Genomic DNA, 70,550 nt, shown 5'->3' on the forward strand with positions numbered 1-70,550 from the left:
GTCCAACATTTCCTTTTAAACTCGTTTATCTTTTTCCCTCCCTCTTCACTCTCACACCCCTGCACCCTGACATTTGTCGTGACAGCATTGCTTTAGTACCTTCAAAGAAATAGCCTCAGTCAGTGAAGCAAATACTAGTGCCTTAAGAGGTGTGACTAACTTGTGAGCGCAGCCCTTTTCCTTTGCTGCTGTTTATAGATGACATAAGAGCCCTTGTTGGCCCTGCAGCTCGCCTAATTGCCTTAGAGCTGGCAGTGAGCAAGTGAAACAGAAACATGGCATTGGTTAGCTTTTTGATCCCCTGCTTTGTGATCGGCGCTGATATCGCTTACTCTTGCCAGAATACTGATGACTTTGTGGGTGCCAGTTCTCCGGGGGACATTGTTATCGGAGGCTTATTTGCAGTTCATAGTGAAATGCTGCATCCAGAAGAATATCCCATCAAGCCAGTAATTCAGAATTGTTCTAGGTGAGTAATACTGGAAATTACGTGTCTAGCAAAGAAGAGATCACTGATATCCGGTATGTACTCCTTATATTAAAATCAACAAAATCTGTTTCTCTTGCAGTTCTTAGCCTTCAAAAAAGCCTTGGACATTACATAAACTGCATGTAAATTAATACAGGATGACAAAGTATGGCAAAGTTACAGTAAAAAATACTGTGGCTGTGTGAGGAAGGGAATGAGCATTTGATTCTGTTTCACTCTTTATGTATAATTAAAGAGCTCTACAGCTTTATGCTGAACAATTATTTAATTTTCCTGTAAATGCTAATTTGTTGCTGTATGTCTGAAGTACTCTGCTGTGCAGTTGTTCACTAGTTGTTATGAAGTTGCATCTACGTGCTTTGAACACAGTCAAACTGTTCCATTTTACTTCAGAACATATTAAAGTATATCCCTGCCTCACAGGGCAGTTCAGTTGTAATTTATGGTAGTACTTTGCTGACTACATTGTAATTATTGTTGTAATTACTGTAATTATTACACTTTGTGTTATAATAGTGGCATTATGCTATAGGATAGACTATATATATATACACTGTGTCATGTATGCGTTCAGGTTCAGACTGCACATCAAAATATTTATTTTCTTGGCTCCAAATCCTGCTGTACTTAAAACATCCCTTTTTTTTCTGGTAAGAATGCAAAGGAAACCTGGCAAAGAACTTCATTTAAAGTATGTAATAAAGATTTCCTAAGAATTATATTCCAAATATGCAGTTTATTTAATTTTAATATAGGTGCAAATCCTCAAATTTTATTTGAATTTCACATGCAACTTAATCCCACACCTGAATCTAATAGTTGGCTGGACATTCAGGTACCATCTGGATTTATTACAAAACGATGACAAAGTTGATATTTTTGTCAGTCTTCTATTATTTTTCTACAGAGTCATAAACTGTGTTCGGTCCATTTGAAATTTAATTTCATTTGCAAGATTTGTAAACTTTACAGAAGCTTGCCTGAGAGGAGAATTGGTTGTACTGCAGACATTTTATGCTAGCACAGTTCTGATTAGGTGTCTACTGTAATAGCCACTGCAGATAAAGGGAATAGCTGTACTAACTTCATCAGGTTTAGAGAGGATTTTAGGAATATCAGTGCAACCGCTAGAAGACTTCAACCTCTGAAATGTTTTCTTCTCTTCTGAAATATTTAGTCCTGTCTTTTCTCTGTTTCATGAATTTGGTGAAAGTAAACACATTTTAAAAAATCTTATTGGGCAGCTGGAGTAAATTGAAACAGCCCTACTGACTTGGACAGATTCTTCCTGAAGACATAACTTGCAATTTTTCATGTGCCATGAAAATTTGGGGTTTACTACCTGTTGTTTCAGAAAATAATTTTTATTCAAGTATATTTTAAATTTTATGTTTATTTTGTTTAATCTCTCACTTAGGTGAGACAAAGATGTATGATTTCTAACCTTTTGTATACTAAAACTCAAGCAAATCACACAAAACATACTATCCATCATTTCTTTTCAGCAGTTGTCAAGTTCTAAGGAATATGCTCGAAACAGGCTTTGCTTTGGCCTAGTTCCTAGCAATGTGTTTTTTTCAAATAAAACTCTGTCTTCCTTGACAGCTTTGAAATTCAAATTTTTCTTCAGACACTTGCAATGATACATGCTATTGAAACAATCAACAATTCAACGCTGTTACCTGGAGTTACTCTGGGCTACGAAATCTATGATACGTGTGCAGAAGTTACAAAAGCCATGGCATCTGCTCTGAGGTTTCTGTCTAAATTCAATTCTTCTGAGGACATCATAGAGTTCAAGTGTAACTACTCAGACTACGTCCCAAGAATTAAGGCAGTCACTGGAGCCAGCTACTCGGAGGTGTCAATGGCAGTTTCAAGGCTGTTGGCTTTGCAACTAATCCCACAGGTAGGTTTGAGGGATTTATTTCATTTTGGACAGAGGGTCAAAATGAAATACCATGTTCAGAATAAAGGTCACATGTTTGCTACAGGCCGGGATTTGGCTCAACTTAAGGACATCAGGAGGGGTGCGATTCAACTTGAAATGGAGGGCTTGATTCACTTGCCTAAACAGAGGCAGTAAAGGTTATTTTATATACCCGAGGCACACGCCTCCAAGTGCTGTTTCAGGGTGATGCTCGGCTCTTGTCAGCCTGGCAGTGCCATTAGTCAGTCCCGCCTGGCTGTGCCGGTTACTCCAGCATACCTTGGATGACCATCAAGGACTTTGATCAGGCAACAAAGTTACATCCGCCATGTCTAATCTGGCAGGTGGCGAATATGGCACAACTCAACCTCATGCTGAAAAACCAAAACAAAAAACAAGCAAAAAAAACCCAAAACCAAAACAAAACCAAAACAAAAAAAAAAAACAAAAAACAACAACAAAACACCAACAAAACAACAAAAAAAAACCAAACCAAAACAAACATGTTTGGCCAGAAATATGGAAATTCTCTCCTGTCTGGGAGAGATTAGATTTTGGAGACTGTTACAACTATGAACAGGGGAGTGAGAAATATTGCTTTAAAGACAGTTTTCCTCCTGTTACTCTTCACGTAGTTGTAGAAAAGAGGGAATACAGCTCTCTACATCCATACTAGACCCTTCCCAAAACATCATTCCCTATTTCTGACCTCTCTAGGACTAGTACAGTCCCACAGTTGCACTTAGGCCAGTGCTTACACTTCTATTGTCACCATTGTAAAAAAGTTGGGGTCTAGGTCAGCACTAACAAGGAAAAAGGAGATCCACTTCCACACCATCCTGTGTTGCACATTAAGTTTGGCAATTTGATATAAATTATCTCACTGCAAAGTAACAAGCCAGTAACCAAACATGTGGAAAAGACATAAAACCTGAACTAAACATAACTTCTAACTGAATCTTCTCCTCTGCAATGGTAGGAAGTAATTATGACCTCCAGCTCCACCACAGGAGATATAGTAAGTATGAAAATTAAAACGCCACACTTGAACATTATCAAAAAGCAAGGGATGAAACTAATCTGCATTGAGACGTAGAGATGGAAAAGGTGACCCAGCAGATTTTTCTCTTCAATAGCATCTGTAACCTTCTGACATTAGTAAGATTTGGCATCCCGTCCAGACAGGTGACTCTTACTTTGGAAAGCTTAGATTTATTTTTTAACAACTGTCAAGCAATGTAGAAAATATATGTTCTAAATATAGGGGTGGGGAAAAAAAGCTCCTACAAACAAATAGAAAAGGATTAAAACTGGAGAGATTTAAATAACAATGTTCCCTATATGTTCTTCTAGTTACTTTCACAAGTGAAAGTTAATAAATCTTATATATGAAGGAGCTATAGCATTCTGTGGTTATGGTTACTGTTTGTTTTTCTGGGAGGTTCTTCTAACAGACTTAATGATCCTTTTAAAATATAGTAATTAAATCTTGGAAATAAAGTGTATACGTGAGTGAACCGTACTAACATACTCAGTCATATAAAAATACTGCAAAACGTAAGGGTACTAGCAATTTGAATAATAACTCAAAAAATTTTTAACGCTTCCAATGTTTAAAATATTGTTTTGAATAGCACGTTGATGGTATCTGGCCAGAGTAAAGCAAAATCCTTATACCAGCATAATTGTCATATCCATTTTGAAAAGTTTTATTCTCTACCTTCACTGATGTAATTATGTGGATGAGGATGAAAATAGTGGAACTAGTACTGAGCATGAGTCTGCGTCTGAATAGCAGGGTGAGGGAACCTGCCCCATTTGGCTGCACCTTTTTGATGCACACTCACAGGAGGAGGGAGCTCTGGGTTAGGCTGGATGAAAGATCTCTTGGCATCTTTTGCAGGAGACCTCTTCCATAACTTAATTGTTCACTCTTCCTAGGTCAGTCCTGCATCATCAGCTGAAATCCTCAGTGACAAAATCCGGTTTCCTTCTTTCTTCAGGACTATCCCCAGTGATTTCCATCAGACAAGAGCAATGGCCCACTTGATCTGTGAGTCTGGGTGGAATTGGATTGGAGTAATAGCCACTGATGATGACAATGGGCGGTTTGCTCTGGAGAGCTTTGGAGTCCAGGCCATGGCAAACAATGTTTGCATAGCTTTTAAAGAAATGCTGCCTGCCTATCTCTCCGACAACACCTTTCACACCAAAGTTGATCAAGCAATTGAGAAGATTGTCAATGAAACCAAAGTAAATGTTATTGTTGTCTTCATGAGACAGTTCCATGTGCTCAAACTATTTCAGAAGGCAATTGAGAGGAATGTAAATAAAATCTGGATTGCAAGTGATAATTGGTCGGCTGCAGTCAAAATCAGTACAATGCCCAATATCGAACAGCTGGGGACCATTGTGGGATTTGGATTTAAAAGTGGAGACATCTCCACATTCCAAGACTTTCTGAGAAACCTCCATGAAAAGCCCATTGGCGACAACAAGTTTTTACATGAATATATTAAGCTTTTGTCAGTCTGTGCGCACCTGGAGTACCATGATTTTCAAATGTGCATTTCAAATCAGTCCCAGGATGATCTCATGCAAAACGTTGAAAATAAACATCAGATCTGGAGAGACGATTTTTTGACTGCTAACATCGAACCAGGATTTATCCATAGTACTATACTTGCAGTCTATGCCATTGCTCACGCCATTAAAGAGCAATGCAAAGGCAGAAACTGCAAGGATCCCTCTGCCTTCGCTCCCTGGGAGGTATGATCATAATTCTTTCAGGTCTCATTCTCTCTGCAAAACTTTCATCTCATTTTTGCTCCCATGTTCCTGGATTTGCTAGTTGGGTCCTTTTACTAAATTACTCAATTCCTGTTCCTGCCTTTCTTCACCAACTGAAATCATAGACTATGTGCTAAAGCAGCACTATCTAACTCCTGCAGTGCTGAGAACTAGAATCCAGTTTTGTCTCCCTTTTTTTGGCCCCTGTAGACACAGAAGCTCCTAGTGCTAAGCCATGGCTGTGTTCTGCTGTAGATAGGAAATGATTATTGTATTTTGTATACAGATAGCTAACTGGTGGAGAGTAACTGCATACCCACCATCTTCTCCTTCATGGGTACAATAGCAATGGCTGTAAACATGTGGCTCCACAGGTGCAGAAGGGATCTTTAGCTGCTGGGCTTGATTAGCTACCCTAACACTTCATCAGTTTCAAAATTGCTCACAGAGTAGGCACAAGCTCAGATGGAAGCTCCAGTCTGTAGGCTTCTTGCTGGAACATCTTGGTAGCTACTGGTGTGGGATAGAATAAAATGTATAGTCAATCTGCAGTTGACTTATCAGCTCTTCAGCTAGTAGTGGTTGTTCCTGTTGCTGCAAACCACTGTAATGCACAGCAATGAGTGCTCTTGCGAGATGGAGATATTGCAGGATAGGAGCATTCACCAAAGAGTTTCAATTGCCCCCCACTCACTCTCTCTCACCATTGTCTCTGTTTTATCTGAATTCAGGTATTTTCCTCTATAATGAATCTTCAGTTGAAAGTGAAAATGCGACAGACTAGTCCTCTGTCTGATCTTCATTTATACAGAAGTGACTGGTAGGAAAATTAGCCACAACCTTTAAGATGGGTGAGGTACTTGTTACCAAACTCTACTGGGTGGGAAAATTAGAGGAAAAAATAGACAGGTAGACCTGACCTGACCTTTTACCCAAGAACCTGCTCAGGAGTATTCACTTTTACACACTTTTACTCAGAGGATTAAACAAAGTTCATTTAAAAGTCAAACAACCACTGAAGCACTCTGACTTGCTCTGACCTCTTAACCTAGGTCAGGGCAGGTCAAACTGAGATAGGGGATTTGAAAAAAAGACTCTAACAATCAGATTCTTACATGAATTTGCTAATGCCAATGGGAAAAACTCAGGACTGCTCTACATGAGATGCAACTTTATGAACTTGCATTTCATCATTGCTGAATCAAACCACAAATCACCCAAATTAAAAGTCCTGTTAAGAGGCTAAGAACTCATGAAGAAAACTGAAAGAGATAGTTATTGCCCCTGTGCTCTTTTCATAATACATTTCCTCTACACTAAACTTAAACCTTCCAGAAATTGATATATATACATAAAGCTTAGGATGCAACTAATCCATATCACACATCTCTACACACAGAAAAACAACAGAGGCATTGGTGTTACAGCTTTTGCAAAAATAGCCATCAATTAAATCAAAATGTTGTTCACTATTGGCCCCTTCTGTCTGAAGCTCAAGATGTCAAGCTTCAATCATAGAATCATTCTATGATTCATTCGATGTATTCCAAAAGATCTGTTGCCATATCATTAGAGAAACTGGAAAAGCCTAGAAGGGAAAGATTAAATTACTAGCCTAAGTATATACAATAAAAAATTTCCTATTCAGTCTCACAAGACCTTGCGACATCCAATTCAGATGAAATATTAGTTAGAAGCATATTTTGGCTCTTCATAAATTGGTAGAGGTGCAATGAGAGCATATGAAGTCTGAAAAAAATGACATGTTATTCATTAAAAAATGACATTTTATATATGCCAGATGTTATATACATACATATTCCAGAACCTTTTAAAGTAATATAATTGTCAGTATGTTATTTAAATGTCACAAATATCACAAAAGGATCCATGTAAGAGTGTGCTTTCCAAGAGCAGCTAAATTCACCAAAACCTTGAGGTTTTTTCTTATGAATTAATTCTTGTTGCCAAAAATTGTTAAACCTGCAAAGGGATAAAGCCTTTACTTCAATTAAGAACCACAGTAGCTATTGAAAGTCCTCCCATGGTCTCCCCATGAATTGGGATTGGGTTATATGTGCTTTAATCTGTCCTTTCTAGATTCACACAGAACTTTTTGGTCTGGCTGTTTGTCATGAGAGAGAGAAAAATTTCACTCTGTTGAACAGAATGGGTTGAAATATCAAGCTGGACAGTTGCCTTATCAAAGCATGTTCTTTTTGATATTTCCTACGGCATATCAAATATGGCCTAGCTGTTTATTTCCATTGTACATTGATCACTTCATCTCAGCAAACTGGCAGGTATTGTTCATTTAACACTTTCGAGTCAGCACTGGTGAGGCCACACCTGGAGTACTGTGTCCAGTTTTGGGCCCCTCACTTCAAGGAGGACGTTGAGGTGCTGGAGCGGGTTCAGAGAAGAGCAACGAAACTAGTAAAGAGTTTAGAGAACTTCTCCTATGAGGAGTGGCTGAGGGAGCTGGGACTGTTTAGTCTGGAGAAGGGGAGGCTCAGGGGGGACCTTATCGCTCTCTACAATTCCCTGAAAGGAAGTTGTAGGGAGATGGGGGCTGGTCTCTTCTCCCACGTTATGAATGGCAGGATGAAAGGGAATGGCCTCAAGTTCCACCAGGGGAAATTTAGGTTAGATATCAGGAAGAATTTCTTTACAGAGAGGATTGTGAAGTATTGGAACAGGCTGCCCAGGGAGGTGATGGAGTCCCCATCCCTGGAGGTGTTTAAAAAATGTGTAGATTTGGTGTTGAGCAACATGGTTTAGGGACCCTGACAGTGCAGGGTGAATGGCTGGACTTGATGATCTTGAAGGTCTCTTCCAACCAGACGATTCTATGATTCTATGAGTCTCACCTTGCAATACTCAGTACAAGTCAGAGCCAAAGCTGAAAGCAACGTTAGAGTAGATATCTCCAGACATGCTCTGGAAGGTTACTCTGGAAGTGAATGTTGCCCAGATCAACTCTGATGACAATAAGGTAACAAAAGGAGCATCATTCATGGTTGTTCTTTACAAGAAGCTCCAAAAGTTACAAAAGAGTTCCAAAATGCCATTATTTTTTGCAAGTAAAAAGTCTTTTCTTTCCCATGATTGTACCAAGATTTCCAAGGCTGGAAGAAAATAGTGACATGAGTATTTGTATACATCACACGGAGTTAAGAAATTATGATTTTTTTATTAATAGATTTTTAAGGTCAATAGGATTGTCTGAATAATATAATTCTATGTAGGACATCAAATTAAACAGTTATAAAGATGACACTTCATTTTAAGATTTCTTTTACTCCTAAAAAGCAACATTTTTTTAAAACTTGCTATTATCACATAGGTGTTAAACTATTGAGTTTGTCCCACTGACATGATACTGATGAATATTTCCTTCCTTATGTTCAGCTCCTTGAAGAACTTAAAAATGTTACAGTCATTTATGATGATAAAGAAATCAAGTTTGACTCCAGTGGAGATATGAGCACCAGTTACGATGTACTTCTTTGGAAAGAAATTGATGGCCACATGGAAATCATCACTATGGCAGAATATGATCCAGAGAAAGGTGACTTTATCTTTGAGGATGAGGAAAAAAAAAGAGAATTTCTGGATTTAAAGGTAACTTTTAATTTGTTGACATAACATGTGAAATTTGCTTCATGTGTTTTCTTCTCCCTCCAGTATTTGCAACTGAAGTATGTGTCAGCTAGAAATCTCTCTTGTGGTTTTGTGTTCTCCTTTTAGAGCAAAGAATCCCCTCTGGGTTTATTCAGCCACCTTCATGTACCCTGAGTAGTATGTGAGTCTGTCAGCAGGCTCAGTGATTTGAAATTGAGTTATTTCTCCAGAATGCTCCTAGAAAATTTCTTAAGATGAGCAAATCAGAAGTTACGTTTGTCCTAAGGATGCTATTCCAGAATCTTGAAAGGAATTTTAAAGTAAAAAATGACCATATAAAGAAGCCCCCTCTCTCACTCAACACCACCATTTGTTTTGTACATGAAGATTCATGTCTGTTGACTTTACTGTTAAAAAAAAAAAATAAAATTGTTGATTATTTGCTCCTGTTAGAGCTGAGGTCAGCACGATTACAGGAGTCTGAGGTAGGTGGCACCACCTGAAGCCCTAGTACGGGTGTAGACAGTACTAGTGGGTGGCCCGGGCCAGTTCCAGCTGTCTAATCTGTTGTCTGTGCATGGGTAGAGGTCTTGGTTCATTGTACAGCTCTGTGCTGCAAAGTGTTCACCACCGATGGGACAGGGAGAGACTGCTTATTAGGTGGGCTAAATTTGAGTCCCAGCGTGTGAGCTCAGCTGATAGAAAAGGCAGAGGACAGAAGAAAACCTCAAATCTTTCCCCTTTTTGTGACGCTGCCCAGGATGGCAAGGAAACGTCTCCACCTGCTTGTAAGCACCATCCTGGAGGGAGAAGAAATAGCAATGTCTCTCAGGACTGCTTCTCTGTTTTACAAAACATTGTCTTTGGAGGGAGGACCTGAACTCAGACCTCGAGAGAAAGCCCTGATCACATCCCCTGGAGTGGTGCATCATGACTCAGGAATGAGTTGCCAAGGGTCAGGAATGTCGGAGCTGCAGGGCAGAGCACTCGCTGAGGTGTCTCCCCCAAGCCGAGGTGTCTCCACTGGGCTCGGAGCAGCCGAGCAGGGTTTCAGGGTCCCATTTGTGAAACAGTCCACTCGAATCCCCTGTCAGATGCTTCTGGGCTTTCTCTGGAGCTGATCCTCTGCAGTCTAAATCTCAGGTTCAAAGCTGAATGAGACACTTTGATCTAGATATTAAAAGTACAGACAGTTCCACTGATTGGCGCATGAGGCCAAAAAATAAAATTATCACATAGATAATGCCCCATCCTGCTACTCGTTCACTGTGTGGAGAAAATACAAGAAACATGGAGCCCACAATGCCTTTTTTCAGCATTATTTTCAGATTCCCTTAAAATACGACAGATACAAAAAAAAAAAAGAGTGCAAATTGCAGAATTACTGGAGGTTTATTTTAATGGTTCTTAGTTGGGCCTGAGCTGTTTTTTTTTGTTCTCTGCACACTGCAGAAGGTTCAGTCAACATGCTCCCAGCACTGCAGGCCAGGAGAGATGAAAAAGGTTACCGAAAGTCCACACACATGCTGCTATGAGTGTGTTTACTGCCCAGAAAACCATTACAGCAATCGAACAGGTAAGGAATTGTGATCCAAAAAAGACTTATTTAGACATCAATACAATCGTTTTTTTTGGGTATAATGTGCCTTGGCAACCTTGAGTATAACTTTGGAATGGGATTAAAGTATTTAAGTGAAGTCCCCTGGTATTTATGTATGTTAAGTATTTATGTTATGTATTTATTTATGTTAAGTTATTTATGTTATTTATTTATTATGTTATTTATTTATTATGTTATTTATTTATTTATTATGTTATTTATTTATTTATGTTAAGTATTTATGAAGTCCCCTGGTCCTCATGGGGGACTTCAACCACCCTGACATCTGTTGGAGAGACAATACAGCAGGGCACAGGCAGTCCAGGAGGTTCCTGGAATGCGTGGATGACAACTTCCTCCTGCAGATGATAGAGGAGCCGACAAGGAGGGGTGCCATGCTCGACCTTGTGCTCACCAACAGGGAGGGACTGGTGGGTGAGGTGAAACTTAAGGACAGCCTTGGCTGCAGTGACCACGACACAGTGGAGTTCAAGATCCATGGGGCAGCAAGGAAACCATTCAGCAAGCTCTGTACCCTAGACTTCAAGAAGGCGGACTTCGGCCTCTTGAAGCACCTGATGGGCAAAGTGCCGTGGGAGGTGGCCCTGGAGGGACAAGGGGCCCAGGAAAGTTGGTCCACATTCAAGGAGCACCTTCTCCAAGCTCAGCAGAGGTGCATCCCGACGAAGAACAAGTCGGGCAAAAAGACCAGGAGGCCGGCGTGGATGAGCAAGGAGCTCCTGGACCAACTGAAAATGAAGAGGTTAGCCTACAGAGGGTGGAAGCGGAGACAGATAGCCTGGGAGGAATACAGAGAAGCTGTAAGAGTGACCAGGGATCAAGTGAGGAAGGCTAAAGCCCTGAAGGAATTGAATTTGGCAAGGGATATAAAAAGCAACAAGAAATGCTTCTATAGGTATGTAGGGGACAAAAGGAAGTCCAAAGAGAATGTAGGCCCCCTCCGGAAGGATACTGGTGCTCTAGTTACCCGGGACATAGAGAAGGCTGAGGTACTTAATGAATTTTTTGCCTCAGTCTTCAATGGTAAAGCCTCTTGTCTTACCACCCAAGCTGTGGAAAGAACTAGCAGGGACTGTGAGGATGAACCACCGCCCACTGTACTTGAAGACCAGGTTCGAGAACATCTGAGGAACTTGAAGGTGCACAAGTCCATGGGACCTGATGAGATCCATCCGCGGGTCCTGAAGGAACTGGCGGATGAAGTTGCCAAGCCACTGGCTATTGTATTCGAGAAGTCGTGGCGGTCTGGCGAGGTCCCCGATGACTGGAAGAGAGGGAACATAACCCCCATTTTTAAAAAGGGGAACAAGGAGGACCCGGACAACTACAGACCGGTCAGCCTCACCTCTGTGCCTGGCAAGGTCATGGAGCAGATTCTCCTGGGAACCATGCTAAGGCACATGGAGAGCAAGGAGGTGGTGGGTGACAGCCAACATGGCTTCACCAAAGGCAGATCGTGCCTGACCAACTTGGTGGCCTTTTACGATGGGGTGACAGCATCGGTGGACAAGGGTCGACCAATGGATGTCATCTACCTGGACTTGTGCAAAGCTTTTGACACTGTCCCGCACGACATTCTTCTCTCTAAATTAGAGAGTCATGGGTTTGATGGATGGACCACTCGGTGGATAAGGAATTGGCTCAATGGCCGCACTCAGAGAGTAGTGGTCAACGGCTCAATGTCCAAGTGGAGACCGGTCACGAGTGGCGTCCCTCAGGGGTCCGTGTTGGGCCCGGCCCTCTTCAACATCTTTGTCGGTGACGTGGACAGTGGCATGGAGTGCACCCTCAGCAAGTTCGCCGATGACACCAAGCTGTGTGGTGCCGTTGACACACTGGAAGGGAGGGATGCCATCCAGAGGGACCTTGACAGGCTGGAGAGGTGGGCCCGTACCAACCTCATGAAGTTTAACCAGGCCAAATGCAAGGTCCTACATCTGGGTCGTGGCAATCCCAGGCATAAATACAGACTGGGTGGTGATTGGATCGAGAGCAGCCCTGAGGAGAAGGACTTGGGAGTACTGGTGGACGAGAAGCTCAATATGAGCCGGCAATGTGCTCTTGCGGCCCAGAAGGCCAACCGCGTCCTGGGCTGCATCAAGAGGAGTGTGGCCAGCAGGTCGAGGGAGGTGATTCTCCCCCTCTACTCTGTCCTTGTGAGACCTCACTTGGAGTACTGCGTCCAGTTCTGGAGCCCCCAACATAAGAAGGACATGGACCAGTTGGAGAGGGTCCAGAGGAGGGCCACGAAGATGATAAGAGGGCTGGAGCACCTTTCCTATGAGGACAGGCTGAAAGAGTTGGGGCTGTTCAGCCTGGAGAAGAGGAGGCTCCGGGGTGACCTTATAGCGGTCTTCCAGTACCTCAAGGGGGCCTACAGGAAAGATGGGGAGAGGCTGTTCAGGAGGGCCAGTTATGATAGGACAAGGGGTAATGGTTTTAAAATAGAGGGAGGTAGGTTCAGGTTGGATATTAGGAAAAAATTTTTTACTATGAGAGTGGTAGAACACTGGAACAGGTTGCCCAGAGAGGTGGTGGATGCTCCATCCCTGGAGACGTTCAAGGCCAGGTTGGACAAGGCCCTGAGCAACCTGATCTAGTTGGAGATATCCCTGTTCCTTGCAGGGGGGTTGGACTAGATGACCTTCGAAGGTCCCTTCCAGCCCTAACCATTCTATGATTCTATGATTCTATGATTTGTTTATGCTCAGTTTCCCTAATACGAGTGTTCAGCCTATAAAACTTGGTTTAAATGCTTTTTAATGGATGGAACATAAAGCAATTAGATTCTTCAGTTGAGTAGCACTATCATTTGTTAGGATGGAAAGTCTGGCTGACTTATCAGTGAGACTGACTCACAGTAAAATAGAGCCTTGCTTCCCTGTCTTTCTGCAGTACACCCAGTCCAATAAGGAAGAAATTCTTCCCTCTGAGGGTGGTGAGGCACCAGAACAGGTTGCCCAGAGATGTTGTGGATGCCCCATCCCTGGAAGTGTTCAAGGCCAGGTTGGATGAGGCTTTGAGCAACCTGGTATAGTGGAGGGTTTCCCTGCCTATGGTAGGGGGCTTGGAACTAGATGATCTTGAAGGTCTCTTCCAACCCAAACTGTTCTATGAGTCTTCAAAATTCAATGGTTATTTTTTTTTTGCTTACCACAATATTTTTGTCTGTGAAGTTTGATATAACTGTACATTTATATATATTATATGTACAAATACATATACTGTATATTTTCTAGTATCGAATCTGACATGTACTCTACCACTGGTTCATTTATAGGCTTGAGCAAAGTTTCCTACGGGGAAAATTAAACATGAAGGAGAGAGATGGAATGAAGAAATTTGGAGTACAATGCACTTCTAATATCCTGACAGCAGAAGGAAATTAGATTTTATTTTTTAAATTCAAATAATTGTGAAATCAGAGAATAGGAATTTTACAGCAAAAGTAACATTTCAAAGCATAATCTAAAGCGATGTTTGTTTTGCTGTTATATTTCAAAAGCTGTCTGTAAATAGAAAGTTGGGTGTTTTGGTTTTTTTTTCTTGTCAAAACAGGTGAACGAAAGAAACGTAGTTCAAATTTCTGCAAGAGAACTGATTTAATCTCAAGTCATCGTTCTGGTTTCAGTTAAAGTTTGTCTCTCCAGAGCTCCAGCCAGGTCACCTATCACTAGTCAGCCATGACCAAGGCAATCTTAGGATCCTGCTCATTCTCCCTGCCCCTGGCTGCAGGCAGACCCTCTCCCAGCTGGCAGGCACTTGTCCTTTCCTCCATCTGCCTCTGCCACCACTGCCACCACTGCGACCGCAGCCCTGCAGCTCCTCCACCTGGACGACGACAGCAGCAGTCGGAAGCAACCAGCAGCCCTCTCTGTTCCCCTTAGCATCCCTTCCCACATTCCTCTTGTATCTCAAGCCTCAGTAATCCACTTTGCAGTTTATTTACTTCGGGTTTCTAAGTTATCTTCCTTCTTTTCTGCTTCCAGATATGGATTACTGCTACCGATGTAACAACAAAACCTACTGGGCTCCTGTCAACAGTACCACTTGCTACAGAAAGACAATCCACTTCCTTGCCTGGACTGACTGGTTTGCTATTTTCCTCCTCCTCCTCTCCACTTTTGGGGTTGTGTTGGTTTTGTCCATCAGTGTGATATTTACTAAGAATCTGAACACGCCAGTTGTAAAGGCATCTGGAGGTCTAACCATCTGCTGTATTATTCTCTTCAGCCACTTCTTAATTTTTTTAAGTACCGTCTTCTTCATAGATGAACCCACAGAATTCAAGTGTAAAACTAGGCAAGCCCTCTTTGGCATAAGTTTTACTCTCTGCATTTCATGTATTTTAATAAAGTCACTAAAAATTTTACTAGCCTTCAGCTTTGATCCCAAGCTGCAGAATTTCCTGAAATGCATGTATAAACCTGTTCCCACTGTGGTCATCTGCACTGGAATTCAAGTTATCATTTGCACCTTCTGGTTAACATTCAGGACACCTTTTGTAAAGCAAAATTTCTCAATCCCAAGAACAATAATTCTGGAATGCAATGAGGGCTCTATTGTGGCTTTTGGGATTATGTTGGGCTACATCGCTGCCCTAGCCTTCGTGTGCTTCATATTTGCCTTTAAAGGTAGGAAACTACCAGAGAACTACAATGAAGCTAAATTCATCACCTTTGGCATGCTAATTTATTTTATAGCGTGGATTGTATTTATCCCTGTCTATGCAACTACATTTGGCAAATACCTGCCAGCAGTGGAAATCATCGTTGTTTTAATATCCAATTATGGAATCCTCTGCTGCACTTTTCTTCCAAAGTGCTATATCATCATTTACAAGCAAGAAACCAACACAAAATCTTCCTTTCTCAAAATGATTTACACATATTCCTCCAAGAGCGCAAGCAGCGCTGCTGTTAGTCAGATTTCTTTGGATTCAAAGTCTTCCAGCTCCCGAGCTACTGTCTCAGACTCGTGCAAATCTGAGCAAAACTCTGTGAATGGAAACGGCCACTTCCAAGAGCCTGGGCACAGACTAGCAAAAAGGAATATTCTTCCTAAAAATACTGCAAGGACTATGGCCAGGAAAAGACTCTCCAGCATATGACTAAACAGCATTAAAGTACTGGAAGATTAAAAGCCATCTTAGGAAGCAACTTCTCTTTCAGGTTTCTTCTTGGCATCCCCAAGGAGAGCAGGCCACATGAAATGCCATCTCCTTTGGTACTTAAGTAGTTACCAGATTAGCAAGCCTCTCTTAGATCCCAGCCCCTGCTTTTGCGGGCACCATGAGGTGTAGTCACCTTCAGCAGCTCCCTTCCCTCCCCAGCCTGCTCACATAGACCTGCAGGAACCTCTTTGACCATCTCACTTTCCCTAGTGAGGCAGAAGCATCAAGAAATTACTATTTCTGACAGACACGCAGGTGGGAATGTATGGGTTTACCCCAGGTTTTTTGCATCTTTAATGCCCAATTGTTTACGAAACTCTTCTTCTCACCTGGCTCTGTTTTACAGATCAAACTGAACTCTCTCCCAGTCTTTGTTTGCTAGGATAAACAATCCCAGTCCTTTAGTCTCCGCTTGTAAGATAGGCTTTCCATTCCCCTGAATGTCCAAAAGTATCCCTTTTCACTTGGTATGTCCTTTTTTCTTTCCTCCCCAAAATTGCACACCTTGTTCCAGACGAGTGCTGCATTAACTTTTAAAGTTCCTTGTATTTACTAGGATGACAGTGAACTAGAGACAGGTCTATAGGAAAATTGAAGAAGTCCCCTGGAGCTCTGTAGTAATACGTAAGTTCATCTACTTTTTTCCTCATACTCAGAGGAAATATTCTGATTCATTTCATGCACCTCCTCTGACGCATGAGGAAAGAGGACCCATTGTGTCTGTCCCCAGGCGTCCTCTTGGTTGAGGATGTAACGTCAATATGTATTGTCAAAACATATAAACACTAATTGATTCATCTCATTAGCATAAATAATGTAATGACCAGAATCGACATGAGCACATCCTGGGAATTTTAGATTTTTTGATACATATTTAAAAAATCTGATTTTCAACAAGAGAATGGCAATGCACCATTCTGATACGTAGAAATAGCACAAGAATGAACTGATACGAGCTGCACTGGATGAGTCTCTGCTCTGTAGCTCCGTGAACATGGCTATGCCTTGCCTTCTGTCTGAGAGGCAGAAAAGTCATGTTCGGAGAAGGAAGAATTTTTCTGTCGGGACAATAGTACTGCAGAGCTTTTTCACACCCTAAACAGCAGAGCTATGTTGCCAAACCAGAACCGTGAAAAATACTGTTTCATGTTCACTAGGCTCAGACCGTAGAAACTTCGCTATTTTAAATTCTGTGCCATGTTACTGTGAAATAATACTAAATTCCTCAAGTTTTGTCCATACTTCTGTTTAGATCTGGAGTAACTGGATGCTGTGGCAGGCCAAAATAAAGTTCAGTAGATTTCGTGTTACAGAAGCAGGTTGTATTATTGTTTGTACAATATATCTATTTTTCTATCATTTCTATTTATACCTTGTAATCCTTATCAATATGATTTTTCTACTCATATTTTGTTAAAAATAGTTACAAATCACATTTCAACGATGGACACAGTCAACAAAATTACTGTGATGTGTAGACTACATACGCACTACATATCTAAAGACATTTGTTAAGCCATTTGAATGGCAAGGGTGCAATTTACATACATATTTGAGTAGTTATGTAAGTTCTGTAGCTGATTGGAAGAATGAAAGTTTATGCACATATATTTATATGGTGAATGCTGTTCATACATCAGTTGTTACAAATACTGTTCTGAATATGAAATTATGTACAATAATGTTAAAATTCCTGCAACTGGGCTGCCAATGCAGCAAAATTTCTCTCCCCAAAAGACAGAAGCAAAGCTTACACTGCACGATGACTGTCAGCACCAAGGTGGTTAGAAAAGTTAATTTGGCTCAAACGTTTTCAAAAGTATTGAGCATGTCACGTCTTGAAGATATAAGGAAATAGGATGATTAAAGCCATATTATTATTTAAAATTTAGTTTGCTTACTTGATTTCCTTTCCTTTCCCATGAACTTTGGTTTGGCCTTGAATAGCAGCAATATGTGCACCAGTGCAATATTTCCATCCAGTCTGCTTCTTACAAATGTCCTTTAGGTTGGAAGATAAGGGTCGCAGTGCACTCCTCCACAGGTCAATGAGGAAAATGTCCTAAGGAACAGGGTATGATGATAGCAATATGAAGGTCTCTACGGAGGGTTCTTTAAAGACAAACATCACATATGGCAGAATTTCAAAGGAGTTCTGCATGCTACATCTGCTTCTCCAGCTACTCAGGTCTTCTACATAAAGCACAGTCAATGGTGGAGCTGAAAGGATGTAACAGGTTCGCTAGCTAGACTTGGCAGAAAAAAGAGATGGTATACCAAGCTGTGTTACATATGTTTTTAAATGCCTTGTCTGCAAGAAGCCAGTGATCATATGTAGGTAGAGCATAAAGGGATTGTGCTATCCTATACAGAGGACAAAAGAATCTGAAAATAGGGGTTCATGATGCTAAAGGGAGCATTTGTGTGCATTCCCCTGCCCAGAACAGTAAGTCTTCCAGCAATCTGACTATTCCTGTTACCAGGCATGGCGACATTAACTGACCCTAAACCAGATTTTCATCCCCAGAGAACAGCTCTGCTCGCTTACTTTGGAAAGATCTCGACACCACTTCTCAAAATGCTAACATCCATATGGGCCCACCTGTATGTTTTTCATCTCCGAGAGCAATAGAGGACAAATGTCCCCAAACACAGTGCTGTCCACAGACAAGTCAACCATGAAAATGTCATTTATTGAGGTCAGCGGGAGACTGCTCTGGATGTAACCACTATTTAACCTTTTTGGGTTTTATGTTATTCATTGTTAATAATGCTAAATGATGTATTTGATGTATTCTAAAGCTACTATCATACAGTGTACAGTACCTTTAGAGAGAATGAAGACTATGAAGGCCACCAAATTTTTTAAGACCTCTCCTTCAGACCATAACTCCTTCAAGATTTCAGTAGCTCTAGCTGTGCAGATGCCTTTCAGCTGCCCATAACCTTTACAGCAATTCTTTGGCAAGTTCTGGGAACTATTAATGTGAGCTCCAGGCGTCCTCCCAGCAGCTCTGCTGATGGCTGTTGGAACCTTGATGACTCTAATGTGTGGGTTACCAGCATGACTAGCAACTAAGAGCAGTGTTTGGGATGCTGCTCGTAACGTATGACGCTGAGCAGCCCAGCCCAGATGTGCTGACTCTTCCTACCCTTCTCAGCTGTGTCTCCAGAGACAAAAAGCACTGCTTGATACTACGCTGCTCTCTTTGAGCAGGAAGAAGGCAAAGGCAAAAGGTCTACGGGCAGACTACAACCCCAGCATCACTCTCTAGGTCATTTCTATTGATGTGTCTTTATTTCCCCAAAAATGTTCTGAAATAGGGCAGAGCTGCTTGAGAAGAAGGGGGTGGAGTGCAAAGAGGTGCATGCTCTTCCTTTGTGTTATTTTTAGAAAGACATGAGAAAGCCAGTGTGGACCTTTGAGGCAGGGAGCTGGATTATTCTGCTTAGGGAATCATAGAATAATTAAGGTTGGAAAGGACCTCTAAAATCTTTAAGTCCAACTGCCAACCCAATACCACCATGCCCACTAAACCATGTCCTGAAGTGCTACATGTTTTTTGAACACTTCCAGGCATGGTGACTCCACCACTTCCCTGGGCAACCTGTTCCAATGTTTGACAGCCCTTTCAGTCAAGAAATTTTTCCTAATATCCAATCTAAACCTCCCCTGGCGCAACCTGAGGCCGTTTCCTCTCATCCTATCGCTAGCTGCCTGGGAGAAGAGACCAACATCCACCTTGTTACAACCTCCTTCCTTTCAGGTAGTTGTAGAGAGCGATAAGGTCTCCCCGCAGCCTCCTTTTCTCCAGGCTCAGCAATTGCAGTTGCCTCAGCCTCTCCTCATAAGACTTGTGCTCTAGACCCTTCACCAGATTTGTTGCCCTTCTCTGGACACGCTCCAGCACTTCAATGTCTTTCTTGTAGTGAGGGGCCCAAAACTGAACACGATATTCGAGATGCGGCCTCACCGGTGCCGAGTGCAGGAGAATGATCACTTTCCTAATCCTGCTGGTCATGAGAACAGCTCATTTGCAAATGGAGGTCTTGTTTTGAAATAGAATGTGGGAAGACTGACTTTTTAATTTTATTTTTTTTTAAGTTGGGATGAGTTAAATGGATTGGAATGACTTTGATGTTTTACCAATAATAAGGATGTTTTGGTACTTTAATGATTTGGAATGGAAACTGCATGTGTGACTAAGAAAACATCAACATGGGACTGCTTACTGAGAAGAAAGTGCTTTTTTAAATAACTTTCCAGAGTGAAATGTTGTGCAAATACATTTTTTTAAGAAAACAACTTTTAAATCGAGGACGCTGGAACTCACTTTAGTGACAAATTTCTGTTTTTCTGTACTTAACAATTAACTTTCAGAAAAAGCTACTTACCTTTGGCTCTGCTCCTGAAAACAGATAACTGGAAGTTTCAACTACAACTGGTTCAAGGCTCCTCATTTGTGCTGTGACGCAGAGCACAGGGCTTTCTTCAGCTGCTGCCGGGCAGTGATCCATCCCTGGGGACCGAGGCTTCCTCCGTTCATCTGCAGGCCTTCTGGCGTTGCTTGACAGATGTAAAATCTTCCACTGTTTGGTGTATTAGACACACTTCTGTTGAGATGCCGTGTTACAGTGGCACTCGCATTTAGCAAGCAATGGGATATTGCGTACTAAATATATATTCCGTGCTGACTTTTCTGATATATTTTGTTTTTTTGCAAGGATATGTTTGTACCGAATTTTTCATTATTATTTGTTTTAATAAAGGTTTACTCTGTCCAGGACGTGAAAGGAAAAAAAAAAAGAAATTTTTCCACTGAAGTAAACAGAAAAGCGTGTGACGAGAATCGTTACGCTTGAAGTTTCCCAAAGTGGTGAAATGACAGGAGCGCGGTCGGCGCCGCGGCACTTGAGTCCACCGCGCTCTGAAACACGAAGCTGGACCACGGCGGCTGTTCCTGTAACCGAGTTTTGACACGGCCGTGGACTTTTCTGTGATGGGGATGCTGCTCGTGAGCCCGTTAGGTGCCCGAGCCCCATCCCCGCTCCACCCTCGCCCGCGGCCGCTCCTCCCCGCCTCGCCGCCGGGCGCGGCTGCAGGGGGTCCGCGGGGCGGGACGGGGACGGGCGGGGCCGGGACCGGGATCGGGGCCGCTCCCGCTCCCGCTCCCGCCCAGGCAGAGGGTCCCGCCGCTCCGCGCTGCCCTCGCCGCCCTCGCCATGCTGCCGGCGCGCCTCCGCCCGCGGCGGCTCCTGTCCGGAGCGCCGCTCCGCCTGCCCGCCCCGCGGGGAGCCGCCGCCGGCGGGGACCCCGCCCGGAGCCCGGGCACCACCCGCGGTAAGGGGCACCACTCGCGGTAAGGGGCACCACTCGCGGTAAGGGGCACCACCCGCCGCGCCAGGGAGCGGAGCTGCGGGCTGGGGGTGGCTCGGGGCGGACGGGGCGGTTCGGCGGCGGGCGGGCGGGCGGCTCGGGGCCGCGGTGGAGCGGGGCTGCCCGCCGGGGCTGCCCGCCGGGGCTGCCCGCCGGGGCTGCCCGCCGGGGCTGCCCGCCGGGGCTGCCCGCCGGGGCTGCCCGCCGGCTGGGTCCGCTCCGCGGCCCGCGGGGGCACGACTGCTCGCAGGGAGGTGGCCGCAGGCGTGCTTCTGCTGGCTTGGGGACCCACGGCCGCAGGCTGCGCGGAGGTCGAACTGGACCCGCCGCGGCTCTCATCGCCCGCGGGGGTATTCAAGAGTCTGCGCGGAGATAACCCTGCGTCTCGCAGATGTGGAAGTTTAGTCCCTGGGTTACTCTTCCAACGACCAGGACGGGCAGAGGTTTTCCTGTTCCACCGTTCCTACCACCCGTCCCTTACTCGTAGCGCGTGGTTTGACAAAGGACTTTTTTTCTTTAATCTTTAAGCTGAGCAGGCTCACAAGGTGGTTGCAAGTTACAAACCTTCGAAGTTTGACAAAAAAATCCTCCTCTGGACTGGACGTTTCAAGACAGAAGAAGAGATTCCTCTGAGGATCCCGTAAGTGCGCTGCTCTTGTCCAAGGGGAACAACAGAGCTGAAGGGAAAGCGGTGGTGTGATCCTGATCTAGAGCTTTTCCACAAAGTTTGAAGCAGTCAGTTTTTCAATACTGAAAACTTGGAAACAAATTAGAGGGAAAAAGCATTTCCTGTCCTGGTTAGAGGTTAAGATGAAAAAATGTTCTTTACTGGGGTCCCCAGAGCCTGGGATTAAGAACTGGATCCATCTGAGAGATAGCCTTGGTTGCATTTGTGTACTGGCTTGTTTATTTTGCTTATTCCTAATGTGCAATCAGAGAAGGATGTTATTGGTAAACAATAATTTCTGTTTATAGCTCCCATAAACAGTTCTAAGGGAGCTGACCGTCACTGAATGATTACATCCAACGAATTATGATTTATGATAGAATTTGAGAAAAAATAGAGAAGGTTATGAAACATCCCTCACCAAGGAAAACTGAGTACTTGACGTAGCCTTAGCCTCTCATTCTTGTTGACCCATTGAACTAAATGAGCTTTGAAGGTCCCTTCCCACCCAAAACATACTGATTCTGAGGTTCTCTGACTCACTGAAAGTTAGTATGCCCCAAGGGAGTTGGTCACTGAACACATGAAACCCCTCTAATGCCAGTTAGTGCCTTTTGCTTAGGATGTTAGTGTGTTAGACGTCTGTCTCCAGGATGCTACTTTTTCTCATCATAATGTCATAGAATCATAGAATGGTTTGGGTTGGAAGGGACCTTAAGGATTATGTAGTTCCAAGCCCCCTGCCATGGGCAGGAACACCTTTCCCTCGATCAGGTTGCTCAAAGCCCCATCCAACCTGGCCTTGAATACTTCCAGGGATGGGGCATCCACAACTTCTCTGGGCAACTGTTCCAGTGCCTCACCATCCTCAGTGAAGAATTTCTTCCTTATATCTAATCTAAATCTATCCTTTTTCAGTTTAAAGCCATTACCCCTTGTCCTAACAATACACATCCTTGTAAAGTCCTTCTCCAGCTTTCTTGTAGGCCCCCTTTAGGTACTGGAAGGCTGCTAGGTCTCTCTGGAGCCTTCTCTTCTCCTGGCTGAACAACCCCAACTCATTATGTCCCTGTCTTGGGTGGTATGTTGAGCATAAACAGCATGCAGAACTATGTCAAGCAACAGGTACATCCTCTGCTTGTTCCTGTTGGTTCCTGACAGCTTCACTGGTGTGTCCTGAGCTGGACAGTGGCTCTCTGCTGTCCCACCTCTCTTGCGCTGTGTTAGTCCCACCATCTTCTCCTAGAGGAAGGTTCAGACAGGTCTCAGAAGCTCTAAAAGCTATTCAAGTTATTGGGAGGTGTTTATAAAGACATAGGCGTTTGTCAGTCCATACACATGCACGCACACAGATCACTCATTTCTGTGCGGTAGCTGGCCTGCCAAGCACGTGTCACCACTTTGTGTTTTCTGGGTGAGGAAAGTCTTTTTAAAACTGTAATATCATAAATAGTAATATATTAGAAGTTAACTGTGAGACATCGAAGCAGAACTGTGTCACTGTTTTAACTATTAAAAAAAAAAAAAACAGAATTGCAAGATATTGTTGCCTGTGAGTATAATGTAGCTGCTGAAGGTGCTTTGTACTAAGGGTCAAATTTGAAGTCCTTATTCAAGGTTTTTTGTTTTTGTTTTTGTTTTTTTTTTTAAAGCTGTTACTGACTTCAGCAGAGGTTTAACCAGAGTCTTGATTAAGAATTGAGTAGCAAAGGCTCTAATGTGCAATTAGGGAAGAACATAATCAGGTCTGTTTTTCTTAAAGCAGAGGCAGAAAGCAGGGAGAAAGTGAAAATCTGCTTCAGAAGAGTTTCAATTAGTGCGTTGTGAAATAAGCCAGACTAATAACATTTATGGTTTTTCTCTTGTTGCTACAAATGGATTAGTGGGCTAATGATTTTACGTGCTAGTCTGATGTGCGGTTGGTTTTAAAGATGATGTGTGTTTACCGTTGTACAAAACAAAAGCAGTTACTTAGAACTGCTCTCATCTGCATCTTCCTGCACCTGCAAGAAACACGGTATGCACATGTGCTTGTGTGTGCGTTGGCAGGGAAGGGGGTAGTATGGCATAGCCATGCATAAGACTTGCCTCTTCCTTTGCCTTCCGTTGCACTAAGCCTTAGAGAGAAGCACTGCTGCCCTCAGCCTTGGTACACGCTTCCAGAGGCAGAACTTTCACTCTAAACCAGCTCTGCCCCATCCCGCCACTCCTCCTCTTTAAAGAAAAGCTACAGGTGTTGTGGGGGAGAGAGATCATTACAAGATCTTTACTCGCACCATAGAATCAATTCTTTATGCAACTATCCTTTTTACATGCATATGTGTATAAACCCATAACTATATATTATGTATATTGATAGTCTATATATTATGAATATATATCAAGCATTCCCATGTGATTTATGACAGGAAAATAGTGCACAGCTGGCATTATAATGAACATCTTACAAACTGTACTCCCAAGTGTAATGACTGGCTCATAAAGACTGAGCTGGAAGTTCTGAGACCGTTTGAGTGATAACGGAGATGTCCTGTACTCCTGGTTCTCAGGGTACGCAGCCTATTGCTGCTTCTCAGAACGGAGGAGGCTGTAAATGGGAGCTTGCTGGGCCGTACAATGCCTCTCTTGCAGCAACTACTGCCAAATGCAGGGCAGAAGTTTTCATTTCTTTTGCCTTTTATGACCAGCAAAAATAATAAATCAAATTGTTCTTGTTCAGGTGTGCGTTCCTGTAACAGTGAGAGGGCTGACATCAGCTGCCTGCTTTGAGCAAAGCTGCTGCTTTTCTGAAGAACTGACTAAAATCTCTTGCTTGTAGCAGTACAAACTCTGTTCTAATCACGTACCCAAGTATGTAAAGTCCCTAGCCCACAGTACACCGGATGCCATCTGACCAGCTTAAATGCGACAGCAATTAATTTTAAAGTTAATTTTGAATAAAAGGATCTCACTTTCACCACATCTGGTTGACAACACATACACTTCCCAATCTGTTTAAAATAGGTAAAACCCCTTAAATTTCTAGAGTTTAAGGTTGATTTCTGGTATATTTAAGTCCAAATATTTATTGTGTGAGCAATTTTTTTTTTTTCAGCGTAAAAAACTCAACAAACCCTCTTAAATCCATTAAATGTTGCTTTTCCACTGCAAATGGAACAGGGTCAGAAAATGCAGAGTTCTTGGGTAGTACATAACCAATCCTAGCAAGCTGAAGAAAGTTGTTTTAGGAGCTAACTCTTATTTTTCCAATGGTGATGTTATGCCTGCAATGCTTTGAAGAAGAGACACTTTACAGCTTTGTAAGGACTCAATTCAGTAACTTTAATTGCAGGCCAGAGATGCTAGACAGGGCAAGAAACAAAGCTCGAGTTAAAGCTTGTTACATCATGATCGGACTCTCAGTCGTCGCCTGTTTTGCAGTGATCGCCTCAGCTAAAAAGGTGAGTACAGCTCTAGCTCATCAATACGGAGCATCCTTAAAAATGATGGAAAGTAGGCAAACCTCAACAGCAGTGACTTACACCTGCCCCAGTTTTAGCTAACCTCTGTTCCAGTCACCTCTGACGTGTAAGTGGTCACTGTCTGTTCCTGAGATGGGGTAGCTTTCCCTGAGGTGCATCATTACTCCTACTACACTGCTCCTAAGTAGATGTGCTCTTGCAGCCCAGAAGGCCAACCGTGTCCTGGGCTGCATCAAGAGGAGCGTGGCCAGCAGGTCGAGAGAGGTGATTCTTCCCCTCTACTCTGCCCTCGTGAGACCTCACCTGGAGTACTGCGTCCAGTTCTGGAGCCCCCAACATAAGAAGGACACGGACCAGTTGGAGAGGGTCCAGAGGAGGGCCACGAAGATGATAAGAGGGCTGGAGCACCTTTCCTATGAGGACAGGCTGAAAGAGTTGAGGCTGTTCAGCCTGGAGAAGAGGAGGCTCCGGGGTGACCTTATAGCGGTCTTCCAGTACCTCAAGGGGGCCTACAGGAAAGATGGGGAGAGGCTATTCAGGAGGGCCAGTTGTGATAGGACAAGGGGTAATGGTTTTAAAATAGAGGGAGGTAGATTCAGATTGGATATTAGGAAAAAATTTTTTACCATGAGAGTTGTAGAACACTGGAACAGGTTGCCCAGAGAGGTGGTGGATGCTCCATCCCTGGAGATGTTCAAGGCCAGGTTGGACAAGGCCCTGAGCAACCTGATCTAGTTGGAGATATCCCTGTTCCTTGCAGGGGGGTTGGACTAGATGACCTTTGAAGGTCCCTTCCAGCCCTAACCGTTCTATGATTCTATAATTCTATGTTTATCTTCTGCAGGCTGCTGCGCGCCACGAGTCCTTAACAAGCTGGAACCTGGCGAAGAAGGCCAAGTGGCGGGAAGAGGCCGCGCTAGCAGCCGAGTCGAAGACAAAGTAACTTAATATGAAATGCCAAGTGTCCACATAGGAGCAAAACTAACTGTTGCTGAGAGCGGCTCGTGAATTTCACCAATAAATGGGTAACTGCACAGACGGGAGCCAACAAGGGTAGTTACACGATCACAAAAAGAAATTGAGGGTCTCTTAGTAAGAGATACTTGATGTGCTTGTTGCAAATTATCAACATTAGAATGTTTTGCACATGATTAAAAGCAGTAATTAATGTCAAAGAAAATGAGGTAGCTTCCTAAGAATGTCAGGTATAGGGGAGCCAAATTTCCACTGTCTATCTTAAAAACTTTACTTCAGGCTTATCTTGAGCTGTTACACAGGTAAGCGTTCCTTACAGAAGAACCAGCTGTATTTTTCAGTGAAAGGTTAAACGCAGCAAAGACTAGTAGTGCAGTGGCGAAGTGAAGGTACAAAACTGCAAAAATTAGGAGATTTAGGCAATTCACTTCTGCCATTCTAAATAAAGAACAAATTGTAATCAGCCAGAATAATACAAATCTTACACACCGAGAAGGGTTTAGAGAAGTGAGGGGAAATGGCCTGATGATTCCACAAATTCTCAAGTCCTTGTAAACTTCACAGGAATTCCCAAAGCGGTCAGTTCCACAGGCCGAGACAGGATTGTGATTATCATACATGTTTGGTTAGATATTTACAGAACATGTTTGAAAACAAAAAGTTTTCAGTCTGGTGACAGTGCCTAGTTTTACAGCACAAATCAGCCAGTTTGAGTTCATTTGCCTCGAGGCCGTATTCAAAATGGCTTTTGTGTCTTGCAGTTTAGGAAGCCACACTTATTGAAACACTAAATAAATACAATAAACGTCTGTAAAATAGGTTTTATTGGTTTCTGTACGGTATTTGGAGATTTAACATTCCATAATATTGCATACTACTCATATGTGTTCTGTTACAGTAACGGGCCTTTGGCCTGGATTTAAAGATGCACTATTACTATCTGGAGTCGGTACAGGTGTTTTAGTTTCCACACATTATATGAAGACATTGTGCCGTAAGTAACTGTAATTTCCCGTGCCAGATTTCCGTGAACTCTTGAGGTCACAGTTAAGCTTCACGTATTAGTTGGCAGACCTATTACAAAAATCCTCTGTTGTACAATTTAATAAATTTAAACCAACTGAGAACTAACCATGGAGGAAAGACAATAGTGCATCTTTTTTGTTTGTTTTTAGAAGACAGACCTGACAATAAGTATTTTCCAGTTGCAAATTTGTTCTACAAGCTAACTTACTTCTGTGCCAACATTATTACTATTTTCTGATTGCTGCTAGCAATAGTGTTTAAAGCAAATACTAGAAAATTAAAAAGCTGTATGAACCAGTCCTCAGACAAAAGTGCAACAATGAAAAAATTAGATATGATTCAGTGTATCAAGAGTAGGGAACTAAAAAAAAAAAAAATCTTACGCTTTGCTTAGTTGCATAGATTACCTAGTTAGTATTCATATTTAAGCAGAACAAATGGTACCCTTTTAATTAAAACCAAAAGCACAAAAACCAAAGCCCTGTATTTTTAAACAGACTTTGTAACTGACGGGGCACTTCAGATTCCATATAAAATGCCAAACTTAAAAAAGAGATTTTCTTCTATCAGTTTGGTCTTTTTTTTTTTTTCTCCACACTGGTTTCATCTGTTTAGGCAACATGCTCATATTCACACCCCTACCTGCAAATGACTACACCAGAGCTGACCTTAAGTCATCATCTCTGGTTTTATACCGTTGATTTATATGCTTTTAACGAAGTGAGATGTAAGCCCAGCGACAAAATAGGAGAGGCTATCCAGTATGTTTATCCTTTAGAGAAAAATTTCCATTCTTATTTTTTAACAATTTTAGGGTAAAACCAAATGTTGAGTTTAAATAATGGTCTTCATTAGCCAAAGTCCACCAATTTTAGTTCCCTTTTAAACTGTTACATTTAAATGTATCAGAGGCATGAAATATAGTTTATCTAAATGCATAAAGTGCAGTCACTAACCATTCACGCATATAGAATAATATATCCACAAAACTGAAGACATTCTTTCAAAACAAATATGATACTTTAAACGTCCCCTCTTTTCTTGATTTTCAAGTCTTTTAATCAAGATTTTTATAGTCAGATTTGGTTTAAATTAGAGAGGCTTATAAATGCAGTTTTTACAGGGTTCTCCAAATAAAAAGCAGGCACAGCTGGTTGTGTAGCATTATCAAAACAAGGTTGTTAGAAACAATGGAATACCCTGTTACCTGAATAATTTTCTTACACTAGAACAACACTGAAATTCAGCATTTACTAGTAATCCTAGTAGGTTTCCGTGATTGTTACCCTGTACTTTGAACAGATGTGGGGGGAAGGAAGGAAGGACAGTATATGAAAACCTAAAACTATGAGAGTAAAAAGGGCACAAATACAATCATCTAACATTATATGAAAATTTGGCAGCTGTACTCAGTATTACCACGCTATTCAAAACTGTTGTATGCTGTACAAATCTAAGTTTAAAGTGTCATTTGCTAAAATATCTCCTTATTCAGAGTTCATAAAGTAACAGCGCTCCTATATACACTTCTTACACTTCTATCTTCCACTAAAAAGACTTCAAAAAGAGGTTTCTTCCATCCAAGTTACATCTTAGTCAAAACCGACCATTAAAAAATCCACTTCAAGTCCCACATTCAATTACAAGATAGTATATATTGCTGTAACATCAAGGTGAAACATCTTAAGAATCTTAACTTGCACGTAAAAAAAAAAATTCGAAATATAAAATGGTACTGTAAATGATACCACTTTTAACCTGTATTTTTCAGTGCATTAAAATACTGTTTAGTGACAAGCACAGTGCCAAGGGGTAAGTAATCTGAAGTTTCAATTGCAGCTTTTTATGAAACATGAAATGCTCTCATACACCAAAGATTTCACTTAACCCAGGAGTTTGATGTTAATACATTAATTACAGGTAAAAGAAATAATCATACTTTAGAGTTAACCCAACGTATCGATTTCTCCAAATGAGATATGCTACTAATATGCCAGAAACACTACTTATATGCAAGTCCAAGCAGAGCATACATTTTTCTGTATTCAAAATTGTTAATGTAAATATTAGAATTCTATTTCCTTTAGTGTTTAACAGCAAACACTGTATATTGTAGAGCCTAAATATTTAGACGACAGTAACTTCTAGTTAGTTTTAGTGTCCACATACTCAATGCTATTTACAGTACAACAAACTTTTCCTTCAACTGGAGTGATTCGCTACGGATTCCTCACTGCCGTATTTCTGTTGTCTTACCAAAAGAAAACCGAGTTAGTTAACCTAAAGAACAATTCAAGTGGTGGTAGCATATTTGGTCAAAATCAAATAACACCTACTGTCTAAACTTTTAAGACGCTACTGTACTAGAAAGGCAAACATTGCTGTGTTTCTCAAGCTCAAGTGGTGTTACCACATTTTGACAGGAGGCAGCTGTAAACCATCTGCTTGGTGATTTGTGCAAATCGCCATCTGTGTCACTCCTAACCACAGCATTCTTGTGGTAACTACAGCAACTGCTTCCACAGCAAAGTACTGTATCTGTGGCTGACTTCTAATGCCATTTAGCAGCTTTAATTACAGAGCCAACACCAAATGACCAGCAAGCTCTCTGCTGATTTCAATTTGAAAACCTCTGAAATAGTCCTCTTCCCATATAATTCAGAAAAAGCTTTTTCATATATTCAATATTATATTAGGTAATTAGCATTATATATGTATATCTATTATGTCTTTAAATACATTTTATAAATAAATTCCAACAGAGTATTGTAAAGTAAGTAATGCATAAAAGTTTCACAATTTAAATAAATATTTTTCACATTCCAATTCAGCTTCTTACAAGCTCATCTTTATTTCATGCCTTAGTTCTGAAGCAATGTTTTTGCTTCAATACAAGAGGTAGATTTGATAGAGACTGGGCAAGTCAAGCCTACTGCCAAAAATGCAACTGTCAGTAACTGTATTGCTGATATGCAGTTTGAGGCTATGTGAAAAATTCAGAACCACTACCTAAAATCCTACCAAGTCTTAGCTTACCAGTTCTTGTTAAATCACATTTAATGCTTTACTTTAGACATGATTACTCACAGTTGTTTTCTGTACATATGTGATAATGAAAAACACAAATACAAAACAAAGAACAGTTGTATCTAACACAAAATATAAAAGTGCATGAGCTGCTTCTTCATCTATTTCTGCAAAACATACTCAATTTCTCCTCTAACTTTGGCCATAAAGAAAAGACCTCTGGGGAAAAACCCAAAACCGTACAAGTGTTTACGTTTTATTGTCTTCACTTCAATAGTTTACAGCTGAAACCCCTCCATTGGAGCCTCCTGTTGTTGAAACACAAACTGCTGCTGACTTTCATCCACCTGAGGTGCAATACTGGAGTCCTCTTCTTCGACACCGAAGTAATGTTCTATGAGTTCAAAAGCCTTTTGGTAGATCTCTTGGTTTTCATGCCTCTGAAGAAATTCAATTTTATCAAGTCCTAAATTCAAAACAAAACATTTTCAGTTGCTTAAAAGAATGATGAATTAAAAGGAAAACAGCTTATAGTATGAAAACTTAGTGGTACTTCTTAGATGAAAAAATGCAACCCCAGGTCATTCTCAATTCATTTGATATCACTAATTCTTCATTTCTCAGTTCTTAATTTCCTAACCCATGTATTTCTAGTCTTCATTTTCTGCAACATTTCTGATGCCCAAACTAATTGTAAAACTACGCTAAAAGAATATCAATTAAACTGAGAAGGAGGAGGTGGCTGTGTAGTAACTACAAAGAAATATGCCATGCCTACAAAGAAATTTAATCTGTATAGAATTAGGATAGCATGAAACTGTTTGCTGTACCAAGTTCCAGTACTTCAATTTCTTTTCTTTTATTCTTCAGCCCTCCCCAGCTCTCAATTCTATCCCCTGTTATGGAGTGTACAATCTGGTATCTTTTTTCAAATTTAAGATTTGAAGATACTAGCTTTCCAAAGGTTTATCATTTGCAAGCTAGAGGACATAACCTCTGCCCTGCTGGTAGAATTCAGTGCTTGTCAGTCAGTTAGGTTGATTCAAAGCTTCTTTTAAGACAACTCAGGTTTCACTTAAGTTGGATTAGGAAGAGCTCATATGAATCCTTCTGGTGACTATGGAAGTCAAAGCAATGACAGTGATGTAATCAGCTGTTTTCCTTACTGAACTTCTACTCTGCAGCTTCGGCAGCCTACACTTAACTGGTAAATGAAAAAATGAACCAACATATTCAACAGTTGAAACTGTGAACAGATTCAAAATCTGGAACAGAATAAATTCCACTAAAGTATGCAGCACTTACTCCTCACACACATTAGACTGCAAAGCAAGTTCTCCAAGTATGGACTTGATTTTGAAATGCAACTCTGTATCAAGGAACTCAGATTTCAAGGCTGCTTTACAGAAAAGTTAGTATCATCTAGTCAGTTATAATGTGGTCAAGCAGAATTGTTATTAGCAGTTTCTGAAACACATGTGTCTGCCAATTTCATTTTGTCAGAAACTCTGAAAAGATAAGTCTCCACAAATAATGCCAGATTCATTATGAGCCAGTTTTAAACGTTAATTTTGTTAAACCAAAAGAATCCAGTCATGAAAGTCTACAAATGTCATTTTCATTTTGATACTCTGCCTTTAAAATGTGATTTAATTCAACAAGTCTTAGAAGAAGAAATAGAACAAAAATACTTTCACAAATTCTGGCAGCCCAGAAAGCCAACCGTATTCCGTGCTGCATCAAAAGAAGCGTGGCCAGCAGGTCGAGGGAAGTGATTCTGCCCCTCTACTCTGCTCTCGTGAGACCCCACCTGGAATACTGTGTTCAGCTCTGGAGTCCCCAACAAAAGAAGGACAATGGAGCTGCTGGAACGAGTCCAGAGGAGGGCCACGAAGACGATCCGAGGGCTGGAGCTCCTCTGCTATGAAGACAGGCTGAGAGAGTTGGGGCTGTTCAGCCTGGAGAAGAGAAGGCTCCAGGGTGATCTTATAGCAGCCTTCCAGGACTTAAAGGGGGCCTACAGGAAAGCTGGAGAGGGACTTTTTACAAGGGCGTGTAGTGATAGGACAAGGGGCAATGGCTTTAAACTGAAAGAGGGCAGATGTAGATTAGCTATAAGGAAGAAATTCTTCACTCAGAGGGTGGTGAGGCACTGGAACAGGTTGCCCAGAGAAGCTGTAGATTCCCCATCCCTGGAAGTGTTCAAGGCCAGGTTGGATGAGGCATTGAGCAACCTGGTGTAGTGGAGGGTTTCCCTGCCCATAGCAGGAGGGTTGGAACTAGATGATCTTTGAGGTCCCTTCCAACTCTAACCATTCTATGATTCTATGATTCTATGATTCTATAAATAAGTACAAACTTTCCTAATTTTATGATATGAAGTTGATTCTGCTATTACTGATATTTACTATGTTAAAAAGTTACTATGTTAAAGACTTTGGGAATAAGTAAAAAGCCCTCTGATCTTGCATCCCTGTTAGTAACGAAACTGCACCACACAGGCCTATAGATTAAAGTAACAAAACTGTATTTACGATTAGCTGATAAATTTATGCAAACCATGGCTTCAACAGACGAGGACATCTGCGTATTAAATACTCTGAGAATGTTTCTCTAGAGGCACATTTCATAAACTGACCACAGACAAAAACATCCACAGGTTTTCTGTATTTAACTGCTTTTCCCACCATGTTATATTTCTTAATTTATGATGCTTTCATGTCCACTTTATGCTTGAAGTAAAAATTCTAATATTAAACTTACCTGCAAGTGGTTCACAAAGGTTTCATTTTTACAGCCTGAAACACGGACATATAGGTATGCAGTTTTACAAGAAGTAATTTCTTACCATATGCTTCCTCTATAAGGGCACAATAAGGATTGATGCCCATTCCATTTTGCTTAGACTCTTGTTCTCCAAGACGCAGAATATTTTCAAGTCCATTTAAAGCCACCTGTACTATTTTTGAATCCATCACAGTCAGGAGGTCACAAAGAGGCTTGGTACAACCTAGTGCTACCAAATACCTTTATAACAACAGAAAAAACAGAGGGGGGTGGGGGAGAAAGAAGGGCTGATTATCCAGCACATTTATTCTGACATGCCAGTCTATCACTATTAGTCCTTAATTTTGCTAAAAGAAGTGGCTGAAACAAAAAATTTCTAGAGCGCAAAAATAATCTTAGTCTGAAACTGAATAAATATTCTAATGTATCCTAATAAGACAATTGAACGTGCAGCTTCTAAACTGGAGTTTGGAACTTGTAGTCTTTTCAAGTTCTTTTCACTTATGATCTTCAGATGGGTTTCACTGAATAGCAGAAAAAAAGTGAGTTTTCGCACTAAGTTCTTTTCTCGGGCATTTGAAATTTTGTAGTGGCAAAAACATCGAGTATACACATTAGAGACAAGTAAGAACATTGGACACTGCTCTGTACTAATGCAGTCCACACAAGCAACCCATGAAGATATTCACATTACCTACTGTAAAAGGAAGGACATAACTGTAAATACAAAAAAAGATACTGGGATTCTCAGTATCCTATTCCTTTTTCCAATTTTGCACAAAATTGTGTTGGAACTTTGGAAGTCAGAACTTGTGTCCTTGCTTCTAGTGTGCAAGTAAAACGAAGACAGTAACGTCTGCTGGCATCAAAAGGTTGCTTAAGTAGTTTATTTAGTGGTTTTAAGTTATCCTGCAGTTAAATGGTAGTACATTGAAGACATTTAAAAGGGCTAAAATTTCATGTCATAGATAACACATCTATATTTTGTGATAAGAAGCTACTTTTATGGTATTACAGGCACATTTACTATTTGAAGAACCTGAAGTAAAATTTATTTAAAATACATTAAACTTTAAAATGTTATGTTCCACAAGCAATCAAAAAATAGAAAAAACACACTACAAACTTTCCTTACCTCTGATAAGACTTAGTGATTATAAGAAAACTAGGATTGTTTACATTTTAAATAAATCAGCATGCACTTATTGCAACAGATCTCCAAATGTGCTGGAATAGTTATCACATCAGTTTCAGTTCTGGCTTCCAAATAATACAAAAAATCATTTTTAAATCTATTTATCAACTACTGATTCCAACTGATCGCTATGCTGATCATATTCAGAGAATACCCAGAAAGTATTTTATTCTAGTCACTTAAGCAGTCCAATCTTTGCAGCATATAAATAGCTGCTGACAATAAATTTTAATCAAACTCAATTTTGAAAAAAGGAGCTTAGACATCTGCTTTAAAATAATACTGATATGAGTTTAAAATACATGAAGAAACCACTGAAATTCCTGAAGTCTCTCCACATATAATCCCATTGCGTAAGTTTTCTAAACAACTCCCAACGTTTTCCATTGTCAAATACTGAAACTGTTAACTGTTGGAATTGTGTGTGACAATGTAACATGAACTCTGGAAGGTAACTCTGTGAAAGCTTTAGGTGTAATACTACTGAAACAAAGCAGTATCTGTCAATCTGTTATTAAGTCTACTGCATGTATTTCACTCATTTTTCTGAATATCTACATGTTTAGTCTCTGCATAGACAGAGTTTCAAGGGATCATTGTTACGTTTGTCAGGATTCAAAAGCAGAAATAAAAATGCCTTAGACAAGATACTTAGGCAGAGAAAACAGTAACATACACAAGCTTACCTAATCTGTTCAGGGGTTCCTCCTGATGTTGCATTAGTTATGGCCCATGCTGCTTCTTTTCTGGTGCGAAATTCAGCTTTTTGAAGAATTTCAATCAATATTGGAAAAATATTTGCATCTATAACAGCCTAAGAGATGAAATTATAATATTTCACGATAACAGAGATTTAGTATACACAGAGAAATAACATTAATATCCTTCACTACAAGAGTCAGTGATGCCTGTTGATACCAAAGCAAACAATGTTTTGTCAGAAGGCACCACACTAACTAGAAGCACTGAACCGAAATTCAGAACTATTCCGACATTGCACTGCAGTAGCCATCAGAATATCATCTTCACTGATTTCTCTGTCTCTAGTGGACAGGGTACTTCTTACTAGACAGGCCCATATCATACGACGTAAGCACTAAACCTGAGCTTTTGAACTGGAGATCAAGTGTCAGAACAAAACTCCACTTTGTCGATTTTATTCAGGTTTGCAGTTTCCACATAAAGACTATGTCTATAATTGGAAATTATATAATATATTTTAAATTATATCAAGAAGTAATATTTTTATCCCTTACTGAAGTATAGGAGGGAAAAAAAAAATCATACTGAAACATATACTCTGATACAGACTTCTCATTTTTGTCAAATAGAACCTTTTTCCAGGTAACTCCAGGCACCTGGAGCAATAGTCAGGATTTAGTAGTGTTCACAAGCATACAACTCAGTCCTGACAATATCATGCAGGTTTTTATCCAAGCAAAACATTCAACATTTCCAAACTGGTAGAACTGTCCACTTTTCACTGAACTAATTTGTGCAAGATGTTTTGTTTCAACTTTTAAAAAAATAAAAATTGCTTATTACTTTATCATGTGTATTACAATGCAAGACAAAATGAAAAAGCATACATCCATAGATGATGCTACCACAGGGGAAAATACCAACTGTTGATACCAGACCTAAGAGAATATTTTAAGTATGCTTTCATTTGTTTTATAAGCATCAACCAAATCCCTTTGAGAGGAACGAATCAGTTTCTCTAGTACAAATCATGACCTCTATTTTTAAAGTATTATTTTATGAAGTTATTTATAATAATCTTTCAAAATTCAGAAGAAAACATTTAAGATAGTCCTAACTGTCTATAATTTTACCTAAAACAAATAATGCAGAATCAGTGTAGCATATACTTGTTACTCCCTGTGAAGGAAAAATCAAGTGAACTAGTAAAATGAAAACAAACCCAACCAAATAACAAATACAGAGGTTTTACCTGAATCTGAGCTCTGTTTCCTGCAGTAATGTTCGAAACAGTCCAGCACGCTTCCTTTCGAATAGATTCCTTGGGACTACTAAGCAAGTGCAAGAGACAGGGTAATGCAGAGCAGTTTAGAATCACCTAAAATAATTAGAGAATTGAAAATGAAGTTGTACGATATACATACATATACATTGGCTTGTGCAACATACACATAGATGTATAAAAACACTTTACAGATAACTTCAAAAGAAGCAGATTTTGCAACACGTACATATTATACAAAGCATCATGGATAACATCCTGCAAAACTGAAGTGTTCAGTGCTGCTGGATTGTCACTGCATTGACACTGCAATTTGAAACAATCTGTCCTCAATTATGTTCAGACAAGACAACTAAAGATGGCAAGTTTAAATAAGGCTGCTTAAGGTGAAAATATGAAGAACTGAGAAGTGTAAATCTAATTTGTATATTTATTTGTTCATTTGTTTTTGAAGACACATGTTTTCTGTTTAATTCCTTAGCGAAATCCTCTCCTATAGAGCTCACAACAAATTATGTAATTAACTTATTTCCTTATTTTCCCTTTACACTAGTTCTGTCAGCCTTTTAGACAAAATTTTCTTTAAAGCAGGACCTGTCTTAGTATTTCCTGCATTGCTTCAAACTCAATTCCATTGCCTAAAATTAAAAGAACTTTAATTAAAAATTAAAGAAATTAAAATTAAATTAAAATTAAAATCTTTAGAACAAATTGCATCAGTAAGACTACCGCATGCAAACCCATGCACAAATCAAGTATGACCATTGCTTACAAGTGAAAACTGTCTACATTTGAAGCCTTAAAAAAGGGAATTATAATAAATAATTGAATCTCCACTAAGGGGCAGGGGAAGTTACTTTCATCGTGAATGGGAAGAAACATTCACGGTGCCATAAAAGAATAAAGCAACCCACTACATACAGTGCTGTAAGAAAACATCCATTCTTGCAGTAATCTAATGTTTAAGATAGAAGCCTAAACTGATTGTCAGATTAACAATGCAGATTTGTACAGAACCACTTTCACTGCAGTATGTAGATACTAGACATGTATTTTGTCACAATTAATTTTTACAAAATTCTTTAACCATTTTTCTACCTGCCAATTCATTTTCCTTGAATCAACTAGTCTTACCTGTGTTTGGATATCATCCCCAGTAACAATATTTCCAACTGCTCTTAATGCAGGGGATACCACTTTGTAATCGTTATGCCTGGAGACAAATATTAAATAACTTGATATTACCGAGTGTTAAAGTTTAACTTTGCATTTTCAGTGAATAATAGTTTACTTCAGGTGCTAAGTTTTTATTTACAGAAAACACTGCATTACTTCGTACGCTTTCCCCCTGTTTAGCCAAATTTGACAACTGCAAGCCCATAACTGAATTGCTGAATCAAGGAAAGGACATCTCTATGGAACAACGCAACTTAGAGCAATCTATCTGCCCAGCAGATTCATTTCGCTCAGCTCAAGTATTATGGAATACAATATTGGAACCTGCATCACTCAATAGCCACAAAAACAAAAGGGCTGTTATTAGCTGAGGTGCTAACAACCTGAGGTGCAGGGGAAGAAAATCTACTCAGTTGTCCTAAAGCATCTATAGGAGAAAAAGCAACCTCAGCCTTTCCTGACACCTATATAAATGAACTTTGCACAGGTAACTGTGCTGAGCTGTCAGTGCTGGGAACTATCCCTGACCCACTCTGTAGTCCCCTTGTGAACCCAGGAATTTAGTCTCCCTTTATAGGAAAAAAATGGATCATAAAGCAAATATACTGGATCAGTTCAAAAGTGGCACAAGCCAGCCTCTGGACTTTGTGTCCAGAAACTGTCTGTATTGCAACTACACCTCCTAGAAAAGTAAGATAACAAAATACAACAGTGAAATTTGTTTTATTTTGTTGTTTTTTTTTTTTTAAAAAAAGCTGAGAAATTAATTTACAATTCAAGCTTGGTCTTCAGTCTTCACATTTTTATTCCTCCATGAAAATGAAATCCTACATTAAATTGTAAAGAATATGAAGGTATACTTTGGGAAAACTTTTTTCACGTAAGAAAGAAAACCTCAGTTTGAATTAATGAATATTAACAGGACTGTAAGACATTTATTTGGTGAAGAGACTTACATCAGCAGTTCCACCAATCTTCGACACACTCCAGAATCAATAACAGCTTGAATTTTATCATTGGGACCATCTGAAAGGTAAGAGAGGGCCCAGCAAGCATCTGCTAATACATCCGGGTCACTGCTAAACAACAGTCTTGACAAAACATTTAAGCAAGGAGCAACCTAGGTTAAAGACAAATATTGCATAAAATTAGACATTTTGTATTTTTCAAGTTTCAGAGAACATTCTGCAAAGACACAAAGGCAAAAACTATTTACTGCCAAAGCACATGAGCTCTTTAATGAATCAGGACCTAGGTGGAACACATCCTGATTAAACTAGATATCCAGTTCAACCTGTCAAATTGGATAAACTCTGATTCACAGCCTTTTTATTCAGAGATACTACATAAGGTATGTTTTTTTTAAAACAAAAACCATCTGCTTTCACAGGTAACCAGATGATCAGGAATTAGTGATGCTTTTTTGAATCACTCAGGGAACAGAATTTCAAAGTAATAACCTTTTATGATATCGCTGTCTTTGTAGGAATACTGGAGGGTTTTTGCAATAACCAATTTACAATTGCTTTATCACAAAGAATCTCAAAAGTAACAGGACTTAATGTTCACTGAACCAAATCAAACAAGCGACAGTTGACTTCAGTTCTCACTGCAACGGTAGCCTCTGGCCTTAATACGCTACAGGTTCCACACAGACAGAGCCAAATGAACGAGATCATCTTAACACCACTTGGAGCCTGACAGGTTTCAGCTGTACAGCTTGGGAATTTCATACTCGTCGTAGAACTTAATTCTCTATCTTGCATCGGTTATGCAATTCAGCCTCTTATGTGTCCAACTGGTGCTATCACAAAGGGCAAAAAGCAAAGGAGCTATTCTTATTAGCGCTGCCTACAGGGCACCTTTTTCCACTGAAGTGCAAAGTGTTTAAGCAGCAAGAAATCTTGTCGTTTTTCTGCTACTAGAACAAAACATCACTGAAGGATGTATCTTAGGCAGAACAATTGTGAGGTGATCAATTAATTGATACCAGAAATCTCCCCTTTTTGTTAATATCTCTCCAAGAATTATTAAGTAGCAATGACAGTAATTACTATTCCATAAGATAAGCTTCAATACATGTAAATTCTCTCCAGACTATCTTGAATGATCATTTAACCTCAGTTTTCTTCTACCAGAATACCCAATGTTCAGTTCCACCTTTTAACGTCATTAACCTTACCAGAAATTAATTTCATATGGAAAATATGGAGCTAATACTCCTACTCGCCTTTACAGTCTTCACAACCGCATCCCGGAGAGAGGAGGGAGCGAAGGGGAGAGCATACAGGCAAATCACCTTGCCATCACAGTCTGATTTAACTGCATCTGACAGCGCAGAAAACTCAACATTTTATTCCTGCAGCATGCACTCGCAATCATAAAATAAAAATAAAAAAAATAATAATCTAAGAAAGGATTCAATCTTAACCCACATCCCCTAAAACAGATCTGGAGAAAACACAGCGCCAAGGGGCTTAGCACTGAATGTACCATTTGTCCATCATTTCCTACCAGTGAACGACTATGTCCATCTGACTAACTACAAGCTCAAGTTTTCCAGTAATCTAACTTTATTGCTGATCGGTGTCAAACTAAATGATTTTGTGCAGATACAACTGATGGACAACACTGTGTGATTACGATAAAAAGACAAAATTTAGCCTATCTCCAGATTCAAAGATTCTGCGTGCTATAACATATTAGAAACATAAGTCGCCTTCAGCTTTCTGATTTCTGAAAATGAATACTTTATTATACCTTACTGAAGTCTGGAGGTGGGTTCTTTCCTCTACAGAGATTTGAGAGAGCCCAGACTGCATTTCGAGTTGTTGTAAGACGATTTGAATTTGTTAACAGTCTGTCAAAGAGAGACCAAAAAAAAAAAAAAAAATTAATAAAAGGCAAGTCTTTTTACGTCTACTATTACCAACAGTACTTCAAATCAGAAAAAGAAATCCTATTATCGTGCACTAGTTTCAATTTATTTCTCTTCATAGCTTACACGCTGTAAGTATGTTCTCAGGATCAACTGAATCTGAATAGATTATTTTGCATGGACATCTCATGCCCAAATCAAGTACATGTATATAAAGTAAATCATAGCTCATATGAAAAATCCTTCAACTAAGAAAGGGCTAAGAGATGCAACCTGCCCTTGAATTAACTTTGATGTTTTCATCCAGAAAATGCAATTAATAACAACAAAAATAGTTCCATAAAATTTAGAACTTAAAAGGATCTTCTAAAAAAAAAAAAAAAAAGAAAAGTTTTACTGGTTTTGCTGAATAGAATGAGAAAGATTCAAAACCTGAAATTCAGGTTCACTTTCAGACACATATCAAAACGTCTAAACCTGTTAATCCTTTAAATCCTTAAGGAAGGTAATCACATTCTCCTCTATTATTCCAAGCTATTTTACGAATGTTTTAAGCAATAATAAATTGAACAAAATTCGCATTGTGTACATCCTATTGTAAGCATATAGTAAGTGCACTGGAATGATATTCCTAGTGAAGAGAAATCTTCTGATGGTACACAGCTCATGTAATGACTACTCTGCCAGCTCATCTCAACAACCAAATGGGTAGATAGCAAGACTAGAGTTTGGAGCTACTGGACAAAGGTGCAAGTGTGAATTAAATCATCTCTCCCACCTTGTATATCCAGAACTCTGGCAACAGAGTTCTGTCCAATTCAGAAATTTCATACCTGTGAAATAACACTTCTCTCCTTTTGCAAACATTGGAAAGCTTCCAGTCATGGATTGATTAATTAAAGAGATGCTTGAATCTCAGGTAAGCCAAAACATTAGATTCATAGCAATATAACAAAAAAAGAAACATCCTCAATTTAGCAAAAAGCTGATATTATTTTCAAATAAATTTTAAAGTTGAAGTTTACATTTATCTATACCTGCATACTATAGTTATAGTATTAATTTACAATACTTACTCTAAGAGGGGTGGTAATATTCCACAGTTTAAAACAAAGTCTCTGCATTCTGCATTATCACCAGCAATGTTACCAAGAGCCCACACTGCCTTAAAAAGCAAAGCATCAAAGAGAATTTATACATGCTTGTAAATCAACTTTTACAGATCATCTATACATGTTTTTTACAGCAAATACTACAGAATCAAAAAAGTAGTATCATTCCAAACATAAAATTTCAGAAGACTACTGATTTCTATATTGCATTTTTTGTGAACTCACACAAAGGCAATTACCTAGACTTGTTATGAAAATATATTGATTTTATTGCAGCCTTCCAGTACTTAAAGGGGGCCTACAGGAAAGCTGGAGAGGGACTTTTTACAAGGGCGTGTAGTGATAGGACAAGGGGCAATGGGTTTATACTGAAAGAGGGGAGATTTAGATTAGATATAAGGAAGAAATTTTTCACTCAGAGGGTGGTGAGGCACCAGAACAGGTTGCCCAGAGAAGTTGTGGATGCCCCATCCCTGGCAGTGTTCAAGGCCAGGTTGGATGAGGCTTTGGGCAACCTGGCATAGTGGAGGGTTTCCCTGCCCATGGCAGGGGGGTTGGATAGATGATCTTTGAGGTCCCTTCCAATCCAAACCATTCTATGATTCTATGTGCTTTTCAATAAAAAAGGATACGCATACTCTTTTCAATAGTTATGTTTGCTCACTATGTGTAATAGATTCAATAAAACTGGCTCAAAGTTGCAAAAAACGTATGAGACATAAGAAAGTTAAATCATGAACTTTCACTATACAAGCTTTCAAACATGTTAAATAAAAGCCAGTAAAGCCTCTCAAACACAAACAAAAAAATGAAGTTCAGGAAAACGTTAACAAAGACTGTAACATAAAATGAAAGAGCAGAACATGAAGGGAAAAAATAACTGAAGGTAAATTTTTCTCTTCCTGGAGCCAGATCAATGGCTAGTTCACAAATGGGGCTCAAAATCTCTCTAACCACACACACATCCCAAAAAAGACATTGATAAATGAATTTTAAGTAGTTTTAATAAAACACCCCAAGAAAACAGTTACCTGCTCCTGTACATCTTCATGTTCTGAACTAAGCAACTTAATAAAAATCGGAACAGCTCCAGTTTCAATTACAACTTTGGTGTGTAGAAAAGTTCCAGATGCTATGTTTGTCAAAGCCCAAGCTGCTTCAAACTGTTGAGGAGCACAAAGACCGTGTTAAACCACTCAGCAGTAAAGCTTAAACTCATGAAAAACAGTTTGACATGACAGTTGCAGAGGTTAATTTTCCAACTTTTTTCCTTTCCACTGAAATGAAATTATTACTATTATTGTACTTTCTATACAATAAAATAGTTGGCATTGACAAAATCTCTATTTAATAAGCAACTTCAGTATCTAAATTATTTTTAGGTTTTGGCTCGCAGCACTAACTGTAAGGAAGATTTATAATCTCTGAACTAATGCAAAACCTTCTGTTTCCTCTAAGTTTAAGTTAATTCTTCTAGTATGAATGTACCCAAGGGCTAATTGCCATTCCATGAGCTACCACAAGTAGACAGAACTCGTTACTCCTACCATTAATTACATATTTTTCAAAGATTTTCTAAAACAGTTTCATACAAGCCTTTCAGTTTCCTGCAGTTTTTTCTTCTTTTCTAAGATTCCAGCTGAAAAGTACTACAAACAAAACAGATTCTGCTCACACATCAATGCTGATGATCTTATACTACTCTGGAAATTCTCTTGAACACAGTCTGCATTCAACACCCAAGTATTTGACCAGCTGAATACATAACCCTAAAGACTACTATGAAATTCAGAAGAGTCAAGTCACAATTTCAGTGACAACAACTGATGTTTTAGACAATTCAAATTTACAGCTCCGGTGGTTAAAAATAATTCAATTTGATTATTAAAAAAAAAACAACCCACAAACAACAACAACCAAAAATCAAGTGCTTTCTAAAGCTGTTTTGGGGGGTTTCTAATCCCATTCCAAACTCCCCATCAGTACCAGCCAAACTCACTTGTAGAGTGTAATTCTCATTCCTCTCAAGAAATTTCACAAATCTCTGTACTACTCCTGGTTTTTGTATGACTTCATCTATAGGTGGATTAGGTTCTAGGGGATAAAACCAAACATATTTGTGTAAGTCTAACAAAAAAGACCAAATAAATGACTTTTTCAGTATGACACAAAACATTAATACGATTCTCAGTTCTTATCACAGTTTTTAGCATTCATTTTATTCTCAAATGAAGGAGCTAAGCTTTTGATTTCAGAAGACTGCAGGACACCTCTATAAAGTGCTACAATTTAGTAAAAATCCTACTATGTATAATAATAGTAACACATACTATTATCCACTGGTATGTTTGTAACTCCTTATGAAACACTCTTCCCTCCCTCAGAAGCTCAGGTCGGTAGAGGAGCAATTGCAATTAGAGACTATTTAAAGTGACCAAGCATACCTTTACCTACCATGCTATACAAATACTGGCATTAACTTCAGACTGCGCGTCTTAAGAGTCTCAACAAAAACAAGTTACAACTGTTCTCTGGCAGCCATGTCATTTTTCTCCCCTCAAACACAGAATGGGAATCAGAATCACTGCAACGAGTACCGTAAGTAATGTTACTGTGCAGTTAGTTACTGCCCTGGACACTTCCAGCAACATGTCCTTGCTTTTGTTACTTTGTCCGAAAGACTTAACATCAGAATAATGGAGCTTTCTGTATTCAGCCATTAGGTTGGAATAGATTTGGCACGGTTTTTCTGTAAACAGAACTAGAAGTTTCAGCAAGCTCTATTTTAAAGAAAAACAAAACTAAAGGTTAACTGACTCTCTACGACTAAAATTCAACATCAAAGGAACGAAAAAACGTCAGGCAATGTTTACACACCTTTAGATAACAATTTTCTGAATTTCTGAGTTGCTGTGAGTTGCTGATCAGGATCATCTGAGAAAATCATCTGCACCATATCTACTGTAATAACTTCTTCCTAAAAACGAAAGGAGGATTTCTTATGTCTAGTACTATGCACATTAACAGATATAATTCTAAAAACGTGCTAAAGTAATTACCTCTGGAATAGGTACAGTAGAGCTGACATCAGGATCCTGGATTGGACTTTCTACCATAGATTCTTCATTTCCCGGAAGAGAAACGTTTCGGCGTTTAAACAGCTGAAAAAGAAGAAATTTTTGGGAGATATTGGAATTTACCACAGAGTGGGTACTTATGACATACACTTGAAGAAATGCTTTCACCAATACTTGTCAAAGTATTTCAACTATCCACCTTCCTACTCATCCACTCAAATGGAATTCTACATGCAAATTTAAAGAACATGAAGGAGAAAAACACTACTATATCTGTATCTTGTTAAACTGCACTGCCATGCTTCAGACACACATTTTTTTACAGGTGTCTGTCTACAGACACCTAGATTTCTGTCACTATACATATCCAAAACTGCAGAAGCAACTCCATGCTTACATCTACTCATATTTCAATCAGGAACCTTAACCAAGGCATTCCCTCCCTTGTTCAACACATTTCTGGATTGAGTACGATCCTGGACATAAACAAGCTTTAACTCCATTTAAACCCACACAGGAAGAAGAAACAACATTCCTTTTTTAGAAGATCAGCCATTCTTTCTAGCTCTCAACAAGGACACAGAAGCTCTTGGTTGAAATGTATAAACTGTTTTTGCTTAGGATCACAGTCTATCTACCAGTTATAACTTCTTCTGGAGCAACAGTAGTCTCATATTCCTTACTAAACTTGGTCTCCCCAGTTCAAGAGCTGAAAAACATCAGTCCGACAAATTAAGATCAAGAACATAACAGTATTCTCATTGTTAGAACAGTCAGCATGGGAGAGGAAATACTCCCTAGATAAAATATGAAAATAATGGGTATTTACTGCAAAATACACTAACAAAACTTTCAGCAGGAATTGCAATGCAGTTACCCATTCACAAGGAAATGCTCCAGTACTACACTACTTCTTACTCTTACTTCTATGGCCCAACTAATTTAAATTCTTTTTCTATGCAGTAGCACCACTTTCCCAGGAGAAAGGTAAGCATTCCCACCTCAGAGAAGACTGTAGATCAGTGCCTGGGCCACTCTCTGGGTTGTGGGAGACAAATTCAGCCACTTTAGACCAAGCAGAACAACAAACTACATTCCTCACTTTTCTGGCAAGAAAGTACTAAACATTCTGGGAAAACAAACTATCACAAACCATTAAATTATATAATGTTTGATGTACTCTGATCACTAAAAATTCAATGGGGACAACAGCAAATGTTATATATTATAGTTCAGGGATCACTAATTGGTTAGCACTTTACTAAGTTACTGTGGAAAAGCTCTTGGGCAATTTGAAGAATGGCTTCAAAGATGAAAATAATCCTCTCCCTTCTAACAGTAAAACTTTGGCCCAAACTCTAGAAAAGAACACAAGGTTTCTAATCCTTACTAGAAATAAGAGTATCCTTTCAGCCCAGTCATACATGTTTACACCTAGACTAAGGATTGAACTTAAGACACAGGTCTCTCCTCTGTGTGCCCTAGTGACTTAAGACAGCTTCTGTTCACTTTTTTATGATCCTATTGAGAAGTGCCTGGTGTTTCCCAAGACTGCACAGAAAACAGACATTCAGCCTGATTGCTGGGGATTCTGCTCCACTGGAGGAGTCTGCTCAAGTCCTTTCACACATCTGAATTTAGCTTCGCAAGCACGTAACTGTTAACAGCTCACCAAGATACTTACCTGTTCTTCCCTCTTCTGTTTCCGAAGCTGGATACCTTCCTCCTCTCTTCGTCTGCGCATTTCTTGAGGATTAAGTGCGTTATTCTTGTAGCTTTTCATTCTGAAGTTATCTTTACCCGGGCTTGCCATGTTGTCTACGAAAAAAAATAAAATTACTCCAAAAGGCCAAACCTTGCAGGGCAAACCCACCATCTCTTCTACTACAAAAGTATCTACAGTATCAGCTGTATATTCGTGTAGCTGCTTGCAATCCCTGGTTCATTAACGAAAAATCTGTAAGGCAGAAATTAGAGAAAAATCTTTGCTTAGATAGACATTTCTAAACTGCAGATTAAACTATAGATCATCTCAAAGATCAGATACTTAAATAAAGGGCATAAGCTACTGCAAAAAAAAAAATGAGTCTGATGAGCAAACTGAGAAATAAAAAGCAAAACCATTACATTTCTGAATTTTGATTCTGTCAGCAAGTAAAGGAATTTGCTTTCTCCTCTCATAAAGGAGACGTTAAATATATTAAAATATAAGGACAAGTCCAAGAAGAAAACCTGCAGTAACTACTGTTTCATTTAGTATCTTACCGCATTGCTTTGTTTGTTTTTTAAGATGCTTATCTCACAAAGATAACATAAAGGTTATGCTGTGTTTCCTTCTAAAGTGTATGCAGAAGAAGCTTTGCAGAATAACAAATTAAGGGTCAGTAGCATTCAGACAGGCATACTTTTTTCCATTTTAAACTAATAAAACGATTGACCCAATCTAATTAACAGCTCTTTTGATGGTTTAGAGGATTAGAATCCTCCTGTCATTTCAGGCATATCAGTTGTGAAAAGATAAAAGTGATAAAACATCATTCTGTGACTGAAATGATCAAATAGACTGAAAAAGGCTGTTAATAGCATGGTGCTAATTTTTAAAGCTAAAACTGTAGCCTCGATCTGAGAAATAACTAAAAAATATAAGACTCTACACGAACTCTCATTTGTCCGAAATTCTTCCACAACAAGAAAACATACACAAGAACATCTGAACTACAGTTCTTGAGCTGCGCAGAATTCTCTATCAACTTCCATGCTGGGACTATTTTACTTTTTCCTATCAGCAGTACCAAGGACTGCTGAGCAATAAACACAAGCTGTAACGGGAAAACAGTCCGCGGAACGAGGCTGACATCAACAAGATGCTCCAAGGACTCAACAGCCTGTTTCACCCAAACACAACTGCTTCACAAGAACCTTAGTAAACTACTGCCATCTCTGGACCACAATTCTAAGCGTGCCACCGTCTACAGCAATTTTCTAGTAATTGTCATGTAACTTTTGAGGCGTAATTTAAGATCAACACTACTAGTAGGCTTAAGCAATCCTAAGACATCATCACTTCCTCAGTCATTCATGCCTTGCTAATTTAGTTGCGCCAATTGCAACGAACCAAACAGGAGAAGGGCGCATTCAGAGTAACCCAGTTTAGGTCTACGAAGGCTTACAGTAGCACAACTGGGAGGAAGCTCTCATCAAAACTGTTTTCAAAAAGAGCAGCTTACGAATTCAGAGCTTCATTCACACCACGGGGGTTTTGGTACAGACATCGTCAGAGCCAAAAGACCGGCAGTCCCTGACCTATTCGGGCTTCAGGACTTCTGCATCTCCAGCCAAGGAAGCTGCAGAACCAGCTTTACTTTAACACGAAATCCCTCCACCCGCCACATCCTACATCTCGTCCACTTGTTGTGCCTAGACTAAGACCTATCCTACTAACAGGGTCTTTTTCTCCCTGCCTACGTAAGGCTTCCTAAATACCGCGCCTCGCAGTACCACCGCCCCTCCCCGACTGGCAGCGCCAGGGGAGACCGGACGTGCTTCCAGAGGCTGCCCGCAGCCTTGGCGCCGGCTGAGACCGCGGCGCGGGGTCGGGTCGGACCGCGAGTCCCCTCGCCGGCCGCCCAGCCGAGAGGACACCCGCCTCGGCCGCTACAGCGACCGGCGGAGCTCTTCGCCCGCGTGCCCTGAGCTGAGGGATGTCTCCTGGGATGTCCCAGAAGAGCCCCCTCCATCAGCAGCAGGACAAGGAAGCTGGAGGACTGCAGCCCTCTGACTAGGGAAGCGGCAGAGAACAGCGCGGGACACCCCCGCCCCAGCACCGACCGCCCCAGCACCGACCGCCCCGCACGGCGCGGACCGAGTTACCGCGCGCGGCACCGCCCCGCTGCTCCCGGCCGGCACCGAGCAGGCCGGCGCCGGGAGCCTTACAGCCAGGGGCACCGCGCCGCGCCCCGGAGGGGGACGCAGCCCCTCCTCCCCCTGCCCGCCGGCCGTGAGCGCTCCTCCGCCCTTACCCATCGAAGCGGAGGCGCACGGCGCCCACCGCCCGCCAAGCGTGGGAAACCCGCTCCGCTGCGGAGCGCGGCACCGGCGGATCGCTGTTCAAGATGGCGGACGCCGCCCCGCCGCGCGCCGCACCGGCCGGGGGGCGGGCAGGCCCCTCCCTTCCCCAGCGGGCTCTGCGCGCGCAAGCACCGGCCCCGGGCCAGGAAACGGCACTTCCCAGCAGGCAGCGGGCGGGGCGGGGCGGGGCGGGGCGGGGCGTGACGTCCGGCCGCCGCCGCGGGGCAGGCGGAAGCGCGGCGCCGCCGCTTCCCGGGGGAGGCGGCGGCAGCGCGATGCTGCTGTGCGACGCCTGCGGGCGGGCGCTGTCCTCGGAGGCGGCGGTGCGGCGGCCCCCACGGCGCACGCAGCTGGGCCGCCAGCCCCGCTGCCCGCTCTGTGGTGCTGCCGCCCCGGAGCTCCGCCGGCACATCGAGGCGGCCCGCCCGGAGCCGGAGCCGGGACCGCCGGCTGCCCGCTGCGCCGAGCTCGCCGTTGAGCTGCCGGAGTGCCCCTTCTGCGGGGAGGCTCCGGCGCGGGAGCTGGAGGCGCACGTCCGGGCGCGGCACGGGCACCTGCTGGGCGCCCCGGGCACGGGTGAGCAGCGGCGGCGGCGGGGGGCGTCGCGCCGGGCCCCGCGGGGGTTGGGGCCGGCTGTGGCCGCCCGGGCGGGGAGCGGAGAGCCGAGAGCCGTGCTGCGGCGGTTTGCCGCCCGGGCTGGGTGGGGAGCGACTGCTCGGGGTGGCGGCACCGTGCCGGGCGCTGCCGGAGTGAGCGCCTCTGCCCAGCGCTGGGCTTCCGACCCAGCGGGCGCTGCTGGAGGGCTCCGAGGCCGCCCGTGGGGGCGAACGAGGGGCGGGGGAGGGGGAAGGAAGTCACTTGGAAAGGGACGGTGAACGGGAGCGTCGCTTGAAACATCTGCTCCAGAGCAGAACGGAGAACACTAATGCAGACGCACCTGCGGTGTTTTGCACGCCCCAAACATACTCTCGGTACTAACGAAAGCAAACCGTAAAGCTTTTGTGTGATGAGGAAGTGGGTTTTACTTATTTGGTGTATATTCGGTCGTAAAGGTTTGACTTTGCCTCTTGAAGTCTCGCCTCTGACAGGATGCTGCAGGGCAGTTGCAGTACTTGTTAGGGAAAGGTGTTTTCGGTCTGAAGCAGAGGCTTGGGAAGGATCCAGCTCAAAAGCCCTCTGAAATACTAAATGTTGACTTGGTGACCACAAGGATATTCTGGGGGATAAAGCTGGAGTAAGAAAAATAGTTATTTATTTGAATACTGTATTTTTAGTTTAAGCGTGGTCAGAATTTTATTCTGAGTAGCTGTCTGAAGTTGCTGGTAGCTATTTCAGAAACTTAGTAATGGCATCCCTGCTAGCAGATAATTCTCTTATAAGACTAGCATTCTTGATGTAACAACCCTAACCATTCTATGATTCTATGTGTACTGACAAGAAAAACAAATTTATGATTAGCATGCAGAATGCAACAGTATGATCAGCCACACTGCATAGTCTGTAATTAAAAATGTGTTTCTTAAAAAGACGAAACAGCCCTTAACATTGAATAATATCATGCTTCTATGAATGCAAATAACGCAGAGCTTGAATAAACAACTTACTTGCCCGCATGCCAATTTCTATTTTAAAAATAGTTGCATTAAGGGTGTTTTGGTGTTTTATGTGCATAGTGTGTTTCAGGAAGCTATGTGGTGGCAATGTTATGCAAAGTGTTGCTGGTGAATTGTTGGATTATTGTACTATCAAGTTTCCCTCCAGCCAGCTGTGAACTTTTAGCTTGGGTAAATGCCTTCCAGAAACAGCTAATATAGTATATTAATTACTATGTTTTGTAATTAATAGGAAGGTGCAAGTGAAATATAGGGACTCAAAAGGAAGGCAGTAAAGATGGAGTCAGGCTCTTCTCTGTAGCGCTCAGTGACAGGACAACAGGTGGTGGGCACAAGTTGAAATACAAGAAATACCATTTAAACACAAGAACACTTTTTTTACTGTGAGAGCGGTCAAACATTGGACTAAGTTGTCTGGGGAGCTTGTGGATTTTCTGTCCTTGGAGTTAATTGAAAAGTGACTGGAAAAGGCCCTGTGTAACTTAAACCTGTTTAATTTGACCCTGCTTTGAGGGACTAGATGATCTCCAGAAATCCTTTTGAACCTTACCTATTCTATATGGTACTCTTCAGTAACAATACTGAAACTGCAGGAAAATGTTTATTTGAAGAGATGCAGGAAGACCAACAAAGTAAAAATTAGAGCATGCTTTACTTCATTCTTTCTGCCCACTAGCTGCTGTGTTATCACAGGAATATTAAAGTTTTGTAAGCAAGTGTTCTTCTGTCAGCAGGAAAAATCTTTTCATTAACGGTTTGATATTTCAGATACAGCATTTCTTAATAAAAATACTGTCATAACAAATTGTGATCTATAAGTTAAATGTGGCAAAACTTGATTAATAGAAAAAAAGGTGTTTAGATACAAATTCTTAAATGGTTAAGAGAGTAACAGCTGTTTAGAATTTGCTGCCTTTCGCTGGGGAATTTCAATGGCAACACAAAATCTATTACTGTGTATTTATCTTAGACTGTATATCAGTTAGGGTAGTGATTCTCACAAAAACCAGGAATTGCCTTAATCAAGAAACTGCATTTCTTTTTCAGACACAGAAAGTGGTGAACAGCTGTACGAGTGTCCAATGTGCAGTCTTACCTGTACAAACATTCAGATTCTTGAAGAACATGTGGATTTACACCTAGAGGAACATAGCTTTTCAGAAGGTACATGAAAGGATACAGGCTTGGTAATACTTGAAAACATGTACCAGTATTTGCATGTTGCAGTATAGAATCTCAGGCAAAATTTAAATTAAATATTTCCTTATATAAAAAGAGAACTAGACACATACATAATGAAGTTAACATAGTTCGTAGCAAGTCCTATCACTCACCCAAGTGCTCTGCTTAATTACACATGCTAAAAGAAATACTTGTCTGTGCATGCTTGTTAAGTAAATGCACTGTGTGTTAGCCAAAACTAAAACTTAGAGCGGAAAATGTTTAAAAGACAGACATATTATGTATTTTTTTTCCTAGCTCTATAGAAGGTTTACATCACTGGAATGTGCTACTCTGAATTCCCTGTGAGCTGAAAATCTCTAACTTATGAAGACTTCAATTTTTTTCTTAATTGTTTTCTCTAAATACTTGTGCTGATTCATTAGTCATAGTGATAAAGGGATCAAAATTAGTTTAATTTATTAGCACAGCTAATAAAATCCTAGAGATGCCCTGTCCAGTTCTCTGATCCTAAATTTGTTTCTGTCACTTTGTTATGAGACTGCTGGCAGTGATCCTAGAAGCCAGTGAGCATGTATTCAAGAAACTGGGACTTCTTGCTAACAATGAAGTGAAACATAGTAAACAAAAGCTGTTTTCGTAGTAGTAGAGGTACATGTATTATTTGCCAAGTAATTGTTCCTGTAACTGCATAAACTTTGTCCAAGTCAAAGAGTCTGAGTCTTGGTAGACTAAATGCAGTCAGTCCTGTTTAGTGTTCGCTGCTAATAGCTCAAAATAATGTGGGATGCATCTCCTAAAATTAATGCCTAGTTGTATTTATGTATGTCTGCTTAGAAAAGAATCCTTAAAAATTAAATAAATGATCCATCAAAGCATTGTTAAGTTTCTGATCAAGTCTTCCCTCTTCGTAATGTTATTCCTGGGTAGGTGGAAACATAAGAGATCTAGAACTGGCTCAGCGACTCCAAATTGAAGAAGATAAACGGCAGAGATCAGAAGAAGAGAAGCGGGAGAGAGAGGAGTTTAAAAAGCTGCAGGTACAGTAATATTTCTAAATGGAAGCTTTTGAACAGTTGTGCCACCAGAAGCTGAGTATCTTGAAACTGGAATGGCCATACCAGGTCAGACCTGTGCAGTCAGACAGGCTGTGTTGAGGTGATGGTGCAGGAGTGGGTTGCAGGCAAACGCAAGCTCTTGGCAACCCTGATCCTGGCACAGGTGCTGGGCATGCCTGCCTTGAGCTGCGTGGCTTTGCTGCTTTGAGTGGTACTGGCTCAGGATGGGGCCAGGTGCTCCCTGTGCGTGCCATACTCCTCTTGCCAGGGGCCCTGGCATGCCTGCTGCCTCGTACTGTGCCTGGCCCAGCAATAGTGCTCTGCCTTACAGCGCAGTCTGGAGCATAGTCTCTGCCAGAGTGCCTGACGCCCTGAGCATCCTGGCTGTCCTCTTCCTGGATACCATCACCTGCTCCAGTGACCACTCCCTTCCTAGGTCCCACTTCCTTCTCCCTCCTACCTGACAGCTCATTTCCCACTCTCACTACCTCCTGATTGCTGATTGTGCATGCAGCTTGTCGAAATCAGAAAAGGTGAATTTAAAAAAATCTAATTTAAATCGTGCATATTCCATCCCTAACAGAGACAGTATGGATTGGATAATTCTGGAGGCTACAAGAAGCAATTCATAAAGAATATGGAAAGGGAAGTTGATAGAGGAAGGATGCAGCCTTTTGAATATCACAAGAGGAAAGCTGACATGATGGAATGTTTGGCCTTTGGTATAGATGATGGGAAAACAAAGACCTCAGGTAAAAATGCTGGAATTACGCAACTAAAACTCTACTTTTTAGACCTAGGTTGTAGTGATCAAACCTGTCTTTTAACAAAGCATATGATTGGATGTTTATAATGATTTTTTCCAGTTCTAATTCTTATTTTCTAGATAAATCTATACCATTTTAGTCTTAAACTAATATGGAAATTAAAGCTTAGTATATTTCTAATCTTTATTCTTACCTGAAGACATTTTTCTTCTCTTATTTTTTTCTTTTTTTTTTTCTTTTTCTATGCAACCTTGGAATCAAGTTGTCTGGTTAAGGGCCCAAATACAATATGTGTTGAAAGATGCAAAGGTCTTATTTCCACCCAATACATTTTATTACTTATAATAATACATTTAAAGTTTTCATTCTTGGTAATGGTTTAGGCTTCAGAGAGGAATTCAGAAAATAATCTGTGATAGCTATGGAATTACTGTCTTCACAATAGCATGGCAATAAAGGGCCTTTGAGAATTTACCTTTACAAATTGGAGAGAGCATTTCCAAGCGTGTTCTTTCATGTAACAAAGGAGGGTTTGGAATATTCTGCAAGTGGATTTTTAAAAAAATATTTATGGTAATTCTGAAATTCTGTGCCATTCCTTTTCTTGTCTTAGTTTCTCCAGGAAAAATAATTTGAGAGGAATAAAAGGATTACATAGTATGCATAAGTATTTCATGGTTTTAAGGGGATGTTGTGCTGGTGGTGGCATTGATATAGGAATGCTTTATTGGTCGTGGCGCTTTGCCTATTTCATTGTTATGGTTCCTGTGCATATCACGGTACATAACGTAGTCCAAGCTGTTTAATTTAAAATATTCCTTGTGTAGAAGCAGCGAAAAAATTGCTTGAATTTTTGAAAGCTTCATAGTACATAAATTCATCAAAGTAAAGACCATTGAAATGAAATAGATGCAATGTGCACTGGTTTTGAGTTCTAGATGTATCATAGAATCACTTGAAAGTTTCAAAATAAATTGTCTTAATCTGTATCTGTTCCAAGCTGGGGAAAGAATCTTTTGCTGGCAAATGTTGTAGTTCATTTTACAGATAAACTTTATGTTTGGTCTTCTTTTAGGAGTCATTGAAGCATTGTGCAAGTACTATCAGAATGAAAACAAAGATGTAAGGCATGTGTGGCTTTCAACAGGAGTAGATCACTTCCACTCATCTTTGGGCGACAGAGGCTGGGGTTGTGGTTACAGGAATTTCCAAATGCTCCTTTCCTCACTGTTGCAGAACAGCTTGTATAACGACTGCTTGAGAGGTATTATCCAAAATGCTGCCTGTTTTTTTTTTCACATACCTCAGATGACGACTTACTGATGGATGTTTTGCCTCTTCATTTACACAGCAGGGCTTGCTAGGTAAATGATACCTATTAGATGCTTGTTCTACCACTGGAGCTTACTGTGGAAAGAATCAGAAGGGCGAATACTGGCAAGGCACGATGTGGTTGATGTTTTAACTTCAGGTTTTTTGGTGCATCTTTGTAACATCAAGTGCCTCTTATAAAAGAAGCTGAATATTTTTAAAGAATAGACTATTTCAGTAACTGTAACCACAATTCAAAAGCTTTTCTGTTCCAGATACTGCACTAATTCCTAGTATACCAAAGATTCAGTCCATGATTGAAGATGCCTGGAGAGAAGGCTTTGATCCTCACGGGGCATCTCACTTCAACAACAGATTACATGGTTCCAAAGCATGGATAGGAGCATGTGAAATTTATTCACTGTTAACCAATCTCAGGATAAAGTAAATATTACTTTTTTTGTTGTTGTTATTTTTAACTGCTGCACCTTTAGAGGTCAGAATTGACAACTAAGTGATGACAAAGCCACTTTAGTGGCTTTAAATTTAACCAACCTGTAAAGAGATGTGATTTAGCACAGCATACAACTGTGTAACTAATTATGCAGGTACATAAACTGAATAACTACTAACTGAATCATTGAGACTTGGTGAAGAATTATGCCACGTGTGCATAAAATCAAACATTGATTCTTCTCAAGAAGCAGCTGGTTTTCAGCTATTCACATGCATAATTCTGAAAGCTGTTAATTGGATTCCCTGCTGTAAACGTATCACAAAAAATAAAACATTTTAATTTCTGCAAGCTTCACAGTTCTTGTTAGAGAAGAGTAGAGTGTTTCTTTGTTATGGAATGAATCTTCCAGTTTTGAACAGTATATGTTTGCATTGCTTTGTAATTATGTGTTTCCTACTCCTGTATTTAAAAAAAAAAAAAAGTGGTAACAACCACTTGATGCCTGGAATTGCTGTGTTTATACAAAACATTCTTGATGCAATAGGAAGGGACTGAGAAGTGAAAAAAATTGTTTTAACAAACAATCTGCTTGAAATTTTATTGCAGCTTTCATTCTAAATGTTCTGTAGGTGTCAAATCATTGACTTTCACAAACCAACTGGCCCTATGGGTACACATCCTCGTTTATTCGAGTGGATTTTGCGTTACTATTCTACAGATAATGAAGGTGGTGCAAAGGTAGTGTGTACTTCCAAACCACCTGTCTACTTGCAGCATCAAGGTCAGTATTGCAATATGCTGATTTTATATTATTCTCTATCTTCTTTACATGTGCTGCGATTCAGAGCAGCATTTTACATTCCTTCTTCATTTAATTGAAGGCATGGCTTTATTTCCTGTTGGTTTTTTGTTTAGTAAGAGCAACATTAAAGTCTATATTTTTATTGGGTGGAAGAGCTGGATGCGATTGGGATCTCAGGTTTTTGACATCTGCTCTTTACTTATAACTACCTTTATTACATTTCAAGTAATGTCTTCCTTCATGTGAAAACAAGTAGTATGCTATGAGGAAGTAAATGAGATTTGTGTGGCTTTGAAATACCAAAACTTTTTTGAAATTAGGTCATAGTCGTACTGTTGTTGGAATAGAAGAGAAGAAGAATAAAACCTTATGTTTGCTCCTGTTTGACCCGGGATGTCCTTCCCAAGAAATGCAGAAACTGCTAAAACAAAACAGTGATGGTACTAATCTCAAACTACTCCGGAAATTTGTGGGTAGCCTAAAAGAAAAGCAATACCAGATAGTGGCTGTAGATGGTGTACTGTCATTGGAAGAGAAGGCTGTAAGTATTTCAGAAAGTAGTTTCTGTCTAAGAAAATTTAAGAGTATCTGCATCTCTTCTTCAATTTTCAAATGTATATATTGTTGCATGATAATTTTTTTAAAAATCTTTTCACTTTTCTTGTTCTTCTCTATTACTTGCTGCTTATTCTCCGTGAATTGAGTAACCAGAGGATATAAAAACAAAAAAAGTTTTGCATGTAAATGTATGTCACCTTGATGTAATTGACAACTTCCTTTACAAAGCTTGCAGCTGTTTGCAGGTGTAAATTGTTTGGGGTTTTTTTCCTTTTCATTTTCTTTCCTTTCATTTTCTTACAATATTTTGTTCTAAATAACTTATTGTGGGCATATAAGGTACTTACAAAGCAATTATTGTCCAAAATTATGTTCAGGAGTTTTTATTCCAACTTTGTAAAGTTATGTGTAAAGTTATCAGCCTTTCATATTTGAAGAACAAGGAGCACGGATACTGAGGTGTAACCATCCAGTGTCTCCTCAGCTTGAACACTAGAACTATTGCATTCTGCTTTCTGAAAGTGCTTAGAATTTCATGTATTCAAGACACACCTCTAAGCAACTTACATTTTTGAGCTCTCAGCATTTTTATAAGTCCTATCCACATGTTTCACCTTGGGCATTGTAACTTTTTAAGACTTTAGAAGTTTTCAGCTGAATGTCAGGTGTAATTTTTCTTGAAGCGTTCTCTTTCCTGCACTAAAAACTGATTCTGAGAAAACATGTTGTGATTCTGTGGTGTCTTATCAGCACTGTTCAGCATGTTCAAGCTTCAGGACAGGCTTATTTAAACTTTAAAATAACTGATGACTGAGTCACCTGCTGAACTGTATTTAACAGCTATATACTGAAATGAGGTCTGTCTTAAGTGTTTTCTGGCCCTGAACATGCCAGAAATAGCAGTGAAATACAGCCAACTTCTCTTCCTCCTGCTGGCAAAAGCTTTACAATTCAGGACACATTTAAAGGAAGAGCATTGTATAGGATTTGTGTGAGGTGTTTTGTTTTGGTTTTTTTTCCTCTTTTCAAAGATTTGATTTATATTTACAAATATAATTTACTTAGAACTTTGTCTTGAAAGTTTCCATTTAATTAAGTTAAAATATAACCTCTAATACTCATTAAACTTACTGAAGTACTAATTTGGAAAATGCTCTTTAAAGTGATATTTTTGTTCATTAAACTATTGTCTTTTATCTCTCCCCACCTTTTTTTTAGGCTCGCTGCCGTGCTTCACAGGTCTTAACATCAGAGAAGATTCCTTAAAGGATGCCTTTATTAACTCTTTTGGAGTCTGCTGGGTACAAAGCAAAACTTCTGGACTGTGATCCTGACTCAACAATTTATAGACATAAACTATGTCTCCGTAAATGTTTGGGGCTCTGGAGAAGCACAACACTAGAGTAAACCTGTAGTTTTGATCTTCAGTCAAAATTCTGCCCTCCTGATGAATTTGTAAATCTGAAGTATTACAGCTCTTGTCTTACTAGAAAATTTGCTATTTTCTTAGTTGCTTAAATTACAAAGCAACACCTACCATCCCATAGCAGACTCTGCACCATAGTTAACTGCCAATAAGCAGTGGATAGTGATACTATAGAATTACTTTATTGGAGTGCCTCAGTAAATATATTTATGCTGACTCTGTGGCTAATGCTCTATTTCTTACCAAATTTGATCAACAAATATCTATTATGCCTCAGCAAATTCTGCAACTATTTGCAAAGTACAGAGCCAGTTCAGTGATTTCCCATGATACAGTCTGTTCCACCAGGGATTAGTTTACCACTGGACATCTTTCCACTTAGCCGACTTCTCTAGATGTGTCACTTGTAAACATGAACGTGTGTGCTTTTGAGGTGGGTTAGCGTTAGTGTTGGCTGTAAGGTCTAAGATAGCGGTGTCCAAAGTGGGGGGAGTGTGCTCTAGGGGCTGTGCAAGACAAAATACTGGGGTAAAGGAAGAAAATACTTATTTTGTACTATGAATAAATAAAATAAAAAATATTTTTAATAGTGTTTATTTCATCTTTGTTTCATCCTTATTTTATTTTCTATTTTTGTGTATGTTTTATAATGTATATCTCCTAGGTCTCAGAAGAATCTCAAAAGGACATTTAAACTAACTGTTGGCTAGGGGCTCTGTTGTGCAGGGTTAGTGCCCTTTGAGATGCTGGACCTGTCTGCTGAGACGAGTATCCTGAGCATTTGAGGCACCCTGCTATATCTAAGACATGCTGTTCTGGCTAATCTAAGAGCTGTGCCTCTCCAGCAGGACAGCTGGAGGCTGGGAGGCACGGTCAAGTGTGTTTGCAAATAGCACTAGATGCCTTTGTTCAAGCAACTGAATCATGCCATGGCATCCACTTACTGTAACTGGAGCAGAGATACTTCCCTTTTGTTTAGACTCTCACATGTTGACTTCCAGATGTAGGGGTAGGACTTTTACCATTAACCTGTTTCTCTCATGTTTAATATGCTCTGGCAACACCTAGTAATTTTTGGAAGCAGTGAAGCACGTGAATAGGTAAAGATATCACAACCCGTAATTCAGTAATGTTTCTGAAAGATGCATGAAAGTAAAAAATTTTAAAACGCATTAATTTCAGTAGGTATGTAGAAGTGGCCTATAACCTGTGAAAGGATTAAATATTTAGGACACTGGAGGGGGCTGAGACTAGGGACAGGGTTCCTGGGAGTTGGGAGACCATGACCTTGGTCTGTGTGGCACATATTCCTACGCCACATGAAGTTTTGCAGCCATGTGATCATTTAACTTCTCGTGGGTACACTTCAACCTCTCCTGCACTGTTCCCTCGCCTCCCCTGTCACTGGGCTGAGTCTATTCTTGGCTCAGGCGCTGCTAATTCTGGACTGCACTTATTCCTTACCAGTGTGACACTGCCCAGGTGTGTAAGCCGAGGAAGCGGGAATTGCAGCTCAGCACTTCGCTTAGTATTCGAACTGCTGTTGGGACTAAGCTGGTGTGTCAGTGAATTGCTATGATGTGCCAAATCACAGGATGTTTGAAGTCATGTCTAAGGCTCTATCAGCCTCAGATCCATGATACGATCCATCCAGAAACTAGGAAGTGTTGATGAGGGAATATATTGGTTAAAAGATGTGAATCATCTGTAATAGAAGAATAATTAATTAAGCTATAGTTAATAAAAATAAACAAGCAAGGATTTTTGTCACCCTTCCTATCTCTTCCCAAGCTATCTTCAGAAGCAGGATTATGGAGTGAACTCTACTCTCTTCAGTTTGCAATTTTCTTTTATGTGCACTTTTCAGGCAACCATTTTCCTCCCAGGGATGTAATTTCATATCATGTTTTCACTACAGCTTTTCTCCCATTTACCTTTCACCTCAAGCTTAACAGTGCAATGTAGGCAATGAGCTGCAGCTTTAATTGGACTGTTGGCTACATAACATAGGACAAACCATATTCTAAATGGGATCACAGCATGCACGACTTATCAGTGAAAACATGGAAAGCCTCATCCTAGTTCTTAGATGTTTAGCAGTTTATAATGGGGTAATGTTTTTCATTCCTTTATGGACAGCTGGCAACTGTAAGATTACAGCTCTGGTTTTTGTGTGTTATGTCACCTATAATATAGTTTCTGGCATCTTAGCTTAAATTGCACAGAAAAAAGCCTGTGTCCTTTGCAGTGGTTTAACAAACTGGAGCGTCTGTAGAATGTCGAGAAAAGAAACTGAAGATTTTTAAGACCAAAATCAGCATTAGCCCATCACCTATCAGCATCTCAGGTCCAGGCACAGTCTATTGTCTGGTCCAACAAGCTTTGAATTTATTTCAGCAACCATACCATTTAAAAACAAGAGGTAGCCTGATGGTTGCAAGTCTCTCTCCTAGGAGAAAGATAGAAGTTGGTTCTCCCCTACAGGAAATGTACTTCAAGCTCCCCATTTTTGGCTAAACTAGGAAAGAAAAATGGACAGACAGAAGGAGGAAAAAAAAAAAATATCTGCTCTAAAGCAAAACTTAAGGGTGGTAGACCATAACGCAATCATAATTTGGATGCAAAATCCTAGGTTTTGCAGCATGCCTGAGACTGCACTCCTACAGCATCTTGATGTGGTGGGCACCATCCTCTGAATTTTGATAGAGCTCAGGTACCAACTGTTTGAAAAGTTCAGCATGATCAGAACTACATTAACTCTGGCTGTAGTGCAGCGTCGCAACTCGTAATAATCTCCCTACATGCACTACGGTGCGTGCTTTGGAGAGTTAAAAACCAGACACAAGCAAGGTTGTCAGCATCATGATTCTGAATTACTGAAATTCCACTGAAGTTTATCAACGGAATTTTATTAGACTGATATGAATTAGATTTCAATCTAATCCTAAGTGCATAAGTAAACTTTAAATATCTCATCTAAACTTCTTCCACCAAAAAAAACCCCTTATCTCAGTCCATTTCAGCAAACTAAAACACGCAAACAGAGCTGAGTTTACTCTCAGTCAAATTCCCTTTTATTTCACAGAAGTTGCTTGCTAACAAAGCTCAACAAATCTGAAATTCAGATTGAGTCACTAAAACTTGCTCCGAAGAGCTGGAGGAATGGACTTTACATAGTTTTCTGTCACTTCAACCCTTATTACTTCCTCTGTTTTGAAATGTAAGATTTAACAGTGAAAACACATTTTTACCTTTCAACTTGTCTGACATTGTTTTAACATTTTTAAGCTATACATTCTCTGCATGAAAACCAATAAATATGTTAGTGTGAAAACAGACTAGAAAAATCTAATTAATCTAGAAATATCAGTAACAACCTTTTTTTCATACGTAGATGATTCTTGTTAGTGACACACTTGGAAAATTTTCTCATATTACCACATTTTGGACAGAGTACACAGCATTCTTGGATTCAGTCCACATTTAAAGAGAATTAGTTCACTCCTATGAAAAAAAAAAAGCCAGTTTTATAGATACATAGCTGAAAATGGAAACCAGCCTTAGGAGTTCAATGGTTTTTACTCAGCTGAATTGAGACATACCAGAAGTAAATGAAGTTAAGTGCTGAAGAGCACTTTAAAGCATCCTAGCAATTACACAGGAAGCTGGATGTAGTCACTATGAAGCTTTCAATTCAATCGTATCTTTGGAAAAGTCAGATTTAATATCACATTAACTCACTATTTTTTAATATATTTGGCAACTCTGCTGGAACACAGATCCTGCTTATTGCTTTGAAACATACAACATTATCACTGAAACCTAGATGCTTGTCTAGAATTCTTAGTAGCCAAAATTAAAAAGATCAAATAGAGGACAGTAGGACAAAGGCACATGGTTAATTTATAAAAGTATTTACAGGGTACTTGAGCATTCATTTCTATCTACTAGAAACCCATTCATCTTGAATACAAAAGACTACTGAAACATGTTAAAGGAGATCATCCTAAACAGATGTTCTCGAGCAGTATGAGCAGAGAATCTTATACATCATTAAATTATTTCTGGAATTAAACTTCTCATTTTGAATATGGAATAAGTTCATAAATTAATTATTCCTCTAAGCACTGTGATGCTTTAGTGCAATCCTCTTCAAAGGCTGAAGCTGGAGCAGTTAAGGCAGTCTACTAACAGTATTCTAAAATTCATCTCACAGTGTTTAATCAGAGGTGCCTGGTGGTTCTCTATTTGGAGAGCTGTCTCTTGAAACCTTCATCCATACCTTCATCCTTCTAGCTGATGCAGCCTTAAACACAGCATGTTTAAACACCACAGCTCTCGCGGTGTACTGGGTTTTTCTGGAGGTGGGAAGGGAGGAGTCTAAGATCAAGCTGTTAGCTCCATAAGCAACTCTGCAGGATGGTTAACATCCACGCGTTGACGTGTAGCCTTACTGTACGCTCTAACCTTCATAGGCTGCCAACAAGACGCTTCCAAAAAAAAAAAAATCATTACATTCAAACCTACAAGCACTTTATAAATCCTGGTAGTGTAATCTGCGCTCCACTGACACTGTTTCTACACAGGCTGTTGCCAAAACCAAACTAATTTTCTTGGGGCAGCGTTTTCCTTCCCCATGTCCCGCCCCCCACCCCCGGAAGTTCATTGATACACAAGTTTAAAAAAACACAAAACCAAAAAAACCCACACGCTTTTCTGATCAACCAAACTTTTTAAGAGGACTCCGTCTCATTCTGATTTTTTTCCTACAGACTTGAACTAGTCATTTTTAAACCATTATCCTCAACTACAGCAAAATATTTTACTCTAGTAGTATTGACATGGTCTCCATCAAACTTCAATAAGGTTATGCCAAAGGTGACTGGTGCTGCCTACCTACAGCTGATAGGTTGGGGCACCAGAACTGACTTGGAAGTGTTATAAAATTCCACAGAGGAAATTAAAAAAATAAAAATAAAAATAACTGCATAGTACGTGATCCCTTTTATTCACCAAAGCTGCCCATGTATATCCTAGGTGGAAGATAGCAGAACAGCTGCTCAGCCTTCAGACGCAGGTGTGTTTAGCACTGGCTTTAACATCTTTCCATCTTGTTCCTTGTCACACCTCTTCAAAGGACAATTACAGAAGTGGGAAGGAAAAAAAAAGAAAATGGAACAGTATTTTTAGATAGATCAGCATTCCTCAAATTTTTCATTTGAAATATTAAAGTAAATTTATTTACGATGAAATTCATCAGAAGACCATGCTCCTGGATTTAAAGTATTTTGTTTTTTTTTCTTTGGAAAAAAAGAAAAAAAAAGAAAACCAATACACATTACTAAAACCACAGATGCTGTGGCTTTCCTGCCTGCCCCTCTCTCCTTACATATGTCCATATCGATGATACAGCCTGTTCAAAAAAATCTAATCACTATCTAAATTAACAGGGTTGTAGTCAGGGTCATCCTCTTCATCCTCCAACTCTAAATCATCCATTTCTTGGAATAAAGATTCATCAACCTCCACGCTGTTTCCAGCTGCAAAGAATAGAAAAATAATTTATTTTCATACAAGTAGGAAAACAGTACCTGAACAACAAAATCCACAACACTTTCATATTCTTTCTTCAATGTAGGTAGCTGTTAACTTATTTGGCTTTTTATATATCAATTAGATACGGAAAAGGAAACACCACACTAACTTTTTACAGCTGAAGTGAAGGGTTTTTTCCACCTACCAAAACCAACCCAATCAAGAGAAATGTCACACAGGCCTTCAGAATCCATTAGGAGAACGAAATTAACACTTACAGCTCCCAAAAGCAGAGATCCTGTCTCCCAGGTACTGATAAAGAAGGAGCTCAGGACCTTGCAGCAGGAACAATTAGAACTACCATAGCCACAGAAACACACAAGTTTCACAGAAAAAGAGCCTTACACACTATTTATATGTCTACATACATACATTTGCTTTCAGATTTAAATTTTAAAAGCCAGGGGAAGCTTTGCATGCTTTCACATTTTATTCTAAAAGAGATGACGCTGACCTACAGACACGACCTGAGGACTGTCGCGATTTTATTTGCGTGTCAACAGCAGCATCTTTCGCCCCGGAAAAAGGGTCTATTCTGTCACCGGATTTCAAAGAGCCATTATAACTGTTTCTTACGCCACTATCCTGCATAAGCCGTGAAAATTAGTATTATTGATCACACAGTACTGTAATATTAAATTGCAGTTAGTGGCCTGTTGAATGTATGACAGAATGCAAACAGCAATAAGAACAGCAGGTTTTCATCACTGAGAGCAACAGGATTAAAAGTTAACGCATTAATTCCAAGTCATTCGGGCACAAAGCCCAAATGCAGAAATCTGTTCTTCCCTTGAGACAGCCGAATGTTTCATCAACAATCCGTCTTCACTTTAGGCATTTTGGAGGAAGACATGGTTAAATTATGCCCTCTAACTAAAAGAAACTCACTTCCCCCATCACTGACATTTCAAGTCTATACTGATGTTCAGAAATAACTTTTTTTTTTTTAAATTGTTACTTGCAGAGAAAATTATTGACTCTCTTCTGCATGTGTGTTTTGCAATACTAGTAGATAATGCAGCTACATCAAAGAATTGTCTTAACTCAAAAATCAGTCTTTTAAACAATGATACTAAAAGGCAGTATGGACAATTAAAAGAGGTATGTGACTGTGATTTATCTCCAACGGATTTTCCAAGTTTAACATCTTTTGGCACAGGCTTACAAAATTTTCAGCTGGCAACAGGTCAGGTATTTTTAGTAAGATGACAGAGAAATCTGCATAAAACCATGAAGAAGAAATGGGCAGCACAGAGACAGGTAGCGTTCAATTTGACCTTCAAGATGTTTACTATTGGTGTTGAGGTTCGGAGAGAAGGAGACTGAACTCCAAGACCTTTGCTTGAAATCAGGAGTAAGAAGGCTGGCTATTAGAAAAAAAAAGAAAAAGCAGGGTTGGGTGGTGTATTTTTGTTGTGTTTTGTTTCTGTTCTGCTTTGCTTGTTTTTGGTTTTTCTTCCAGCCCAAACACTTGAATAGAAGCAAGAGAAATGAGATCAACTCAAGCTCAAAACTGCAAATAAATACACTTTAGCATCTTGAAAATATTTTGTTTGCTTTTGAAAGAAGTTAAAATCACTTCTGTTCAATCTGCAAAACAGCACTTTGTAGAAAGTTCTTCCAATGTAAAAGTGATACTAAGGTAAGATGTTAAGTCAGAAATATAACACAGATTTTGCTTAGGAACTTTGACCTGTTTTAAGCCACTGTCTTTCAGTTGTGGAACAAACAGAAATTTACCTTCCTCCAAGAACTGGATGTCAGAGGTGTCAAGGTTGTGATCCATTTCGAACAGCTGTTTACCTAGAAATAATAATAATAAAAAATATAAACAAGTAGAATTCAAAGTAATTTATTAAAAGTATTTTTTTCTTTCTTTTTTTTTTTTTAAGCTACTCATTTCTAGAAGTTTCTCATTCTGATTTTTTGACTATTCATCCAGGATTCTTTCACACCAACAGGCTTCCTCCTCTTACCTGTGAAACAGGTCACTGTTTCTTATAATCACTTAAACTTTACTCTTATAATCACTTAAACTTTACTCAGGTTTTAATAATGGAGCATGGGAAATTTTACACTGTACTGCCCCACAGCCTTTGTTCATTCCTTATTTGACTCCTCATCTTGCATTCCACAACAAATCCTCTGTGAGGACTGGAAAGGAAACTAGCTGCCTCCTCCATCTTTTTCCATATATCCTCCCCATTCGAAAAGCAACTTGGATCTACATACAAATCACCAGCTCCTACACACACACATCTGTGAAGGAAACATCACATGCAGCAAGGTGAAACCTTTCTAACTGGGAGGTAGGGGAAGAAAAGCTCAGTACTCTTTCCACATAAACTACACATCTCCCATCTATATTTGCATTGCTTATGCAAGCTTCTGCCAACAAGACTGGCTGGTGTTCATTTAAGACACCTTTTACTTCTACTGGGGTTACACTCGTGACATCTGAGAATAAGCCTAGGTTTAGTTTTGTGAAGAGGAACTTCCATAAACTAGACCTGTATAGAGGAAAACAGACACAGCATGCTAACAGTAAGTTTAAGAACAGAAAAAACAGAAGCAGCCTGATTTCTACTATCTCGTCTTTGCAGATTCCCAAATGCATTCTCTTCAGAAGGGAATCAAGCCATGTCTCCTGCCCTGTACAGCTTTTCATGAAACTTACTACCACTAAAATTTCCATCTCTGTCACATTTAATCAAAATTAACCAAAGTTTCAAGAGTCTTCAGAAGGGAGGAGAAAAGATACCGGTGATAAAGAAGGATCACATTGGTCATGTTTTCTCAGTTAATCAGGTTAAAAAGTAGATCCAAAAATCACAGGAGAACCAGTCCAAAGCTAAGCCATGGAGAGTGTGAAGGAGGATGCCCAAGATTTAATTCTTACCTACAGGTTCTCATAAGAAAAGTAACTTCCTCAACATTTTCCTCACTGGATCTAGAGTTTGCTTTATGCTGGACAAACTGCAATCCGCAAAGCCCAGAGCCCAAAACCACTGCTATGACAAGCTCTTCCCCAAAACATCAGAGCCACCTTCACTAGTCATCGTGAGCTTGTCACGTGCAGCAGCCAGCCTCTGTGTTGCTTCACTCCAGCAACAGCATCCCAAACTGGTACACGTGCTCGAATAATCTGAAGTCCAGTGCAATAAAGACCAAATTAATAAACTGTCTGATGCAGATTCTTTCTGTTGCGTAACAAACCCCAACTATTTCTCCCAGAACAACGCTTCTCAGTAGCGGCTCCAAGTGGTGTACTGTCTCGCACAAAACTGAAGAAGCTTAAACAAACAGTTTGGGAATCTTAATGACTTCAGCAGAAATTCCAAATCTATTAGCTTTGTATTTAGCCCAAAATCAGCACTCAGAAAGACTACATGCAACATGGAGGAAAAGAATCAAACACTGTATTAAGAGTTTATTTACTACCACCATCTTCCAGTGTAAAAATTACTTTTAGGCTTGTCGTTCTAGTCCAATAACATTGCAAAAACTTCAGGAACAGTTTAAAATCATACCGCTTAATTTATTTTTGCCTGCTTGTTCTTCTTCTTTCATTTTTTTCCTTTTTATTTCTAGGAGTTCCGCATCAAACTTTGCCTTCCAATTTAGGAAATTCTCAATGGTAACAGGAGTGCCATGAAAACGTTGCTGAAAGAACAGAAAACAAGGCTGCAAACAAAACTTGCAAAGCTATGAATGAAGATGAGCATTCTCTTAATTATTTAAATTATAACATTCCAGAAGCACTGCTTGCTGTGAAGTATTCTGAGAAATTAATCCTAACCCTGAGAATACACAAGAACATATTCTTACTGTTTTTTTGTCATGGGACTCTCCCTTCAGAGAGCTGTTCTGAGGTGGAAATTCTGACGGAAAAACCCTGTGTACTACTTTTGGACCTACAGAGCAATAGTTCGAAACACACCAACACAGGTTATCCATAAGTAGGCAGCACTTCTTATCAACTCTTAAGTGCAATCTACACTGAAATATTTTCCATTAAAACATATTAACCTTTCTATTTTGTTGAGACAGAAAAAAGGATTCTTTTTTTTCCAGCTGTTTTTCTGCCATTTTCAGAAATACTCAACCTTGCAAGTCCCATCACCCTCTAGCCATTTCTGAGGAGGAAAGAGAAGACTCAGTAGTTGGACTTATCACAGCACATTCCATGAAGGGAAAAACTATTCCACAATCGTTGGTAAAAAGGACACGTGCAGGGAGGACAAACCATTCTTGAAGACTGGTCCCGCTGCTTCCACCCTACCCACTCAGTCTACCAAGGAAAAGAGACTTCCTCAGACCATGCAGCCTGTGTGCAGCACGCCACATTTTAGTCTTTTTTGCTCCCCATCTCCTCTTGCCCTCTTCAAGCAACAAACTGGATACAGCAACTTTGATTTCATTTGGGGAAAATCCTTGCCCCTACCTTAGGAAGTAACGCTAGAAGGGACTGTGAACATGCAACACGTCTCTTAAAAGACTGCTTCAGAAAATGAGGAGGGAAAAAAAAAAATCACTTAAGTGCACTAAAGGGTCTTCTAGTCCTTAAGTTTTAATTCCATAAACTTTGGGATTGATATTCCTCTCCCACCGCAACCGAGACTTGCTCCTGCATCAAACCCGCGCATTTAAAAAAAAGCAGGAAACTAAGTTCAAAACATTATTTTACATACTTTCTCTTCTTCTTCTGCTTCTCTTTCTTTCTGCTTCTTTTCCTCTTCTCTTCGTGTTTTTATTTGATCCACTATTTCATTTAATTTCTCCTGTACTGCTGAGACTAGAGTGAAGATCATTACCATTCCTAAATTTTCTTCTGCCTGCAACACAAAGAAGGCAACTTCAAACAGGATAACCTCAAACCTCAGCAGCTGACTGCATAAGTTTGTTTAGAAAGCAGCAGGCTGTGCAAATGCAAATAACACAACTGAGACTCTCTGCGCCAGTCTCAACAGCTTGCTGTAAAATTTAAGTCAACTGTCCAGTTAAAGTTACTCCCGAATGGGTGCACAGCAAAACACCAATGATGATCTCCATGTTCAGGTTATTAGCGTGTTATAGACATCTGGAAAGCTTTTTCATGAATAAAACAAAACCTATAATAGGAACACAACTCCAAGATTAGATGATCATAAATCATAAGGGACAGCAGTCACTCAGAACCCCTCCTCTCCTGAAATGGCTTATTCCTTTGAAGGGGGACAGTTTCCCAGGAAAAACTAAAAACATCAGTTGATGGAAGGAAGATTATATGAAATACACTGACAAGAAAGAATGCCAACTGAACAAATTATGGCAATTTTAACGCAGGGGAAACTTGTCAAGAATTCCTGAAGCCAAAGAAGCGTTTCCTTCTCATTCCTTCACAATGCACTCTCACAGACCCCAAAGGTTGAAGAGATTCCTCCCACTACAAATAGTACATTATTAAAAAGAACCAAGAATCAACATAGCATTTTTTAATCTTTCCAAATAAAATAAAAGTGGCTTATTTCCACAAATATTGAATAAATTCATCTTAAGCTAGAACAGCAAAAGAGGGGGAGCCCTAGAGCACTTCCATTCCGTTATTGTACCTGTGCACACTGAATTAGCCCTGTATTTTACCTCATTAACATAATTTACTTCAATCATGTCATTTACCAACATAAAATCTCAAAGTCAGTCCCTGCAGTACAGAATTAGTACAGGTTTCAAATCAGTTGCACATATCCCGGAATACAACTGATCTGAGAGAGAAATTCTGGCTAAAGTGTGAAGTGATTATCAAGCTGAATTGAGACATTCCATTTCCTTACCTGTTGTTCTAGTAGTTTATTATGTCTGTGACATCATTATCGTCAAGATTCTCCTGTGAGACAACTTCATAAAGTGGAGTTTCATCAGGATATTTTTCTCTATAGGTAAATTTAAGGGTCGTTTGGACAGCTACAAGATAAAAAACACGTATTATTATGGTGATATCTCTATATAACTTTAATGGCATATTTTTCTATTGCATCAGCAGCCTAAAGATTTTAAAATATAAAATATTGTTATCTTAAAGGAACGGTCATTTTACACAGAGGTTAAAACTATATGAGGAGATTTAAATATAATGCAAGAGTTCTGAGAAATAAAGACAATGAAGTTTACCCTTATGTAAGTAGTTACAGGCTATTAACATCTGAAAGGTCTTTAGAAAGACTGGAAAGTCTTTTGTGGTACGGTGGGTACTAAAGCAGTAGTCTCTTTTCCCTCATATTCCACTTAAAGGTGGAGAAAATTAGCAAGAGTCCTAACAACAGATCTAGAGAGAATCTCAGCATATTAATGCTTTAAATTCTGTGTGCCTGGCTGGAGCATCAACCTCTGTGCTGGGTACCAGGGTCACACATAAGTCGTATGACAAGGACACAATGTCCAGTAGAAGTTACTAGGCAGAGAGCTGCCTAAGGAGAACACATTCAACCTGAAGCCACCCAGAGATAGGATCACATGGAAACAAGACAAAAGAGAATCAAGTTCCTCTCACGCATCCTGCCAGAATACCAAGGATAAGACTTCCTTCAGTTCCAGACTCACAGTGCTGGCAGCTCAGCAGCCTCCTCAACACAGACACCTGCTCCGAGCAGGGCTTCCTCCTTTAAAACTGAAGGAGACAGCACTAGTTTCTTCCTTCTGATACAGTAACCCAGAACAGCAGCTCCCAAACTTACTTGGAGCAATGCTCGCTTGGAGCCCATGCAGCTACTGATACTCAACAAATTCACAGGGACTGGGGACTCAGAGCTCTTTGCTCTGGAACTGTTGCTTGAGGGCTGCATATTCTCAACACAGAGACTTGACTCTCCCACGTGGCTGGCATATACACAGTTGCAAGAAAAAAATCACCTCAGAACACAGCTCTGAGCTACTACGAAGATGACGGCAACTCCTACTTTTGAAGCTATGCCACAAAACATTTGAGATTCAGCATGTCAGAAAGCAGCCCTCATCACAGAGCAAAATTTCTGTAAACTAAACACACATCATCAGAATCCTTGAAGTACATTTTCTGAGGAATGCTTGGATCAGGCCTCTAAGAGGACTTAGAGTGGAGGTATACTTAGTTGTCAGCGACAGAATTAGGCTTACACAGAAACTCCTCCTATATATGTTTAAGACATGATCAACTTACTTTCATCATTTTCTCCTGCTTCGGATGTCACAGTGATTGTGAAAGTCGTTGGCTTTTCTGATAATACTGTTCGAAGATAAAAAAAAAAAGAAAAAAAAAAAAGAGAGATTTCTGAAATGAGACAACTACTCTTCTTCACATCATTAAAAGTGAACTTCTCAAGGACTAA

At 40.2% G+C, this 70,550-nt stretch overlaps 5 protein-coding genes across 7 annotated transcripts in view; 3 read left to right on the forward strand and 2 right to left on the reverse strand.

Moving 5' to 3' along the window:
• The first annotated feature begins 275 nt into the window (after positions 1-275).
• Positions 276-15,565, forward strand: GPRC6A (G protein-coupled receptor class C group 6 member A). 2 transcript variants are annotated; one of them, XM_086632124.1, is made up of 7 exons: positions 276-469; positions 2,096-2,399; positions 3,400-3,438; positions 4,362-5,189; positions 8,622-8,834; positions 10,287-10,410; positions 14,445-15,565. In XM_086632124.1, the coding sequence occupies exons 1-7, from the start codon at positions 276-278 to the stop codon at positions 15,563-15,565; spliced, it is 2,823 nt and encodes a 940-aa protein (XP_086488250.1). The 2 variants fall into 2 exon arrangements, with proteins under 2 accessions (XP_086488250.1, XP_009985830.2); XM_009987528.2 differs by lacking the exon at positions 3,400-3,438.
• A 5,286-nt stretch (positions 15,566-20,851) lies between these two features.
• On the forward strand, positions 20,852-26,076 carry FAM162B (family with sequence similarity 162 member B). The gene is made up of 4 exons (XM_086632125.1): positions 20,852-20,969; positions 21,534-21,645; positions 25,004-25,112; positions 25,978-26,076. Exons 1-4 carry the CDS (start codon positions 20,852-20,854, stop codon positions 26,074-26,076), a joined length of 438 nt encoding a protein of 145 aa, XP_086488251.1.
• Positions 26,077-26,915: 839 nt separating this feature from the next.
• On the reverse strand, positions 26,916-48,481 carry KPNA5 (karyopherin subunit alpha 5). Of its 2 annotated transcripts, XM_086631258.1 has the most exons (14): positions 48,390-48,481; positions 46,055-46,188; positions 44,353-44,454; positions 44,171-44,270; positions 43,293-43,387; positions 42,325-42,456; positions 41,258-41,346; positions 40,064-40,163; positions 38,260-38,423; positions 37,262-37,340; positions 36,098-36,223; positions 34,830-34,957; positions 33,010-33,188; positions 26,916-30,627 (listed from the first exon to the last, which is right to left on the reverse strand). In XM_086631258.1, the coding sequence occupies exons 1-14, from the start codon at positions 48,391-48,393 to the stop codon at positions 30,440-30,442; spliced, it is 1,620 nt and encodes a 539-aa protein (XP_086487384.1). In that variant the 5' UTR covers positions 48,394-48,481; the 3' UTR covers positions 26,916-30,439. The 2 variants fall into 2 exon arrangements, with proteins under 2 accessions (XP_086487384.1, XP_086487385.1); XM_086631259.1 differs by lacking the exons at positions 43,293-43,387; positions 44,171-44,270.
• A 232-nt stretch (positions 48,482-48,713) lies between these two features.
• On the forward strand, positions 48,714-58,168 carry ZUP1 (zinc finger containing ubiquitin peptidase 1). The gene is made up of 9 exons (XM_086631260.1): positions 48,714-49,014; positions 51,099-51,215; positions 52,164-52,273; positions 52,875-53,043; positions 54,134-54,322; positions 54,645-54,813; positions 55,456-55,607; positions 55,949-56,169; positions 57,405-58,168. The coding sequence occupies exons 1-9, from the start codon at positions 48,714-48,716 to the stop codon at positions 57,450-57,452; spliced, it is 1,476 nt and encodes a 491-aa protein (XP_086487386.1). The 3' UTR covers positions 57,453-58,168.
• Positions 58,169-62,711: 4,543 nt separating this feature from the next.
• Positions 62,712-70,550, reverse strand: part of RWDD1 (RWD domain containing 1) — a 9,681-nt gene continuing 1,842 nt past the window's right edge. Inside the window, exons 2-7 of the mRNA XM_086632126.1 lie at positions 70,382-70,447; positions 69,036-69,150; positions 67,899-68,058; positions 66,738-66,870; positions 64,948-65,010; positions 62,712-63,152 (exon numbers count right to left, since the gene is read on the reverse strand). Coding sequence (XP_086488252.1) covers positions 63,040-63,152; positions 64,948-65,010; positions 66,738-66,870; positions 67,899-68,058; positions 69,036-69,150; positions 70,382-70,447 — 650 coding nt within the window. The 3' untranslated portion in view covers positions 62,712-63,039. The remainder of the gene's footprint in view (positions 63,153-64,947; positions 65,011-66,737; positions 66,871-67,898; positions 68,059-69,035; positions 69,151-70,381; positions 70,448-70,550) is intronic.

Source organism: Tauraco erythrolophus, chromosome 2 (genome assembly GCF_009769465.1).
Source record: "Tauraco erythrolophus isolate bTauEry1 chromosome 2, bTauEry1.pri, whole genome shotgun sequence".
NCBI lineage: Eukaryota > Metazoa > Chordata > Aves > Musophagiformes > Musophagidae > Tauraco > Tauraco erythrolophus.

What these genes read in the sequence shown, in the direction of transcription:
- FAM162B (XM_086632125.1), top strand. Translation starts at nt 20,852, where the DNA reads ATGCTGCCGGCGCGCCTCCGCCCGCGGCGGCTCCTGTCCGGAGCGCCG. An exon ending in GAGATTCCTCTGAGGATCCC is followed by an intron (nt 21,646 to 25,003) that starts GTAAGTGCGCTG and finishes CTTTAATTGCAG; the next exon opens with GCCAGAGATGCTAGACAGGG. An exon ending in TGATCGCCTCAGCTAAAAAG is followed by an intron (nt 25,113 to 25,977) that starts GTGAGTACAGCT and finishes TATCTTCTGCAG; the next exon opens with GCTGCTGCGCGCCACGAGTC.
- ZUP1 (XM_086631260.1), top strand. Translation starts at nt 48,714, where the DNA reads ATGCTGCTGTGCGACGCCTGCGGGCGGGCGCTGTCCTCGGAGGCGGCG. An exon ending in GCTGGGCGCCCCGGGCACGG is followed by an intron (nt 49,015 to 51,098) that starts GTGAGCAGCGGC and finishes TTTCTTTTTCAG; the next exon opens with ACACAGAAAGTGGTGAACAG. An exon ending in AGGAGTTTAAAAAGCTGCAG is followed by an intron (nt 52,274 to 52,874) that starts GTACAGTAATAT and finishes CATCCCTAACAG; the next exon opens with AGACAGTATGGATTGGATAA.
- KPNA5 (XM_086631258.1), bottom strand. An exon ending in CACCTCCAGACTTCAGTAAG is followed by an intron (nt 38,424 to 40,063) that starts GTATAATAAAGT and finishes TCTTTAACCTAG; the next exon opens with GTTGCTCCTTGCTTAAATGT. An exon ending in GGAACCCCTGAACAGATTAG is followed by an intron (nt 33,189 to 34,829) that starts GTAAGCTTGTGT and finishes GTTGTTATAAAG; the next exon opens with GTATTTGGTAGCACTAGGTT.
- GPRC6A (XM_086632124.1), top strand. Translation starts at nt 276, where the DNA reads ATGGCATTGGTTAGCTTTTTGATCCCCTGCTTTGTGATCGGCGCTGAT. An exon ending in CTGCCTTCGCTCCCTGGGAG is followed by an intron (nt 5,190 to 8,621) that starts GTATGATCATAA and finishes CCTTATGTTCAG; the next exon opens with CTCCTTGAAGAACTTAAAAA. An exon ending in CCATTACAGCAATCGAACAG is followed by an intron (nt 10,411 to 14,444) that starts GTAAGGAATTGT and finishes TTCTGCTTCCAG; the next exon opens with ATATGGATTACTGCTACCGA.